The sequence below is a fragment of the Oncorhynchus masou genome, chromosome 21, assembly GCF_036934945.1.
Source record: "Oncorhynchus masou masou isolate Uvic2021 chromosome 21, UVic_Omas_1.1, whole genome shotgun sequence".
Taxonomy (NCBI): Eukaryota; Metazoa; Chordata; class Actinopteri; order Salmoniformes; family Salmonidae; genus Oncorhynchus; species Oncorhynchus masou.
The window spans coordinates 30,498,729-30,570,147 of NC_088232.1; the positions used below are offsets into that span (position 1 = coordinate 30,498,729).

The 71,419-nt window shown below is 43.4% G+C and overlaps 5 protein-coding genes across 5 annotated transcripts; 2 read left to right on the forward strand and 3 right to left on the reverse strand.

Annotated features, from left to right (window-relative positions):
- Positions 1–5,603: 5,603 nt before the first annotated feature.
- LOC135508105 (cell division cycle 5-like protein) lies at positions 5,604–27,118 on the reverse strand. Its single transcript, XM_064928054.1, has 19 exons — positions 26,923–27,118; positions 19,760–19,863; positions 19,492–19,653; positions 19,282–19,409; positions 19,080–19,179; positions 18,732–18,858; positions 18,562–18,653; positions 17,720–17,864; positions 17,394–17,588; positions 14,932–15,080; positions 14,679–14,847; positions 14,426–14,590; positions 14,264–14,344; positions 14,018–14,152; positions 13,842–13,946; positions 6,659–6,856; positions 6,481–6,543; positions 6,181–6,330; positions 5,604–6,069 (listed from the first exon to the last, which is right to left on the reverse strand). Exons 1-19 carry the CDS (start codon positions 26,965–26,967, stop codon positions 5,962–5,964), a joined length of 2,421 nt encoding a protein of 806 aa, XP_064784126.1. The 5' UTR covers positions 26,968–27,118; the 3' UTR covers positions 5,604–5,961.
- An 11,003-nt stretch (positions 27,119–38,121) lies between these two features.
- LOC135507479 (tribbles homolog 2-like) lies at positions 38,122–40,202 on the reverse strand. The gene is made up of 3 exons (XM_064927007.1): positions 39,984–40,202; positions 39,316–39,605; positions 38,122–38,491 (listed from the first exon to the last, which is right to left on the reverse strand). Exons 1-3 carry the CDS (start codon positions 40,200–40,202, stop codon positions 38,125–38,127), a joined length of 876 nt encoding a protein of 291 aa, XP_064783079.1. The 3' UTR covers positions 38,122–38,124.
- Positions 40,107–52,057, reverse strand: LOC135508108 (beta-soluble NSF attachment protein-like). The gene is made up of 11 exons (XM_064928057.1): positions 51,783–52,057; positions 43,742–43,824; positions 43,534–43,650; positions 43,229–43,275; positions 42,871–42,948; positions 42,719–42,774; positions 42,421–42,505; positions 42,227–42,331; positions 42,002–42,070; positions 41,714–41,880; positions 40,107–40,125 (listed from the first exon to the last, which is right to left on the reverse strand). Exons 1-10 carry the CDS (start codon positions 51,878–51,880, stop codon positions 41,728–41,730), a joined length of 891 nt encoding a protein of 296 aa, XP_064784129.1. The 5' UTR covers positions 51,881–52,057; the 3' UTR covers positions 40,107–40,125; positions 41,714–41,727.
- A 72-nt stretch (positions 52,058–52,129) lies between these two features.
- Positions 52,130–59,136, forward strand: mcm8 (minichromosome maintenance 8 homologous recombination repair factor). Its single transcript, XM_064928055.1, is given in 21 exon segments — positions 52,130–52,155; positions 53,629–53,738; positions 53,741–53,758; positions 53,950–54,030; positions 54,290–54,372; positions 54,467–54,616; positions 54,690–54,790; positions 54,864–55,062; positions 55,166–55,251; positions 55,393–55,541; positions 55,650–55,724; positions 55,830–55,965; positions 56,063–56,093; positions 56,200–56,340; positions 56,409–56,550; positions 56,638–56,833; positions 56,921–57,134; positions 57,208–57,417; positions 57,535–57,611; positions 58,484–58,673; positions 58,779–59,136. Coding segments are annotated over 21 exon segments (2,493 nt in total). The 5' UTR covers positions 52,130–52,144; the 3' UTR covers positions 58,872–59,136.
- Positions 59,137–60,351: 1,215 nt separating this feature from the next.
- On the forward strand, positions 60,352–64,215 carry crls1 (cardiolipin synthase 1). The gene is made up of 7 exons (XM_064928056.1): positions 60,352–61,322; positions 61,587–61,724; positions 62,911–63,040; positions 63,200–63,285; positions 63,488–63,556; positions 63,719–63,810; positions 63,919–64,215. The coding sequence occupies exons 1-7, from the start codon at positions 60,771–60,773 to the stop codon at positions 64,007–64,009; spliced, it is 1,158 nt and encodes a 385-aa protein (XP_064784128.1). The 5' UTR covers positions 60,352–60,770; the 3' UTR covers positions 64,010–64,215.
- The last annotated feature ends 7,204 nt before the right edge of the window (positions 64,216–71,419 follow it).

Here is a 71,419-nt window from a genome sequence, read left to right on the forward strand (position 1 = left end):
CAAATTAGGCACATTTGGGCAGTCTTGATACAACATTTTGAACAGAAATGCAATGGTTCATTGGATCAGTCTACAATTTAGCACATACACTGCTGCCATCCAGTGGCCAAAATCTAAAATGCAACTGGCCTGGAATAATACAATATGACCTTTCTCTTGCATTTCGAAGATGATGGTACAAAAAAATACAAAATAATGGTTGTTTTTTTCTTTGTATTCTTTTACCAGATCTATTGTTATATTCTCCTAAATTCCTTTCACATTTCCACAAACTTTAAAGTATTTCCTTTAAAATGACACCAATAGTATGCATATCCTTGATTCAGGGCCTGAGCTACAGGCAGTTCGATTTGGATATGTTATTATAGAGGAAAAGGGGCGGATCAATTAAGAGTATACAGTCGTGGCCAAAAGTTTTGAGAATGACACAAATATTAATTTCCACAAAGTTTGCTGCTTCAGTGTCTTTAGATATTTTTGTCAGATGTTACTATGGATAACTGAAGTATAATTACAAGCATTTCATAAGTGTCAAAGGCTTTTATTGACAATTACATGAAGTTGATGCAAAGAGTCAATATTTGCAGTGTTGACCCTTCTTTTTCAAGACCTCTGCAATCCGTCCTGGCATGCTGTCAATTAACTTCTGGGCCACATCCTGACTGATGGCAGCCCATTCTTGCATAATCAATGCTTGGAGTTTGTCAGAATCTGTGGGTTTTTGTTTGTCCACCTGCCTCTTGAGGATTGACCACAAGTTCTCAATGGGATTAAGGTCTGGGGAGTTTCCTGGCCATGGACCCAAAATATTGATGTTTTGTTTCCCGAGCAACTTAGTTATCACTTTTGCCTTTTGGCAAGGTGCTCCATAATGCTGAAAAAGGCATTGTTCGTCACCAAACTGTTGGTTGGGAGAAGTTGCTCTCGGAGGATGTGTTGGTACCATTCTTTATTCATGGCTGTGTTCTTAGGCCAAATTGTGAGTGAGCCCACTCCCTTGGCTGAGAGGCAACCCCACACATGAATGGTCTCAGGATGCTTTACTGTTGGCATGACACTGGACTGATGGTAGTGCTCACCTTGTCTTCTCCGGACAAGCTTTTTTCCGGATGCCCCAAACAATCGGAAGGGGATTCATCAGATAAAATGACTTTACCCCAGTCCTCAGCAGTCCAATCCCTGTACATTTTGCAGAATATCAGTCTGTCCCTGATGTTTTTCCTGGATAGAAGTGGCTTCTTTGCTGCCCTTCTTGACACCAGGCCATCCTCCAAAAGTCTTCGCCTCACTGTGCGTGCAGATGCACTCACACCTGCCTGCTGCCATTCCTGAGCAAGCTCTGTACTGGTGGTGCCCTGATCCTGCAGCTGAAGCAACTAGGAGATGGTCCTGACGCTTGCTGGACTTTCTTGGGCACCCTGAAGCCTTCTTCACAACAATTGAACCGTTCTCCTTGAAGTTCTTGATGATCCAATATATGGTTGATTTAGGTGCAATATAACTGGCAGCAATATCATTGCCTGTGAAGCCCTTCTTGTGCAAAGCAATTGCCTGTGTTTCCTTGCAAGTAACCATGGTTGACAGAGGAATAACAATGATTCCAAGCATCACACTAATTTTGAAGCTTCCAGTCTTATTTGAACTCAATCAGCATGACAGAGTGATCTCCAGCTTTGACCTCGTCAACACTCACACCAGTGTTAACGAGAGAATCACTGACATGTCAACTGGTCCTTTTGTGGCAGGGCTGAAACGCAGTGGAAATGTTTTTGGGGGATTCAGTTCATTTGCATGGAAAAGAGGGACTTTGCAATTAATTTAAATTCATCTGATCACTTTTCATAACATTGTGGAGTATATGCAAATTGTCATCTTACAAACTGAGGCAGCAGACTTTGTGAAAATGTATATTTGTGTCGTTCTCAAAACTTTTCTTTTGGCCACGACTGTACACTACTATGTGTGATGTGGTTTTTCACTATGAGCTAAAGGGGTTTAAGAGAGTACTAGGCCTAAGCTTTTCCATTGTAGAGCAAATAGTCAATGTTGCATTATGTAAGTACCATGAATTACGTTTTTGATAGTACCATTGTATTTTTTCATGTTACTACCATGGTAAAAAAATGTAAGGGTCCTCTCTCCTCTCACCTTCACTCCTTAGGTGAACTCTTTCTCCTGGTTCAAAGTTCCAAAATAATCACAGCAATGACTGTTGTTGGGGACAGCTCTCATGTGCACACAGGGCCCCTAGGTCATTTACAATCTCATCAACCTTCCTCTTTTCCTCCCTCTCCCACTTTCTCCCTCCCTTCCTTCCTCTCCAACCTTCCGTCCCCCTCTCCACCTTGTCAGAAGCACCTGTTGCATTGTGGCGAGAACATTAACATGGAGGAGCAGAGTAAGAACATTTATGAGATCCCCTGGACAGAGACTCAGATAGCCCAACGGAGGTTACCTACTAGAACCAGAACCAGTAGTATGAGATGCCTAGTGACGTGGTGAATGATTCTGTTTCCTAAAAATTTACTCTATCCCCAGGCAACGGAACCGGTCTAACGGTGAAGTACGAGAACAGGAAGCCTGAGAAAGGCACCTATGGTTCCTCTGCCCAGACGGGAGAGCAAGAGCAGCTCCTCCAGCTCATCAGAAGATGAGGAGAACCCTTTGAATAACCCTTTTTGGTTGCAAATGGAACCCTTCTGGCTCCAGGTTGACACATTTTGGGTTCCATGTAGAACTATTTCTATAGTGGGTTCGACATGGAACCCAAAGGGTTCTTCCTGGAACCAAAGACTTCTACCTAAAACCAAAAATGGTTATCCTATGAGGACATCTGAAGAACCCTTGTGGAACCCTTTTTTCTATGAGTGCAGTGACTCAACTGACGGTCATGGTAGCATGGTCGTGTTACTGCTGTGTGTCTATGGTATTTACTGTATGTGAGCATACTGTATGGGTGTGTGTGTATTTACTGTATGGGTGCTTGGGGGGGGGGGGGGTATGACAGGTATGGTCCTCCTGGTTTCTCTCAATGTTTCTTCCTTTCAGAAAGTTTTATTGTTTAATTGATTGGGCATTTTGTGTGTATAGTTGAGGGCTTGATAAAGCGGAGTAGCAGATTGTTTGATGTTTTATAATCCTCCTACGATCTGATGGAGCTCTAACGTCCACTTCACACTTATCTAGAGTGGATTTAACACAACAACACATCTCATTAAATAAAAACACGGTCACTGGTATAACACACACATACCCACAAACACACACTGTTCCCGACTTATCAAGGTGCATTTGAGTTTAAAGATGAGTCCCAAATGACACCCTCTTCCCTTTGTAGGGCACCACTTTTTTACCAGAACCACATAGGGTTATATTCGGGGAAAAAAGGCTCTGGCCAAAAACCGTGCAATATAGGGATAGTGTCATTTCAGATTTAATTATGTTGATAAGGAAACATGATCCATCCTGTCCTCATTTTCACTACACTACAATCCCAAAGCACCTCTCCTTTCCACCCTCAACTGCTTTCCTCCCTCTATCCCTCCGCTCCCCCCTTCTTCCTGACACCTCAACCCCCCGTCCCTATGGCTATTTTTGACTGACACACTCATTCTGACAGCAGAGCACACGCACACACAGAGTCACAGTAAGGACAGAAGCTGACACACACACACACGCAGCACAACCAGAAGTTGCTGAGTACAAGTTATGTGACTGGGGACAGACCAAAGACTGAGAACACACACAAACTATTATTACACACATACACAGTTCTGTACAGGAGAACGTAACGTTATGACTATAACTACTGTTACCTGAAGGAGGTAAATTTGGTACAACATACTATGGGGAATCACACTCTCACAACTTCAGTTAAATGAACTACAACCACGCATGACAAGGCCAATGAAATCCGCACCTCGCTGGAAGCCCCGCCTTTAACATGTGATAAGTGTGAGGCTCAGATTCATTCGTTCAATTTAATATCGCTCTTCACTGCCCAGGAACAGGCAGTGCGGGGCAAAACAGGTGTTTTCCCTCATTCAGTCAAATTCAGTACAACATACTATGAGGAATGTGGTAGTTTGCTGGTATATGAGGTAGTTCTAGGGGTAGTTAGTTTAGTACAGAAGAGTAATATGTGGTAGTTAGCTGGTATTTGAGGTAGTTCTAGGGGTAGTTAGTTTAGTACACTAGGGTAATTATAATATCATAGTAGTTATATGGCAGTGTGTCCAGTGAGGTGTGTAATTAAATTGTTCTTTAGTATTCAAGGTGTGTAATGAAATTGTTCTATATTATTCAAGGTGTGTCTGGAGTCCCCTTACAAGATCCTCTTGCAGCTCCACACAGATACACTAGCACACAGTCAAGAGTGGGAAAAAGAATGTGTGTGTTGACGCTGGTGTTCCTCAGGTATCCTAAAATGGCAACTAAGAACAGGGAGACATCTTTGCCAAGTTCTCCGCCTACATCAAACACACCAGGGCAGAGAACATTGCAGGTACAGATACACACACCCTGCTGATCTAGGTGGGTTGCTTGGGTTTGTGTGTGTGTATTCACAGTGTGGCTCTCTAGGTCTGTCTACAGTCACTTTGATTGCTCTGTAGTACATGGCCACCTGGGGAGAACTGTTGAACATGGTTATGGTCAGAGTAAAGTGTTTACCTACAGAGAAAAATATGTTTGATACACACAAACTAACCCTATATACACAGAGTGAGAGAGAGACTGCATTACCAAAAGTATGGGGACTGCTGCTCGAAGAATCTCATATTCCAAAATCAGGATTGCATTACTCTAACACCTTCGACTAGCCAACTTTACTCTTTGCCCCTCAATCTGACTGGGTCCTGGGAGAAAGTGGCAGACCTGTTGGCTAGTTAGAGAACGAGAGCAAAAATGATTAGAAAACTCTGATGGGTGTGTGCGCGTGTGTTGTACATTCCCTTTCGCTGTCTGCAGCCACAAGATTGAATACTGGAACGACTGTCCCACAGGATTCACTCATGCAAACACTGAGGGGGGTTTTCTGTGTGTATCAAGAATGGTCCACCACCCAAAGGACATCCAGCCAGCTTGGTAACTGTAGGAAGCACTGGCTTGAACATTGTAGTCCATCCCCTGAAGAGTTGAGGGCAAAAGGGGGTGCAACTCAATATTAGAAGTGTTCCTAATGTTTTGTACACTCTGTGTATATCATTATTCAGATATACATTTGTCTCTTTAATTAAGCTTTTTGATTAGACTGACTCCTTAGTTATTTAACACTGTCAATATGGCACCTTCAACACTTCTGTGTTTGTATCAAAATGGATTATCACCCAATAGCCCCTTGACAGAGGAAAGCAGACTGCTAAGAACAAGTGTGTCTCTAGGTATCTCATGGGTGCTGAAGTGCAACTGGGCCTAGTTTCTTTAGCACAAACAGGTACAATTACTGAGCTCTTTCAAAGCAGGAATGTAGTTATTGGAACAGTTCCTGGCGCATGTTTTCAACACTTTACAGCTAACAGTCACGGATAAGAGTGAACACGGTCAGTCAGGAATTTTAAGGTTAACATCAATCTGTCACCATGGGACAAACACCAAACGAGAAATCAGATTTCTATTGATCTCTTTTATTCCAATGACATGAACCACTGATCACTAGTCAGAGGACAGACTGACACTAGGTAACTACTTAGCATGCTCACAGCACTGGGCCATGACATCAAAACAGAGGTGGAGTTACAATAGATCATTCACTTGCATGTCTTTTTAACTTTGGAAAATAAAAAGCAAATCAGCACAATATTTTTTTTCTCACAGATTTGCTGAGGGAGACGAGGGTGGCTATGATCCTGTGCTTTAGCAGACACCTTCAGCAGCGTGTGTGCATTTACTCAATGTGTTTTCGTAGTATGTGTTGGTCTTATGTGTTTGCTGTGTCTAGTAAGCACGTATGGTGTATGCATGTTAGAATTTGGCAGACAGCAGAGCGTCTTTCTCCAGCAGCAGGTCTCCATATCTCTGTTGCAGCTCCTTCTCTCTCTCCTGCTGTCTCTCCACATCCTCCCTTAGAGCCTAGACAGAATGAGAAAATTAAGTCCATTAAGCAACTTCACATGCCTCCAGTGTGTGTCAGTAACCTGATGTTTGTGTGATATGGCCGGGTGTGTGCGTGAATGTGTGTACCTCTTGTCTGCGGGGTATAGCTGTGTCTTCTTGTTTCTTCAGCTCAGTGAAGGTGTGGAGCTCTGTAGCTGCCTGCTCAACCTGCTCCCACAGTTCACCATGCTGCTTCAGTAGGCCTACAGCACGGGACTGGTACCCTCCTAGTAACACCTACACACACACACACACACACACACACACACACACACTATAACTGCTCCCACAGATCACCATTATGCTTCAGTAGGTCTAGAGCACACACGGTGCTGTTTAGAAACACCTTTAGACAAATACAGAAAGAGTATAGGTGTATATATTCACCTTGAGACGGCGCTCCAGACGAGCAGCACGACGGGCCTCACATGTCATATGGCCTCGGTTTATCTAGGAATATACAGATTCACACATCATAGACACACACACACTTCATAATATAAGCCACCTATGAATCAGCAGCTTCTAGTGTATAAAGAACATGATAGTTTGTGCATGGTCTCACCTCTAGTTTCTTCTCCAGGGAGTCTATTCTGTCCTTCTTGGAGGCCAGGTTGGCCCTGGTGTAGCGGCTCTGGGCGGAGAGGTACAGCACCTGGCCGTAACACTCCTCCCACACCTGGCTGTAGGCCTCCATGGACAGGTCCCCGTGACCCATACCTGCCCTCACCACCTCCATCTCCTGGCTCAGCAACTCACTGGCCTGGGGTGAGGGGAGGGGAGAAGACACCTTTGATCATTTATGCATTTCAAGCAAATTTTCACATTGAGTGGATAGGGCTGTGGTGTTCATGACATTTTGTCAACCGGTTATTGTCATGCAAATAGACCGTTTCACGGTAATTGACCATTAAATCAAAAAACATGTTAGGCATCTCAAGGCCTCCATGCATACAAACCACTGATGCACGCCTTTGGAATATCTACATTTAAAAAATGTTACTTTAATATACACCATCACAATAAATCCATTATTTATTAGGCATGTCTAAAGCCACATAAGAACATGTATTTCAGAAGAACCGAATACGAGTTGGCCTACTGTTTGTTATCTGGTTATCCCATAGGCTGTAGGCTTGTTCATTTAGCAGGTAAGACATACTTAAGTCTCGTGCCATTATTTTATTTTAAGAATAATATAATTGAACTTTGAATTTAGTGAAATAGAAAGGATATTTTATCCCATTCCGGATTGAGTGCGCCTCACCTCAGGCTTCACACCCTGTTCTCTCATCAAGTGATCACATTTTCAGCCATCAGGCTATTCTCTTAACACTAAATGTCAAATTTGTTTAGATTTAGAAGGGCCCATTATGAAATGGGTAGGAACAAGGGCAGGGGAAAATACATGGCATCTGCATGCACTCGATTTGCCCGGCTATTCCGGTTTCATAACTGAGGAGCTGAGAAATAAATATACAGTGAGCTCCATAAGTATTGGGACAGTGACACATGTTTTGTTGTTTGGCTCTGTACACCAGCACTTTGATTTTGAAATTATACAATGACTGAGGTTAACGTGCAAACTGTCAGCTTTAATTTGAGTGTATTTTCATCCATACCAGTTGAACCATTTAGAAATTACAGCATTTTTCTACATAGTCCATCCATTTTAGGGGACCAAAAGTATTGGGACAAATTAATATCTATTAAAGTAGCAAATAGTTATTATTTGGTCCCATATTCATAGCACGCAATGACTAGATCAAGCTTGTGACTCAACAAATTTTTTGAATGCATTTGCTGCTTGTTTTGGTTGTGTTTCAGATTATTTCGTGCCCAATAGAAATGGTAAATAATGTATTATGTAATTTGAGTCACTTTTATTGTAATTAAGAATAGAATGTTTCTAAACACTTCTACATTAATGTGGACGCTACCATGATGATTGAGAAAGTTAGAGGCATAAATACCATACCGCCCAAAAAGTGCTAACCTCCCCTGCTAGTGTAATGGAGAGAGTTTAGCATGTCTTGGGGGTACGATATTTGTGCATCTATCTTTCTCACTCATCATTATTATTCACAATTCATTAAGGACTACCCTTAATCATGGTAGCATCCACATTGAAGTGATTAGAGAAATATTATATTCTTATTTACAATAAAAGTGACTCCAAAATGGCAATATATTATTTATGATTAATTGCTACAAAATAAAATAATCTGAAACTAAAACAGCAAATGCATCCAAAGAGTTTGTAGAGTCACAAGCTTGATGTAATCATTGCATGTTATGAATATGGGACCAAATAATTAACGTTTGACCACTTTAAAATACATAAGTGAATTTGTTTGAATACTTTTGGACTACGTACAAAAAGTGCTGTAATTTCTACACGTTTCACCCCATATGAATAGAAATACACTCAAATTAAAGCTGACAGTGAACTTCAATCCCAGTCATTGTGTGTGTGTCATTTCAAATCCAAAGTACTGGAGTACAGAGCCAAACCAAAAAATGTGTCACTGTCCCAATACTTTTGGAGCTCACTGTAGTAGCAGCTGGAACCCCCTCTGTCTAGTGGTAACGCCGCTTTCACACAGGATTGCAAGAACACTTATTTCACTTCACGCATCAACCACTGAGGAGCATGCAGCCTCTCGCTGCACGACAGGTGAAATTCTGTAACTAGGCAAGTCAGTTAAGGACATGTTTTTATTTACAATGGCGGCCTACCGGGGAACAGTGGGTTACTGTCTTGTTCAGGGGCAGAACAACAGATTTTTACTTTGTCAGCTCGGGGATTCGATCCAGCAGCCTTTCGGTTACTGGCCCAACACTAACCACTAGGCTACCTGCTGCCTAGTAACATGTCTTCACAATGAAACATTTAATTAACCCATTGACATCCCCACGCACTCGAGAAAGGAATTAAGGAGAGAGATGGAAATGCACAGTGATGAGTTATTCTTTAGCCAAAGGTAAATGGGGTCAGCATTTTAACTATGAAAATTATGAAAAGACAAATTCACTATAATTGTAGGCAAACTCTGTAAGCCGCCCTGCACAATCAATACACCAACAGCATTGCCTAGGCCTACGTGTTCTCTCACATACTCAATGATAGAAAGTTTAGAGTGCAGAATAAAGTAACCAATATAAAGTAATCCAGTTTGCATAATAATACAGCCCACACTCAGACGATTATTAGAATTGGTTTAATTTGAGTATAGGCCAGTTTTAACAATTTTGTATCAAACACACATCCTCAAAAAAAAATAAGTTTTTCCTGCCGTGCATAATATGTGGTAAGCTCTGTATTGTATAACCGCAAAAATCAGTATTTTAACTGGGTTTTTGTTTTGGGCTCATAAAATGGTCTTCAGAAAGTATTTTCAACCCTCGACTTCTGTTATAATCCAGACGGAATTTAAAACAGATTAAATGTATATTTGTCGCTGGCCTCCACACAACACCACATAATTTCAAAGTGGAATTGTCTTTCAAAATGTTCACACATTTATTAAAAATGAAAAGCTGAATTGTCTTGAGTCAATAAGTACTCAAACCCCTTTGTTAAGGCAAGCCTTAAATTCAGGAGTAAAAATGTGCTTAAACAAGTCACATAAGTTGAATGGACACACTGTGTGCAATAATAGTGTTTAACATGTAACACCTCATCTAAACATCCCTTTTTCAGGACCCTGTCTTTCAGAAGAGAATTCAATAAAAATCCAAATAACTTCAAATCTTCATTGTAAAGGGTTTAAACACTGTTTCCCATGCTTGTTCAATGAACCATAAACAATTAATGAACATGCACCTGTGGAACGGTCGTTAAGACACTAATAGCTTACAGACGGTAGGCAATTATGGTCACACCTATGGAAACTTAGGACACTAAAGAGGCCTTTCTACTGTCTCTGAAATACACCAAAAGAAAGATGCCCAGGTTCACGCAGATGAGCAGGGGCCGTGCCTTAGGCATGCTGCAAGGAGGACTGCAGATCTGGCCAGGGCAATAAATTGCCATGTCCGTACTGTAAGACGCCTAAGACAGCGCTACAGGGAGACAGGACAGACAGCTGATCATCCTTGCAGTGGCACGTGTAACAAAACACTTGCACAGGATCGGTACATCCAAACATCACACCTGCGGGACAGGTACAGGATGGCAACAACAACTGCCTGAGTTACACCAGGAACGCACAATCCCTCCATCAGTGCTCAGACTGTTCGCAATAGGCTGAGAGAGGCTGGACTGAGGGCTTGTAGGCCTGTTGTAAGGCAGGTCCTCACCAGACATCACTGGCAACAACGTCGCATATGGGCACAAACCCACCGTCGCTGGACCAGACAGGACTGGCAAAAAGTGCTCTTCACTGACGAGTCGCGGTTGTCTCACCAGGGGTGATGTTCGGATTTGCGTTTATAGTCGCAGGCAATCTCAACACTGTGCGTTACAGGGAAGACATCCTCCTCCCTCATGTGGTACCCTTCCTGCAGGCTCATCCTGACATGACCCTCCAGCATGACAATGCCACCAGCCATACTGCTCATTCTGTGCGTGATTTCCTGCAAGACAGGAATGTGAGTGTTCTACCATGGCCAGCGAAGAGCCAGGATCTCAATCCCATTGAGCAAGTCTGGGTCCTGTTGGATCGGAGGGTGAGGGCTCGGGCCATTCCACCCAGAAATGTCCGGGAACCTGCAGGTGCCTTAGTGGAAGAGTGGGGTAACATCTTACAGCAAGAACTGGCAAATCTTGTGTGCAAAGCTGTCAAGGCAAAGGGTGGCTACTTTGAAGGATCTCAAATATATTTTGATTTGTTAAAAACTTTTGGTTACTACACGATTTCATGTGTGTTATTTCATAGTTGATGTCTCCACTATTATTTGCTGCTGCATGACAAAAAAACGAATCGACCAGTTGACTAATTGGGGTTAACGCTGCTACTACTACTACTACTAAACACATACATTTTGTGTTGTAGATATATGTTGTGATGTGAAATGTAATCAAATGTTTTTAATTGTATTTAACTGCCTTAATTTTTCTGGACCCCAGGAAGAGTCGGTGCTGACTTGGCAGCTGCTAATGGGGATCCATAATAAATACATATCCAAATCAGGATAGTCTTATTTTGAATGGGCTTTTTTAAAACACATTTTTTTAAACTTTGTATTTTAATCCCACTTTGTAACAATATTCCAGAAAAAGTCAAGGTGCGAATATTTTCTGAAGGCACTGTATAGCTAAAAACTAATAAGTTCTACTTTCAATTTCTTAAATGTTTTGAATTAATCATCACATTAGAAAGCACTGTCCATTTTGTTGTTTGGCTTTGAAACATCCACAACTTTTCTTCAAATTGATCATCTAAATTGGTTTAGAATTCTTTTTTTTTTTTTTAAATGTAGTAAAAATGTCTGTTTCTATTTTCATTGTTTATTTGTTTTTGTTTTTCATGTGAAGCACATTCCATGTCTGAAATGTGACGCATGAATAATGCTTGATGTGATACAGTGAGGTAAAAAAAAAAAGTAGCCCAATGGTGAGTTTTAAAAGCATGATTCTCTTTTGATATGTGTTTGTGATTTTCAATTGCATTTGCATTGATGTCAGATGGGTTAGTGGGACAATAGAGCCCTGAGGATGAGGCCATTAGAACCGGATGATCATTAGCGAGTTGGGTACTACTAATGTCCTGAGTGCATAAGAGAAGATAACCGTGACTCAATGGTCACTTGGAGTTTGACTGTGGTCACCGAAATAGCCCTATGCGTGGACAATGATGTTATTGTACTCTATCTAGACAGTGTCCACCTTTCATTTTAGGATTGAGGCATACTAGAATAGATGAAAACACAGCTGATGGAGACTAGGGGTGTGGAAACATTGCCATACTCGTAATCGTATCCATAAATTGACAGTTGATAGTCGGATCGGATATTACTCGTGATCGGAAAAAAATTGAAGTGTTTTAATATGACTAAGTACAGGGCATTCATTTCCCCCCCACATTGTTAACTTAACAGCCTTATTAAAAAATGTATTAAAAATAGTCTCCCCACCTCAATCCACACACACAATATCCCATAATGACAAAGCAAAAATAGCTTAGAAATTGTAGCTAATTTATTAAAAATAAAAAAACAAAATATGACATTTCTTTATTTACATAAGTAAATCATTATTTACCCAAGTATTCACACCCTTTACTCAGTACATTGTTGAAGCACCTTTGGCAGCGATTACAGCCTGGAGTTTTCTTGGGTATGATGCTACAAGCTTGGCATGCCTGTATTTGGCGAGTTTCTACCATTCTTCTCTGCAGATCCTCTCAAGCTCTGTCAGGTTAGATGGGGAGCATCGCTGGGCAGCTATTTTCAGGTCTCTCCAGAGATGTTCGATCAGGTTCAAGTCCAGGCTCTGGCTGGGTCACTCAAGGACATTGAGACTTGGTTTCAGACAAGCGAATCTTGTTTCTCATGGTCTGACAGTCCTTAAGGTGCCTTTTGGCAAACTCCAAGAGCTGTCAGAGTGACCATCAGGTTCTTGGTCACCTCCCTGACCAAGGCCCTTCTCCCCTGATTGGGCCTGGCGGTCAGCTCTATGAAGAATCTAGGTGGTTCCAAACTTCTTCCATTTAAGAATGGAGGTCACTGTGTTCTTGGGGACCTTATATGATGCAGACATTTTTTTGTACCCTAACCCACATCTGTGCCTCGACACAATCCTGTCTCGGAGCTCCACGGACAATTCCTTCGACCTCATGGCTTGGTTTCAGCTCTGACATGCACTGTCAACTGTGGGACCTTTATATAGACAGGTGTGTGCCTTTCCAAGTCATGTCCAAGCAATTGAATTTACCACAGGTGAACTCCAATCAAGGATGATCAATGGAAACAGGATGCACCTGAGCTCAACTTCAAGTCTCATAAAAAAGGGTCTGAATACTTGTGTAAATAAGTTGTTTTTTTTTGTTTATACATTTGCAAACATTTCTAAAAACCTGTTTTTGCTTTGTCATTATGGGGTATTGTGTGAGGGACATTTTTTTATTTAATCAATTTTAGAAAAAGGCTGTAATGAAAGGGATGAAGTCTGAATACTTGCCGAATGCACTGTAGATGTTGGCAAAATACCTCACTACACATTCTCACTGCAAAAAAGATGCAGATTAGGAGATGTGTGTGTCCTAAACTTGCAGTGGGCAGCCAAGCACACACTGGTATAATCTTTTTTCCCTACCCTTGCTCTGCATGTTAAATATTATGCACATTAATAGCAAACCTCCTCACCATGTGATTTAGCAGGCATAAGAAATCTAAATGATCAGACGGAAAACATGCAAGGAAAACTGATCAGGTAAAATTACGAAGCAAGTGGACGTGAAATACAGCTTCACTCTATCCAATCAGAGCAGCAGGATCAACTTACAGCCAACACTTCTCGTTACAGACCCCCAGTTGAGTTATTTAGACTACATAGAACCTTGCACATGACTGACTGACATGAAAAAGATGCGTGCTGGCACCCGAAAATTACTTTTTTCCCCCAATAACGGATAATTACAAAAAAATACTCTGATAATAATAGTTTTCAGAAAATTGCCCATATCCGTTACGATAATTGTTTTGCAAGACTACTCAACACACCCCTAATGAAGACCATTGCGATTAAGAAAAAAAACGGTTGGGCAACACTGGCTAATAGGTGTGTGTGTGTGTCTTTGTTTTACCTGTGCCAAATCCTCATTGCTGATTGGCTGGTAGGGGTGTCTGTCCAGGTGGGCGATGTGTTCTGCGTTGTTGGAGGTGGAGGAAGGCCCTCGTTGTTTGCTGCGCTGTGGTTGGATAAACAAAGAATGTCAGTTCTGCGCCAAATGCAGCCCTGTGTGTGCACGTCTACACATACCTGTTGGTTGGCTGGTGGGTGGTGTAGACAGTCAAAGTGCAGCATGGTGATCATCTCCTTCTTGATCATCTCCTCAGCATGCTGCAGCTCTGAGAGAGGATCTGTTCCCATTGGACGCAGGATGGACTCATTCACCTACACAATTTTGCATTAGTATTGTCGCTAATGTCAGGGCCGGGAAGGGGAGAAAGTGATGCACTGGAACTCGGTGTGTGTGAGACAGTGTGTCACTGTGTGTGTGCATACCTCTGATGGTCTGGGTAAAGTCCTCTGTACAGCAGTGTGCCTCAGCTTCAGCTCTTTCTCCCTCTCTGCATCCCGAACAGCCTGCAACACACACACACACAGACATTGGTAGGATAGTCTACAGTAGAGCTTTATGAGAAGTATGCATGCGTTACTGTATACCTGTCTGCGTAGCTCTATCTCCGAAGCATCCTCTATGTATCCAGTCTCTGTCTCCATTTCCTCCAGTTGAGTCTCTGCATTTTCTGGTAGAACAATCTCAAAGTCATTCTTCGGGACTGGCAGCGACATCAGACCCTGCTTCAGCTGCTCCCTCGACTCTCGTTGCTACACACACACACACTAAACAGTTACACACACAAACACATAAAAACTCATACAAAACAGTAGCCAACTCAAAAATAGTTTTTGTTACCAGATGTTTAGCGTAGGCAGGATCTGCTAGTTGTTCCTCAGTATTGATGTTGAGTTTGTCTCGTAGAGGGGTGCGTCCCGGGGTTACTCCAGGGGTAACAGTACCGGGTCCTTTAGGGGTTAAACATCCCTGGGGGGTCATACTGCCCTCTGACCCTGGACCGGGGGTCCTACAACAAAAACAGTGTGTGTCAATAGCCTGTCAGGGTGTGTGTGTGTGTGTGTGTGTGTGTGTGGATGGCTCGCGTGTGTACCTGAAAGGCGTGGTCAGTACAGTATTAGGTGTCTGTACTGCCTGTCTTTGGGGTGTGACTCCTGAGAAGTCACTCTGGTGAAGAGGAGTGTTCAGACCTCCTTTCAGAGGAGTGTCTACGTTAGTCAGAGCCATAAGGTTCTGGGCCTCCTAGAGAGAGAGAGAGATATACAGGTAACTGCCAAAATAAAGGAAACACTTGAATAAATGAGGGATACAAACTATTGAGAGCAGGTCATTCCACAACATTTACATTTAAGTCATTTAGCAGACGCTCTTATCCAGAGCGACTTACAAATTGGTGAATTCACCTTCTGACATCCAGTGGAACAGCCACTTTACAATAGTGCATCTAAAAATTGTGGTTCCTGAGTTAAGAAATAAACATTACCCCATGCTTTGAGTCATGTTTCAAAATGAACAGCTGGCCATTATTTTGGCTACAATGGCTAGAAGAGATCTGAGTGAGAGAGGGACTCAAATGAGCATAGGGAGTTTAAAGGGTGTGTGTCTCAGTCACCAGATCTCAACTCAATTGAACACTTATGGGAGATTCTGAAGTGGCGCCTGAGACAGCATTTTCCACCACCATCAACAAAATACCAAATTATGGAATTTCTCGGCGCCACTTCAGAGCTGGATCAGTCAACAGATGTGGCAAGCCGGGCACAGCTCCTGGTATATGTCAGTTACGTTTATGGGGGGTCAATTAAGGAAGACATGTTCTGCAAACCAGGATAACAGGAGAGGATAAGTACTGGACAGCTTTGTGACATCAAATGGATGTGGTATCTGTACTGATGGCGCAAAAGCCATGACAGGGAGAGGGGTTAACGCGTGTGCAAGTAATTGCCACTTGGGTACACTGCAGCATCCACGAGAGGTTCTTGCTGCCAAGGGAATGCCTGACAGCTTGAAAGACATTTTGGACAATAACAAAGTTTTTTTTACCATTTTCACTGTAAAGCAAGGCCCCTGAACTCGTGTATTTTCTGCATTATGCAATGATATGGGCAGCGACCATGTAACGCTTTTACAACATACAGAAGTTCGATGGTTATCAAGGTGGAAAGTACTGACACGTTTCTTTTTTAAATTGAGAGACGAGCATAAAGTTCTTTACTGACCATAACTTTCACTTGTCTGACCGCTTTCATGGTGACGAGCTTCTCACATGACTGGCCTATCTGGGTGATGTTTTTTCTCGCTTGAATTATCTGAATCTAGGATTACAGGGACTCTCCGCAACTATATTCAATGTGCGGGACAGAATTGAGGCTACGATTAAGAAGTTGGAGCTTGAACTGGATTCATTATCCCCTTCATGCCCTGCCTCCAGGGCACTTACCGATATCTGAACAAGAGAGCCTCATCGAAATTGCAACAAGCGGTTCTGTGAAAATGTAATTTAAATCAGAAGCCACTGCCAGATTTCTGGATAGGGTTGCACTCAGAGTATCCTGCCTTAGCAAATCACGCTGTTAATACACTGATGCCCTTTGCAACCACATACTTATGAGAGAGGATTCTCAGCCCTCACTAGCATGAAAACTAAATACAAGCACAGACTGTGCATGGAAAATTATTTAAGAAAGACTCCAATACAACCCAACATTGCAGAGTTAAGTGCATCCTTTCAAGCACACCCTTCTCATTAACCTGCGATGAGTTATTCACAATTTTCGCTGAACAAATTTTAATTTTTTTATTTAACTAGGCAAGTCAGTTAAGAACAAATTCTTATTTACAATGACAGCCTACCCCGGCCAAACCTGGACGACGCTGGGCCAATTGTGACGCCGCCTTATGGGACTCCCAATCACAGCCGGATGTGATTCATCCTGGATTCGAACCAGGGACTGTAATGACGCCTCTGGATAAGAGCGTCTGCTAAATGACTTAAATGTAAATGTTGCACTGAGATGCAGTGCCTTAGACCGCTGCGCCACTTGGGAGCCCATACAAATAAGGTTTTATATGTAAGATTGCTAAATAAAGAGCAAAATTATTGCTTACGATTATTTGTGCCCTAGTCCTATAAGAGTTCGTTGTCACTTCCCACGAGCCGGGTTGTGACAAAAACTCACACATGCTTATGTTAAATAAATGTATCGTATGGCAGGCTTAGAGTGAGCTGACCCTGGTGCTAGAAGGGGTACACAGCCAGAGGTTGAATGTCTAAAGGGGTACGGGACTATAAAAGTTTGGGAACCACTGCTCCAATATATTTCCAGACATTTGTAGAATCTATGCCTAGGCGCATTGAAACTGTTCTTGCAGCTCGTGGTGGACGAACCCCTGATAAAGACATGTTGGGTGTTCCTTTATTTTGGCAGTTTACCTGTATGATGTCAGAGATATTGTGTTGGCATTCATTTGACATCATGACTCACATTGTATGGTGAACAGCTTGCTTCATGTTATATCCCGAGAGACAGAAAAAGGGAGAGTGAATGTGTGTACCTGTAGTATCTTGTCCTGTGCAGCAGGGGTCTTGGGGGTGCGTAGCCCAGATGCCATAGCGCTGTTGGTGAGGCTGTATTCTGATAGGAGGGCTGAGGAGGCGGAGTTAGTGATCCCAGACTCCTCTGCGGTCTGACGAGCCACTTCACTGGCCTGACCCAGCTTCACCACCTCCTCCAGCTCCGCATCAGAGATCTACATACAGTGTCAGAAAGACACAAGTGTCAAGACACACACATCAGACACAGTCAAACTTCACTGGCCTGACCTAACTCCACCACTTCCTCTAGCTATTCATCAGAGATGAACACACACAGCAGTGTTACCTGTGGTGCAGGCAGCACCAGTTTGCTGCGTTTCTTGGTGAACTCTGCTACTCCGCTGGTCTGCAGGATGGCTGACGGAAGATCACTCTCCTTCTTCTTCTTGATCTTCTGTCTATCCCTCTTCCTCTCCTTCTCTTCCTTTTCACTGAGGACACAAATAATGTCAGACACACACAGGACTCTCCTCTTCACATTCAAATGAAAAACATAGCCTATACACAGCTCAACCCACATCACACATGTAGCGTGACATGCTGACCACACTGGGCACACACGTGCATCTGCATGCGCATATCGATTTTGTCCATCCACACCAGACGCAATCAGGACATTCAGGTTGAAATATCAAAACGAACTCTGAACCAACTATATTGATTTGGGGACAGGTGGAAACACATGAAACATTAATGGACATTTAGCTAGCAACTTTGCTGTTGCTAGCTAATTTGTCCTGGGATATAAACATAGGGTTATTATTTCACCTAAAATGCACAAGACCCTTTGTTTTCTTGGACCTTTGTAGAATTTTGACCCATATTTACTCCAACAATTAATCCACAGATAAAAGGGTAAACCAGGTTAGTTTCTATTAATCTCTTCTCCTTCAGTCTTCTTCAGACTTTATATGGCAGTTGGCAACCAACTTTAAAGGTGCATTACCACCACCATCTGGACAGGAGTGTGGAAATCACATGCTCCTAAAAACCAATGAGGAGATGAAAGGCGGGAATTGCAGCATGTCAAGCTTAAAAAGCCAGGCGCTGAAATAGGTAGATGCACCTAATGCGAGCGGTGTAGACAGCATGTTAGCCCAGAAGAGTTAGTGTGTTTGTGTGACTGACTTGCGTAGCTCTCCATCCAGGTGTTGTTGTCGCAGGCGTTTGAAGTTTGGTTCCAGACCTTCGTAGAGCTCCATGCTGGTGTCATAGAAACCCTGGAATCATACTGAGCATTTAGCACCCAAATAATACATCGATGTGTGTGAGATGTCTGCGTGTGTGTGGTGTGTTACCTGAGAAGGCTTCTTCTCAAAAGGGATCTCAGCATTGTAGTCCACTCCTCTCTTCTTCTTCCTCTTCTTCTGGGCATTGATGCCTGCGGCCCGCAACTCCCTGCGCTTCTGTAGAGCAGCCAGACGTCTGGGAGGGGGAAAGAGGGCGTGTGTGTTTGTCAGGGTTGTATATTTATTTTCTTTATTTCGCGGTAGCACAGAGCAAATTATGAAATGTCTGTCTGAAGGTTATGCTGAACGTTATGCAGCAAGTGCCACAGCATAACAGTTTGCCACAATCACAAATACTGAATTTGTTGTATTCACAACACAGCTCTATTGAAACACAGACGTGTGCAAAAGATGTACCTGGCCTCCTCCAGCTGTTTCTCTCTGGCTTTCCTCTTAGCTTTCTTCCCCTGAGTGTTGGCCAGACGAGCTCTGGCCTCAGAAAGCATCTCCAGCTCATCTACACACAGAGTCACGTATGGCTGGTTTAGTCTCATTTATTTATTTTTACCATACAAAATGACAGCACAACAATGACCCGAGAATAAGTTGCACTGTGTACCTTCATCCATGTCCACAGGGTCAGGCCTAGCGGGCTTGGTTTCAGGGTTGGGGTCGATCTCACCAGGTTTCAGTTTCCTTGGATCGTCAGCTGTATCCTCCTCATTGTCCCTCTGGGCCGCTTTGTCTCTATACACACATCAAGAAAGATCATAAGAACACTCCAATAAGTCTTCTCTGAACAAAAAGACAAAGTGTGTGCGTGTCTTACAGCAGGAACTCGTAGTGCTCCAGACACTGGGCAGCGGTGCGTCCTATGATAGGAGCAATGGTCCTCCACTGGGTGGGCATCAGCTTGGCCAGATGGAGTAGTTTCTCCTCTTCCTCTCTGGACCACTCAGTTTTCTTAATGCTTGGATCCAACCACTCATACCTACACACAAACAACAGATTAGACACACACAGACCACTTTTCTCACACACACAAAGTCTTCTTTGGTGTTGGGGCTCAGCTTCTAATGTCACACACACAGACTGACCAGCGGGCCTTGCACTGTTTGGCAGACTTGCGGTGCAGCAGGGAGGCAATACGAGACCACTGGTTCTTCCCATATTTCATCACCGCTGCCTTCAGGATCTCATCCTGGGAGAAAGAGGGGTAGGGGCATTGTTTTATAATTAATTCATTGTTTAATGATCCCAGAGGGAAATTCACCTTCAACTGCAGACAAACAATTTTAAAAGAGACAGCATAGACAGTGTTACAGGGATACATTGGGATTTTGGCAATGGGGCCCCTTATCTAATTCCCCAGAGTCAGATGAACTTGTGGATGCTAATGCTTTCGTGAGCCGATGCCTGGAAGACTATGGGTAGATATATTTCCAGTAATTGCACTAAAGCTATTGCACGCAGGTACATAAAAATGGTATCCACAAGTTCATCTGACTCTGGGGAAGTAGAGAAAGGGCCTACTAGCCAGTGTCAACTAGCTAAATTGAAGTTCAGCTAGCAAGCTACTTTTAGCAACACTAGTATATTTACACACTAGCGTGGCTCATTAATGGGTTGCAAAAAACGGAATGGTCCACGGGAAGCAAGAAGTTAAATGACATAGTCCTGTGTAAATGTGGGCTATTCTTTGCGTGCTGAAATCTGTAGTTTTTGTTATAACTTAATTTTCTGTGTAGTCATAACTCCAGTTCGTCCACACTAGTTGCCGCTCAACTGCATTGTAAATCGTTGAGTTTAGTCGGCTTGCCCTGGAGGCAGCTCCGCAGCAGTCACAAGCTGACACAGCCACAAAATCAGATTTTAAACCTAAACACAATGCTAACCCTAATACCTAACCTTAAATTAATACCATAAAGCAAAAAAAAAAGTGTTTCAATTCATTGATTTTTACGGTATAGCCAATTTTGACTTTGCAGCTGACCCAACCAGCAAAACTCGCTCAGTTATGCCTCCATGGTAAGACTAATGACAATAAAGGTCAACCTGCTGCTCGCGGTGAACGACTACAGGATTTTAGGAGTTGACTTCGACTCCTGTGGTGCGAGTCGAAGTCGTCGACTCATACTCGAGTCGCAAAATAAACAAACTGTTGTGTACACACAACCTAATTATTGGAGATTGGAGTCCTACTAGGAAGACTAATATTGCATTCGAAGGAGGATTGGCAAGAACATGATGCTGCCCATTTGCTTAGCAACTTATAAAAGGCCTATTCGGTTTGAATATATAAGATGATGTTCAGGAACTAGAATATTTGAGTGATGTTTCTGCTCTGTGTAGCCTTAACAGATCCCATGGGATGATGTGGCACACTATGCCAAAAAGCCTACTCTTTGCCATGTTATATAGCCTAGCCCTGATTGGACGGGACTAGTATTACTAGAGACGTTGGTAATCTAAATATTATGCAAGCGTGTGTTAGTACAAGTCTCAAAGGATTTGTTTTTCCAAACGCCCCCCTGTATAATTATAACTATTTTAATTTTAAACTTCCCTCAATTGGCTTATGACGGAAGCCTGGGCCTCATTTATTAATCATGCGTAGGGTCATTTCCATACAAAGTGTGAGATATATCAAAATGAACATACGCTTGTGTGCGAAAACATGTTGAAAATGTGTAAAATTGTGAATGTAATAATCAAGACAATTGATTTCATTGTATTTCCATTGTGAATTCATGAAACATTTTGACAGGTATATAATTTGACCACATCAGTGCATTCGTTATGACAATAATCCATATAAAGTACAGTCATTTTTTATTTTAGAGGCATGTGTGAAAGTGAAACCGTTGTTGAAATACTATAAAAGATATAATGGGAAATGGAATGAGAGCCTGATGTTGCTCTGTTTAAAGAGTTAGCACACGCTGCGTGTGTTTAGAGACACGTGGGTCTTTTTCTACAGAAAGCACAGATTGGCTCATCATATCTTTTCCCAAAACCAATGTTAACGATTTAAAACCTCCTTTAAAAAAAGCCAACATGCCATTCCGGTGCACATCCAAGTGCTCTCCAGCGTCTGGTTTTTGACAATGGGCACTTTCAACGGGAGCTTGCCGATAGGCATCGCATAGCCCTTGACGAGCCAATGTTTTGGAAGCAATCAGCAAAACGAACAGTAATGCATACAATTTCCATACACCATCGCAAAACAGATTGACGTCAAGAGGGGTTTCTTTGCCATGTTGCCATCAATGGGTTCCCAAATACAAAAGTCGCAATAGACGGCAAAACTATTTAAACTATGTGAACAGAAACGGCTTCCACTCTTTATGTGCAGGTGATAAGTTATGTGATGTGCAAAAGACACTGCTGAACGTGGTGGCCAGGTAGAACTCTAGACTCGTTCATTTTTCAGAAAAGCAATGTTGGCCTATATGCCTACAGGGGGGAGCAGGATGGATGGCTTATTGGTGAGTGTTGCTTACTCATTTGAAGTAGGCTATATTTGTCATTGCTAAAGCAACTTGTATTGTCCTAATGGTCCTCTCTTTGTAGCTTTGTTTTTATTTTTTACTGGTCAAGCCACAACTAAGCGAGCCAAATAAATACTTTAGGTTGTACTCAATCTCTGACACTAACACCCCTATTTCAGTCATATTTCGTATATTTTTTGGTTGCTCCTTTGTATTTCATGGTGTGGCGTTGAATATTCTCCACGGGTTTTAAAGGGTATGATTTTGAGCATATATGTTTAATCAGGGGCATTAGGAAATGCTAACAGCCATGGTCATGCACGAGCACTGCGAACAATTAGTATTTATCAATGGTTATTTTTATTTAACTAGGCAAGTCAGTTAAGAGCAAAGTCTTATTTACAATGACGGCCTACCCCTAACCCGTACGACGGTGGGCCAATTGTGCGCCGCCCTATTGGACTCCCAATCACGGATGGATGTGATACAGCCAGGAATCGAACCAGGGTCTGTAGTGACGCCTCTAGAACTGAGACGCAGTGCCTTAGACCGCTGTGCCACTCAGGAGCCTACTGGTAGGATTGTTTGATAGTTTACACTTTTTCTATGCGTAGGACCATTCTAAATCCTGTTCGTAAGTAGTATTTTAGAAGTTTACACAATATTTATTTGACTTAGGCAAGTCAGTAAAGAACAAATTCTTATTTATGATGACGGCCTACAACGTTAATTTAACGCATTACAGTTTTTTCTGAATGCTTAAACACCAACTGATTCTTGAAGCACTGTCTCTGAAACCATTAACACTTGTAGCCAATGCATTTCCCAAGTGTGCCAAACTAAATGCACGTTCTGTGCTTTACACCCAGTCTAATTTAATAACACTTTCAGCAAAACTGTAAACTCCTATCTCTACATTGCTACACTATTTCCACATTGACACACGTGAAAACACTTTTGGTTAATGAGTTGACTTACAAATCAGAGCTTGAGCACTATAAATAGGCCACAGGTAAACATTTGGTTTACACAACAATGGAGGCCAATATTGGACAGAGAGTAAAGGGGGTGAGAACTAGAGGAGGACGAGAAGGAGGCGGTGAAGAAGGAGAGGACGAGGAGTCAGGAACACAATAACTGATGAAATCAGAGCGAGTGTGTTTGACAATGTTGAGCATGAGGGATGAGCATGAGGGACGCTGGGCAAAGGGTTCAACCAAATCTGAGCCGCTATACTGTTGCAGGTATCATCCGGATATTTCCAAATGAGAGCGGTAAGTAACTGCAAGTACTGTCTTACTGGTACAGTAATATGTAAGATACATTCATAACGAGAAGGATCTATGACTAAAACCATTCAAATGTTTTTACAGACCTGCAAGAAAACCAGTATCTGGAGGAAGAGGTCGACTTTTCACCTCAGAGCAGGAGACCAACATTGTAAATATGGTCATTCCAAATTACTGTATCAGACTCAGAGAACTACAGGACCACATAACGGTAGATAACACCATATTCCAAAACGTCAACAGAGTGAGTCTCTCTCTCTGCACTGTCTCGTCTACTGAAACGCAATAAAATTAGGATAAAGCAGCTGTACAGAGTCCCTTTCAAAAGAAACTCAGACCGTGTAAAACAGATACGAATATGTGCTGGTAAGCTATACTATCCTATCATTGGTACTGGATGTGGAAGTGTATGGTGCTTCATCATATTGACTGATCCCTGTCTATTCGTACTGTGCTACATTGTTTTGTCTTGTCTCTTTCAGAGAGTCATGGAGCTAGAAGCAGATGCAGTGCATTATGAGCTAATATATGTGGACGAGGCAGGTTTCGACATGGCAAAAACAAGGGGACGCGGCAGAAATATCATGGGACAACGTGCCATCATCAACATCCCAGGACAACGTGGTGGCAACATAACATCATGCGAATACAACAATGCACACATTATCACATTTCTGTATACCCTCCACAACAGACGAATCCCTAATCACCAGGGGCCAGAGCAGCCCAGGTACATTATCATCTGGGACAATGTTAGTTTCCATTGGGCTGCTGTGGTCCGCAATTGGTTCACAGGTCACCCATTTTTCATCACACTCAATCTCCCCCCATACTCTCCGTTCTTGAATCATATTGAATAGTTATTCTCTGCATGGTGTGGAAGGTGTCTGATCGCCAGCCCCACCAACACATACCCGTTCTACAGGCAATGGAGGAGGCTTGTGGAGACATCGATCAGAGGTCATGCCAGGCCTGGATACAGCAATCCAGGCGATACTTTCCCACGCTGTCTAGCTCAAGACAACATCGCATGTGATGACCCACAAAGATGGTTGCCTATTTTTTTATAGCACAAATGTTTTTGTTTTCTTCTACTGCGCTTGTTGTTGTTTGAGGAGTGTTAGAACATTGAGATTTATTTAGACTTTTTGCCCTTATACGTATTTGATAGTATGTTATGTTTGGAATACACATCCATGCTTACACATTTGGATACCTGTGTGTATGTGTGTTCACTACATGTATGACAACTTTATTGCAAGCTGCTATGCTCTGTACAAAGAAAAAGCTACAAGTGTTTTTCATTTATACTATCAAGCGCATAGTTGGTGCTTCATTTGCATATTCAAATTATGGTTTGTGTGTACTGTATTGACGCAAAAATTAAAAAAATGTAAAGAGTTTTGCAATATTTTTTTGCTTTTGCAAGAGATGTATAATGTTTTGCTGGTTTGGTGTACGGTTCTGTGGTTAGTGTGTAGAGTTTTGCAAAAATAGCCTATAGTTTCAAAGATAGTGCCTAAGCAATCAGAAAAAATAATAAATGAGGCCCCTGGAGTGAAGGTTTTTATTCTAGGCGTTTAGATATTTCAATAGTAGACATGCTTACTGATCAAAATGCCCACCTTCCTGCTGATTTGAGCTGCTGAACCATATTTGCAACACTAACTCAGTGGAGAATTGGTGATCTATTGACTAGGACGGGGTTCCCCAACTGTCTGCCCATGGGCGAATATATTTACTTGGCCCCCCAAGTTGAGCTAAAACAGAGTTGTTGGGGGGTGGATATAAAACATTTAAAAGACTAAAAACAGCAGCAAATCAGCTCCAAGTGATTTTCTCTAAGGAAATCTGTTCAAAAGTATCCCCACGCATAATAGAGATATGTGAGAGTATACACATGTATGCAAGGTTTGAAATTATTAAGTTTTACTCAAATATTATGTTTGGGCTTCCTGCGTTAAATTATTTGTAATTATGCTCCAGCCCCCTGACCACCCGCCCAAGAAAAAAACAAACACCCCGTGGTTTAAAGAACAATAACAGCCAGAGTTTCATTAAATAAGCTATAGGCACCATACTTTATATTGCACATTTACTGCCTAATTAAAATGATGCATTTGGTGATGTTGAATATCAATAAATATTTTTTATATTCGTTTTATGTAACTAGGCAAGTCAGTTAAGAACAAATTCTTATTTACAATGACAGACTACACCAGCCAAACCTGGACGACGCTGGGCCAATTGTGCGCTGCACTAATGGGATGGTTGTGATACAGCCTGGAATCGAACCAGGGTGTCTGTAGAGATGCCTCAAGTACTGGGATGCAGTGCCTAAGAACGTTGCGCCAAATTAACTGGCACAATGTAGAATATGTTAGCCATTCTCATTGATAGGCTAATCTATACTTTAATATACTTTTGGTGAGTCAAGACATTGCGAGATAGTTTACCAAGATATAGCTTATGCACACTGTTCAACCGTCTATCCCTAATTTCCCTCCCTCATGGGCTCGCCTGCTCTTTCTCTTTGTTAGGAAAGATGCTAGTAGGTGTTCAACTTTCGGTATATTGCGTTTAGAATAGTCTACTCATTTATATTCCCTACTTTAGTGACTTGCGAGAAATGTCAAGCCAAGCTATTGCGATTTTTTTATTTTTTTTATTTTTTTATTTAACCAGGCAAGTCAGTTAAGAACAAATTCTTATTTTCAATGACGGCCTAGGAACAGTGGGTTAACTGCCTGTTCAGGGGCAGAACGACAGATTCGTACCTTGTCAGGCCAGGGGTTTGAACTTGCAACCTTCCTTCCAATGCTCTAACCACTAGGCTACCCTGCCGCCCCAGCTTTTGATGACCAATGCACGGTTCTGACCGTCTGCCTGGTGACCGACCGAGCTGCCTGCACACCTATGCCTCACCCCTATCCAGCTCGCTCTTTCTATGCTATGTAAAATGTAAGAGTTTGTTCTCGGAAGTAGATTGCGGCAAAATACTCAGTCTCCACTGTTGTAAAAAAAAAAAAATCGGAATCTTATGAGTTGATTCCTAGCGGGACGGAAACTTCACACAAATAAATGGGAGTCGATTGGGAATCGATTATTTTGTTAAATCTTCATCAACCGTCCGGACCACCAGCAACATTTTATTTCACTTCTGGCACCGCGGACTCATGTTTTTTTTGCAACCATATTACGAGCAACGCTTATGTGGAAATAACATTAAATACACCAGCTATAAAACAGCTAATGTTACTAGCTAGCTACCTTTAACTAGTTAATGCTAACTAGCTAGTTGCCTAGCCAACTAACGTGATCCAGTGAATTACACGATGTTGAGTAGCTAAATCAATACATTTACATGGTAGCTAGTTAACCTGGCGTAAGAGTTGACTTCACGTTACCTATCTAAAGCTATTTGAATATTAGTTGGAAACTAGCTAGCAGCACACCGTAGCGTTAGCCATGCCAACTTACCTCGGTGTTTCGCCATACACCCCCCTTGATCATTATACGCGGCATCTTGGCTGTTGTGTGTTGCTACCCTTCAGGTAGTAATTATAAAGAAACAACTAAGATATCCCAAAATAAAACAATACGAAGAGTTGGACAAAAATTTTAACCACGATACACGAACGCGTTATGTTTTCAACATGGACAGAAATGCAATATGGCGGACACCGGAAGTGCGCAAAGTATTGGGGCTCCATAGAAATATAATTAATAGCTAGATTGTTCCTGCATAAAGTCACATATATATTTTTTTATTTTATTCAGGACCTCTTCTGCTGATTTTCGACTCTTACTCTAGTCACTAGTGTATACACCCTTATCAGACATTCCTTTCACTTATGTTAAACTAGGGCAACCTGTAATCAGCGGTAGACATAACATAGTAAAGGTAAATCGGTGATCCTTTTAGTGTGATAAGTCACGTTTCGTATGATGTATTAATTTGTAGCTGTCCATCATACATTTAGTATATTATGTTACGAATTACTATATGTATGATGTTACAAATTGCAATTTGTACAATATATTACGAATTTTCAATGCGTAGGGTATGTTACGAATTCCAATTTGTTGTGGCTAACGTTAGCTAGGTGGCTAACGTTAGCTAGGTTCGGGGTTATGGCCCGCAACTTCATTTTAATATAAACATTTCTTCCTGACCCCACAATGTAAAAAAAAGTTATGTAATCAACGGCCAATGTTTACTTAAAAAAAAAAAAATTGGGCTATGATAGTCTATTACAAATCAGTCTGACACCTTGGAGGTTCTGCAGAGGAGGAAGGAAAGAACCATCCTCCTCAGTGAATTTCATTTAAAACAAATATTGAAACGTTAAAAAATAGATTAGATAAAACTCTACTAAATATATTCACGTCACCAAATCATTTATTACAACACAATGAAGGTCTACAGTAGTCTCAACAGCATTCTGTCGGGTAGCACCATGGTGTAGCCGGAAGAGAGCTAGTTTCCTTCCTCCACTTGGGTACATTTATTTCAATACAAAACCTAGGAGGCTCATAGTTCTCACCCCCTTCTGTAGACTTACACAGTAATTATGAATTGCAGAGCACATAAATGCAAAAAGGAATTATACAACAAGCAAAATGATCATGCTGTTTGTATGTGGATGCTATGAAAGTGAACTGTGTTTGTAATCAGTGCTGTATTCATTCTGCCAATTCCGTTGAAAAACATTTCTTAAAGGAAAGCAAAAAGAATGAAACAGGGATAAACATACCTGAATTTGTCCAATAGAAACTCAATTGCAACTGTTGGACTAATGATTTCACCCTTTTCGGGTACAGAATAAAATCTAAAATTCAATATGTTTCCATTGCATTTTCAACAGTTTTGTCACAAAAAACTGTTGCGTTAAATAGCAAATGCGCCTACTCTGGTCTTGGCACGTGAGTTTCAGCCAACAGCTCGCAGATACACTGCGGGTAGGCTTTGCGGGCAGGCTCGTCTATGATGAGATTATTATGGATAAGAGGATGAATGTTTTTATTTTTCAAACGGCAGTCAAGCATTGATCATCATGTCACTAAAATCAGACCCTCGATATTTATTGGAAAGGAGCATCAAGATCACTGTTTACTTTCACCATCCTGTGAAGTTCATCATAATTTATTTAATCTGTAGTCAAATAAACTGCATGTTTTCCAAGTTGTAGTGGAAGGACCCCACACCATATCATTACATGACTCCAAGTTTACTTTGATATTTGTATTTATTTTTATTTCACCTTTATTTAACCAGGTAGGCCAGTTGAGAACATGTTCTCATTTACAACTGCTATCTTACCAAGATAAAGCAAAGCAGTGCAACAAAAACAACAACACAGAGTTACACATGGGATAAACAAACGTACAGTCAATAACACAATAGAAGAAAAAAAACACAATACGAAAATCTATATACAGTGTGTGCAAATGTAGTAAGATTAGGGAGGTAAGAAAATAAATAGGCCATAGTGGCGAAATAATTACAATTTAGCATTAACACTGGAGTGACAGATGTGCAGATGATGATATGCAAGTAGAGATACTGGGGTGCAAAAAGTGCAAAAATAAATAACAATTTGGGGAATGAGGTAGTTGGGTGGGCTATTTAGAGATGGGCAGTGTACAGGTGCAGTGATCAGTAAGCTGCTCTGACAGCTGATGCTTAAAGTTAGTGAGGGAGATATAAGTCTCCAGCATCAGTGATTTTTGCAATTCGTTCCAGTCATTGGCAGCAGAGAACTGGAAGAAAAGGCGGCCAAAGGGGGAGTTGGCTTTGGGGATGACCAGTGAAATATACCTGCTGGAGCGCGTGCTACGGGTGGGTGTTGCTATGGTGACCAGTGAGCTGAGATAAGGCGGGGCTTTACCTAGCAAAGACTTATAGATGATCTGATATAATGGTTATTATATAAATATTTGTGCATAAAGGTGTTCCCACCGCCATTTCTCGCATAATACAGTTTACAGACACAAAAAGACATGCCCGGTCAGCAGCTGGGGACCACGTGAACGGAACCTTGGGTGAGGTGAGTGCAGAGAGGGGGGAAGCCAGGGTGCTGTAGCCCCGGTTGAAGTAGTGGTAGCAAATCCCGGGAAACATTGCAGCTGTACTCTGGATAGGGTTGAGGCCACTCCACCACCGCTCTCACCTTGTCCAGATCCATCTGAATGTTCTCGGCAGCGATGACGTATCCCAAAGAGGAGATAGTGGAGCCATAAAATTCACACTTTTCTGCCTTGACAAACAATTGGTTCTCCAGGAGGCGCTGGAGGACTTGTTGGACATGGAGAACATGCTCCTGAACCGAACGGGAAATGACAAGGATGTTGTCGAGGTAGACAAACACGAACTGGTTCAACGTGTCACAGAGCACATCATTGACCAGAGCCTGGAACACTGCGGGAGCGTTAAGTCAGTCCGAAAGGCATAACCAGATACTCGTAGTGCCCACTAGCTGTGTTAAAGGCTATCTTCCATTCGTCTCCTTCCCGTATCCGAACCAGATGGTAGGCGTTCCGAAGGTCCAACTCCGAGAATAGAGTCGCCCCCAGGAGAGGCTCGAAAGCCGAGGAGAGGAGTGGTAGCAGGTAACGGTTATTTTCTGTGATATTATTAAGGCCCCGGTAGTCGATACATGGGCGCAGGGTTTTGTCCTTCTTCTCCACCAGTGGTGTAAAGTACTGTGGTAAAATTACTTTAAAGTTCTACTTAAGTAGTTTTTGGGGAGTATCTGTACTTTACATTACTATTTATATTTTTGACAACTTTTACTCTTACTTCACTACATTCCTAAAGAACATATTGTACTTTCTACTCCATACATTTTCCCTGGCAACCCAAAGTACTCGTTACATTTTGAATACATAGCAGGACAGAAAAATTGTGAAATTCACGCACTTATCAAGAGAACACATGGTCATCCCTATTGCCTCTGGTCTAGCAGACTCACTAAACACAAATGCATCTTTTGTAAATAATGTCTGAGTGTTGGAGTATGCCCCTGGCTATCCATACATTTTAAAAACAAGAAAATGCTTCCGTCTGGATTGCATAATTTGAAATTATTTATACTTTTACTTTTGATGCTTAAGTGTATTTTAACAATTACTTTTACTTTGATATTTAAGTATATATATATATATATGTATTTTTTTTCTTCTTCCATTATAGACTTTCAGATGAGTATAAGAAACAGTACATCCCCAACCCCTCATTTTCCCATCCATCCCTCCCTCCCTCTCTCCCTCCAATCCACCATACTTGGATATGCTAAAAAAGTTAATTAAATGTGACAGAAATAAACAGTAATACAAACAAAAACAATGGGAAAAGTTATATCAAAAATTCAGCACAAATGGCCACTAGAACAGACATGACTGCTTACCAAAATATGCAAGTTACACAAAGTAAAAGACAGGCTCTCCACGTATTGTATTAATGGAGACCAGGTTAAGTCAAACTTTTGTCGGGACCCATGCACAATGTATCTAACCTTCTCCAGAGACAGAGATGACATCACCCCCTTAACACACTGCATAACTTCCAGTGAAAGTGGACAAGGCGGCGAGCTAGCAGCGAGGCAAATATCACATTCGCCTGATGCGTGGTAGCATTCTGGTCTCGGGGAAGTACCCCAAAAATCACAGTGAATGTGTTGGGGCTAACAGTTGTATGACACATTATTTGAGAATGCCTCAAAAATGGGGTCCCAGAAGCCATTCAAAGATTGGCATGATCAAAATGTGTCCCACAATCACTGGACTCTGGTGTCATCTCAAACACTTGGGGTCAACATTTGGATATATTTTTGATAATCTGTCATTTGAGTAATGGAGAGGGTGCAAAACTTTAAACTGAATGAGCCCATGCCTTATGCAAAATGAGGTGTGGATAGGCTCAATACTTTGTTGCCATATCATCGGGTAGCTCGCTACCAGTGTCTTGCTCTAATGCAGATTTTGTACTTGCCAAGGAAGGCGGATTAATGTTCTGTATTATGTTGTATAATCTGAACATATTGCCCTTCAGATACAGATTAAGATCTAAGCACCTCGCGACTGGACACTTAAAGGGCTCGAGTGGAAATGAGGGAATGTTTTTGGCAAAACTGAGAGTTTGCAGATATAAAAAAAAGTGTGTATTGTGAATATTATGGTCAACCTTCAGAGTAACAAATGAGATGAATGTGTTATCAACAAGTAGGTCACAAAAAAACACCAGACCATTCCTATACCAGAACTGGAATGCTGTGCCAATCTGTGATGCTGGTAAGAGATGATTAGATGTGAATGGAGAAAAGTAGCTTGCTTGTTTAAGGCTAAAGTGATTTCGGAATTGGGACCAGATTTTAAGGGAGTTCCTGACAATGGAATTCAAAACATGTGTACCAAGGAACATGGGTACCCCGGTTCATGGGCATTGGGGAGCACAGGAGTGAGACAGGAGAAGTTGGCAGGCTTGACTAACTCCATGATGGCCCCAGTGGGACCATCCTTATTTTCAAATGTAGAAACTCAAAACACATTTAGATATATTTGCTGAGGAGTAGTAGTGTAAAAAAATAAAAAATAAAATAAAATAAAAATGGCCTGCGGGCTTAGGTCTCTCCAAATATACCTTTCTCATTCTTGGATTTGACTTACTCCAAATGAAGTTGGAAATGTAGCTGTCCTGTTGTTTGAACATTGACTTTGGCAGAAAAATGGGAATCATTTGGAATAAGTACAAAAATCTAGATAGTACCGTCATCTTAACAGAATTAATGCGACCTGCTAATGAAATGGGAAGACACGACCGCCTTGTGAAATCCTGGTTAGTGCACTCCAGGAGCGTTTTGAAGTTGTCACGGACGTTGTCGTGGAAATGACCGGACCAAGGTGCAGCATGGTGAGCGTACATTTTCCTTTATTTAAGCAACTGTCACCAACAAACCAAAGCCACGACCGTGCCGCTTACTAGGGCTATAGTGCCCCTAACAAAGATAACAACCCACAAAATACAAAGGAAAAAAGGCTGCCTAAGTATGATTCCCAATCAGAGACAACGATAGACAGCTGTCCCTGATTGAGAACCATACCCAGCCAAAACATAGAAACAGAAAACATAGAAATAAAGAAACTAGAATGCCCACCCTAGTCACACCCTGGCCTACCCAAAATAGAGAATAAAAGCCTCTCTATGACCAGAATGTGACAGAAGTTATGTCTAAACAGAGCCTTAAATGAGCATGTGACCTTTATCCCCAAATAAGTAAAAACCTGATGCTCCACCTTAAATTGAGCATAACTTAAGGTGATTAATGCACAGTTTTTGTTAGGTTTAACTTATAAACAGAGAATGTCCCAAAACCTTGTAGCATGTCCAAGAGATAGGGTATATACTCCACGGGGTTATACATGTATATAAGAAGATCATCTGCATACAAGAACACCTTGTGAGATAGTATTCCCTTAATCCTCTCCTCTGTGCGCAGGGCGATAGCAAGAGGCTCAATAGCTATATCAAATAGGAAATGGGATAAACAGCAACCCTGCCTGGCCCTCCTGTGGAGAGGGAAGTAGCTGGAGGTAACATTGTTGGTGCAAACAGAAGCCACTGGGGACAAGTACAAAATCTTAATTCAGGAAAGGAAGGATGGGCCAAACCCCAATCTCTAGTACTGTAAATTGATATTCCCACTCAACCCGGTCAAAAGCCTTCTCAGCATCAAGAGAGATGACAATCTCTGGCTGTTGAGTTGAGTGGGCAGAATAAAGAACATTAAATAGCCGGTGCATATTATAGAATGATTGCCTACCTGAGATAAATCCGGGTTGGTCAGAGTTAATTATATTAGGTGTTACTGTCTCTAAATGGTGTGAGAGGACCTTAGTGAGAATTTTATAGTTGCAGCACAAAAGACACAAAAGGCGGTATGAGCCACAGTCTAGGGGATTCTTGTCCTTTTTAAGCAAAACTGAAATAGTTGCCTGGGTAAGTGTCTGGGGCAGTTTCTGACTAGAAAGGATTTCATTGTACATTGAGCTGAGGATAGGGGATAGAGGAGAATGCTTTGTAAAATTCAATAGGGAAGCCATCAGGCCCAGGAGCTTTGCTGTTCTGCATGGACTGGATTGCAAGAGTAGCTTCGAACATCACTTATTGAGGCATCCATGCTGGTTTGATAATCTGAATTGAGACAGGTGTTGCCCAGATTGTCTAGAAATGCATGCATACGAGATATCAGCAAGAGCCTCAGACGAATAAAGAGCAGAGTATAATTGCCTACCCCTTTTGGATTGTTAATAAACATCTTGGACTCTAACCATCTGCCCCCTGTGTCTGCATCTGGGTCTCGCCTTGTGCCCTTATAAGAAGTTAAATCAGCTGCAACACAGATTTTAGGTATGGTGCAGCTAGCAGCGGATTGTCGAAAGCTGGTGAGATAACAACTTGCCAGCTTTCTCTCCGTGTTCATAAAATGTTTGCCTTGACTTAAACAGAAGCTGTTCCGTTTGTTTAGTGGAAAGATTACAAAGAGAGACTGCTACACCAATCGGAATTTGAGTTCAGGAGTTGGAGAAGAGGCATACTAGAATGAGATAGCTCCGATAAGCGTTTAGAGCACTGTTGTCATACGCTGTGTATGAAATCATTTGGCCCCTTAGATATGCTTTTAACGACTCCCACACAATAGAATGAGATGTCAGGGGTGCAGTTGATCTGTAAAAAGACATCTATGTATTTTTTAAAGGCACTAAATATTAACTCATGTTGATGTCTTTTCACCGATCAACTGCAGTAGTAGGTCAAGTTGTGACGCAGTACTGTCCGGAAAGGGGATATCTAACTGGACAGGGCTATAGTCTAAGATAAAGATGCTGTGATATTGGCTATTAGTTACAAAAGGAATAATTCTACTGTCCAGCAGGAAAAAGTCAATCCAAGAGTATGAGTGATGGACTGGAAGAAAAAAAGGAGTACTGTTTAGCAGTGGGATTGGTCCTCCAAGGATCAGACAAATGATAGGATTCTAGAAATGAGTTGATTACTGCGCCTGACAATTACGTTGTTGAGCTTCGGTCTGGATCTGTCGAGACTTGGATGCAATACACAATTGTGTATCTCCGCCCAGTAACAAATGATGAGAGTTAAGGTCGGGAAGTTTTGCAATGAGGTCAGAAAGAAATTGAGCGTCATCCCAATAGGACCATAGAGGTTAGCCAGTATAACATGTGTGCTAAACAATTTCCCCATCACTATAATATATCTGACATTATCTGGAATTACTTTGGAGACAAACGGGGTGCCTTTTTCTGGCACCAAAGTTGGAGTCAAATATTTGGTCAAGCTATCCTCTTTGGTTTATCATGGTCGCTGGACCGGAGATGGGTCTCTTGGAGAAAACAATGTCTGGATTTAAAGACTTAAGCGTAGCCTAGTGTATGCTCATCTTATGTTCCAGCTGATAAAGCAAGTGGAGCCTAGAGTATGTGAATTAGTCATAGTAATTAGATATTAATGTTAGTACAATCACATGGCCAGTGTGCTGAAAGGTCAGAGTAATAATATATCAAGAAAAAACAACAAAATACCCAGAAGAAAATCTTGGAACCCTATGCTGGCCTCCCCCTGTTGGAAGGCTGCATCTACCTCTCCTAGACTAGAGGAAAATACTACCATGTTAAACCAAACCTCAGTAGAGCTTTATCCAGGGAGAACATAATCAAGTTTACACAGGGAAGGGATTCTGGAGGGAACCACCTCAGTTCTCTAATATATCAAATGCATATTTAAAGGATAGTAAAACAATATATAAAAAATGAGGTATATGTCCCCCCCGTCAACCCCATCCACTAGAATGACCTAAAAAAAATATTTAAAAAACTTTCGGAAAACAAACACAGTATAATTTAACATTTGTATAAATGTAACCCTCAGTTGAACATCTTAACAAGCCAGAACACTGAAAAATGACTGGCAAACACTTGGTAATTAATACCTGTCCTGCAGTGTTCACCCAGCTCTACAACCTGCGGTCCAGTGGCAGCAGACACTAAGCACAATGGCGGATCTACCAGTCAAATAGTAAAAAATAATATGTGGTCCTTTGGGAGTATAAACGTGTTGGCATTAAACATGCTCACAGTATGTTAGTAGGGTATCCTATTAAGGCATGGAAAGAGAGCTCAGTGGCTAGCCTTAGGTAGCGACTAGGCTAATTAATACCGCGCCCCCAAACTCCGAGGCTGTACAGCCGCATCTAGTTGGTTAAAGCTAATTGTGCCATGCAATGTAAATAAAATACTATTCAAACTATATTGTCCTTGTGAGAACACGTCACCCTATACATACCATCATTGTTCATAACGTTAACTTACTGGTAGAATAATTGTCCTTTTTTTGCCAGCAGGGTGGAGGCAAGTTTCTAATCAAGATATGAGTTCATTAGTTAGTTGCATTAGCATGGCTATTGCAGGGTCAGAGTATGGGCCTACAAGGGCTAGTTAGTCATATGTTGCCTGTCTTCCTGTGGATGTAGGTGCGCAACCATGTATTCTTTGGCCCTGGTTAGGTCCACAAATGTTTTCTGCTTGCCGGAGGGAGTAGTGAACTTCAGCACAGCTGGGTAGAGAGTGCCGTACTTGGTGTCCAGACAGCGATGTAGGAACCCCCTCACCTCGTTGAAGGCTTACCTCTTCTTCATGACTGCAGCCTTACAGAAGACCTTCTCCTGAAGGTAATGGAATTTGACTATGATGTGTCTGGGCGGCTCCCCATTCTTCTGTGTGGACTGTAAGCCTCTGTGCGCAAGGTCAAGGGTGGGGGCGTAATCGAGGCCTAGAATTTCCTGTAGCAGTTTAGCTATAGATAGGGTAAACTGCAATCCACCTACGGTCTCGAGTCCCTCTCTCACGCTGAAAATGTGACCGTTCCCCCGGCGTTCCCCCGGGGTCTTATAACCCCTCCCCTTCTATTAATACAACATAAGCATCATCAATTATTCTAATACATAAATCATTTGGTACAGCCCCAATCATGACCCCTAGGTGAACCTCTGACAGAATTTTTTCCACCACTGTGGAAAGGAAGAAGGTTCCAACACTCGCAGGTTGATAGGAATCGTACTGTGAGTAACCCTGCCAATAGAGCGTCCGTCAAATGCTCTGGCGTCCATGGGAATGGAGAGGAGTTGCGTGGAGATACCCAGCTCCGACACTAGGCTAGTGTCCATAAAGCTCTCGTCGGCCCCAGAGTCCACTAGCAGCTGGAGAGATTTTAACCGGTCACCCCACAACAGGATAGCATGGAGAGGAGTGTGAGTAATGGGAGATGGGAGACTCCCTATATGGCCTACCAGTGCACCTATACCTACTGATGAGCCTGGGCTTTTTACTGGACAGGTGGATATGTAAGTTCCACAATACAGACAGCTTTTAGAGCTCAGTCTGAGTAAACGTACCTCAGGGGACAATCTAGTCCTGCCGAGTTGCATGGGCACCGGAGGAGGCTTGTTGACCGTCCTCAAGCATTTGAGGGAACTCGGGTGACATTGGATTCTCTCAGGAATGCTGGCTTTAGTGATTCCCAGGGTTCTTCAGAGGCGAGGGGAAACCGTGGATGGGCATGTGTGCCTGGGAACAGACCTCCTCTCCCTACTGCGTTCCAATAGTCACCCATTGATCCTTATGGTCAAGGCTATGAGAGAGTCAAGGTCCAAGGGCAGCTCCCGGGCTGCGAGCTTATCCTTAATTCCCTTTGAAAATCCATGAACGAATGTGTAGAACATGGATTCCGGGTTCCAGGCACTCTCGGCGTTAAAAGTGCACTGCGTAGTCTGCCACACTACGGGAGTCTTGATGCAGTTGAAGTAGCTTCCGAGCGGCCTCTGTCTCAGATAATGGAGAATCGAACAACTTCCGCCACGAAATCCTCCAGACTACGACATACAGTGGATTGTTGCTCTCACACCGCCGTAGCCCAGGTGAGTGCCCTCCCGGACATCAGCGTTATAAGATACGCCATCTTTGAATGGTCCGACGGAAACGAAGGGGGCTGTAGCTAGAAAATGATGGAGCACTGGGAGAGAAACGCCCGGTTCCTGGCAAGTCGGTAGACGGCAGGATCAGGGTCAGGACAGGCAAAACAGGTCGCAACCGGGGAGACTGACAGTGAGAATAAAGTGAGACACGTGCCCAGTGAGACACGGGTGCTGTCCCGCGTAGATGGAAACAGAAAAGTCAGAACCTCTTGCTTAAAACACCAGGGTAAATCCTCAGTGAAAATGCACCGTAAGTAATGTAGTCAAACCTTAAGAAAAATATTCAGCTTTATATTTATATAATTCTCATGTGGCTCATGGAATAGAAGGCATTTTTATAATGTCAGTTAAGTTGATTGCAACAAATGGATAGGAAAGATTAAAATGGTAAAGCACGGAAACTCAAGCGCTGTAGGCTACTGTTGACGTTCATTTCAAGAGCCACTGACTAAGTGCCTTTACCCAGTATATTCCAAACTCTTTGATTCAACTATAGGGTGAAAGTTAATCTACAATATATACAACTATAATAATAGTGTTATTAATAATAGCATAAAAGAAAAGGAAGAACGCAAATCTATACAAATGTCATCCTTTATTGGTGTTGCTTTATATATATATATTGTGTGTGTATGTGTCAGGTAGGTACAGTCTGATCTGGTGTATGTGCCTGTGTGTATGCTTGTGCATGTGTGGACATCCAGGGGTGTGTGAGAAGCTCGGAGGCAGAGAGGCGGAGGTTGGGGTTAGAATGCAGGGCTGAGCGTATCAGACAGCGAGCCTGTGAGGTTAGTAAGGCCCCCTCTTGGGTTAGTCCAGCCCCAACAGGGTAACAGCCCAATAGCAACGTGTGGAGCATCACTCCCAGAGACCAGACATCTGTAGCTGGAGCACAGACCCACAAACTGCCAGAGATGTCCCCATGTCCTGGACTGTAATAGGGGGAGGTGTTTCCTTCCTGCATTATGACTGCATCATCCAAGCTTTCCAGCATCAACAGGGTCCTGACACACACACACACACACACACACACACACACACACACACACACACACACACACACACACAAATGGGGTCCGGCCAAAAATAATTAAACTCTGTCGAGATCTCAACTAGAATACACAAGATGTAGAATACACAAGATGCAATTTCGAAATCGAGCAAAATTGGTTGTGCATCAGCAGTTTTTCTGTTGTTACAGTATGTCAGTCACTGACAGTAACTCAATTAGCCATGTCAGCTAACAATTCTTACATTGGTAAATTAGTCTAGCCAGCTATCTAAATGTGTATTAATCAAGGCCGAATACAGGCACGCAGGGCATGTGCCCAGGTTCCCTGACCTCCAGGGGGACCCCATTGATTTAGTAAGTCACTCAGATATCAATAACATGGCATAAGTCATGGCAGAATGTGTAGAATTGCTGCCCAATGGCAGAATGTGTAGAATTGCAGGAAATTAACTTTAAAGGGCCAGTGCAGTCAAAAATGTGATTTTCCTATATTTATATATATTTATACACTATGAGGTTGGAATAATATTGTGACAATTATGACAATGCCCTTTTAGCGCCTGACATTTCAGCCTGTTTTGGTGGGATAGAGTTTTGGCCTGCCTGGTGACATCAACAGGCGGTAAATTAGTTAATAGACCAATAAGAAAGATAGTTCCAAACCTCTTTGCCAATAAAAGCTAGTTTTCAGTTTTCCCCTCCTACTCAGACCACTCCCAAAATTTTTGCTTGAGAAATTGTTCTTTGCTAAGAAGCTATTTGTCACATATACTCCCTCTCCGGCCTCTAGGTCACCAGGCTGCTCTGCACACACACCTCTCCTTGTTCTTGAAGACAAACTTGTTCAGCTTGAGGTCTCTGAGCACTAGTCCATTGTTATGGCAATGTGCCACAGCCGACACCAGCTGGCGGAACAGGTATCTGGCTGTGTCCTCTGGTAGCCGCCGGGCCTGGAGCATCACCCCTAGGTTCCCGTAGGAACGTGGGAAGAACAAGTAGGCATGGGCGTCCCCGACAACCACATCACGCATCTCAATTATGTTGGGGTGGGGGGGCAGGCAGTAGTACGAACACAGAACCTCCCGGTACCGAGAGACAGGAATCACCTAGAACACAGGAACACTGTTGAGAAGTCATAAAGATTCTACAATAGCCAATATTATAGATGGAACAACTGGAATTCAGAAATACTTTTGAGGCCCTAAGAAACCAATAAGACAAGATCTGCATTATGGTGTAACTGTGTTTGCACAGCCTACATAAGAACACATGCCTACTGCACATGAGGGTCCTGTTTCTGTTGAGCATGTTGGCACTGCAGGAATAAGAGGAGATAATGTGAAAAGGCTGGAGTAAGGAGACAAAGAGAGAAGAGACTAGAAGATGGCGCCAACGATTGAGATGGAAAAGAGATAAGAGTAGGTGATTGAGCACCATGTTTTCAAAAATAAATATTTTTCATATGTTTGTTTTAATCCACAGACCTTGCACACCAACTCCTCGCCGCTGTGAGCATTCGCAGCTCTGAGTACGTTTTCCTGCAGCGGATCATACAACAGGTAGTTCCCCACGTTGCGGGACACACCCACCGATTGGCTGCGTGATACAAAAGGACCGCTCGAGAGACTGTAAGACAGAGAGTTATAGCGATCTGGTGACTTACGGATGCTCTCAGGTGATCCTGACACTTCCTGAATGTCCATGTGATAAAATTATCTAAAAGTAACCTATATGAAATATATAAAGTTAAATATCTTCCGTGATTAATAGACAGGGTAGACAAAATAACAAACAACCAGAAACGAACTGCCAATAGAACGTTGCTGATAACAAATAACGCGTTTTTCTAAAAACAACATCGGAATGTTTTGTTTGAAGTCCTACAGTCTGACAAACGTGCAAACAATTAGGAAAATCAGTGTTAGATATAATTGTTATTTGATTTCACGAAAATGCCCATCATTTTAAATATATTACTTTTTTACATTGATTTTGATTACAGAAAGATACAATATTCCCCCCTCTTGCTTTCTTTCACACAAGCACACACAAACACACCGCAGCAAATGCAAGTTTGTTGGAAGTTTTATTTTTAGTAATTGTTTTGCACAAACGTGTGGTAATTCATGAACATATAGATATGTGTGATAACCTGTAGTTTGACTGCACACAACACTGAACACACACATCATTACCACGGCAACATGCTGAGAGGAATACACACACCACAGCAACACACACTACATTACAGACACTTCCCATAATCTCTGGCCTTAACCCTGTAACCTCTGACCCTTAACACATGTGTAGATCTGAGAGGATTGGATATGTGTGTGCTTATACCTATCCAATCCTTTCAGATCATAAGTGTGTAGCGGGTTAGGGGAAGTGTCTAGGGGTGGAAAACATATCTAAGGGGACCATAGAAATAGAATGAATAAAACGGGGTGTCCCTTTGGTTGTTTCTCTCTCTCTCTCACACACACACACACACACACACACACACACACACACACACACAAAACAACAGCAACCAGCACTGGCACAGATGTATTGGCTTCACTGTGATACATTGTGTGCGTGCCACACACACACACACACACACACACACACACACACACACACACACACACACACACACACACACACACACACACACACACACACACTCCACCTTTTCACACACTATCTGTACAGCCCTACACTTTAAAACATGAACATACAGGGCCCAAACAAGGGAAGACATTCAGTGGAGAGGTTAGGAAGGTTAAGTGTGACATGCACTGTGAAAGGCTTTCAACTTAAAAACATGAGTGTAAGTGTACCCCACTGACCTAAAATATAAAGTTGTATGAACTTGTACACTATAATGTATCTAATCATTTGTTCCCTGGTTTTGTCAACTCAACTTGATAAGTTGATGTAACTTTACATCAGCTGGGCAACTCCTATTTTTAAGTTGAAACAGCTAATGTTTTTGACAGGAGTGTGAGGAAAGGTATGGTAAGACACGATAGACTACAGGAGCCATGGACTTATTTACACTGAACACATCAAACGCATAGAGACCTGTCTCCCTTCACACCACTGCCCTAACCTTATATCTCTCCCTCCATCCCTTTCTCCCTCATCTCTCCTTCTCTCTCTCTCCATCATCTCTCTACCTAGCCATCTTTTTCTCTATCCCTCCCTCTTGTATCCTCCCCCAACCCACCCCTCTATCTCTCTTTATTTGAGATCTCCAGCATCTCCCTGGATGGTCTTCTTGATACGGAGCAGCATGGTGGTGAGCCATTGGTCCAGACGAGAGATGGAGTCAAACTCTTTAACAGCTTCAGTAAACGCCTCACAGTTCTGCTCCTCATGGGCATCCAGCAACTTCTACAGAGAGACAGACAGGGGGAGATGGGTGTGGGCTCGTGAAGAAGGAAGCTATGCTGTTAAACGAGCAGCGTGAAGTGTTTTACACACACGCACACACAAAGGTGCTCATCTTGTCTACCTTCAGCAGCTTGCACTCTCTGGAGTCTGCGAAAGCAGGAAACATCTCCTCATACTTCTCTATGGCCAGCTATAAAAAAACACAAAACACACACACAATCACTAATAACTGACAGGTACTCCCTCCGTTCAGTTGGAATAATATGAAGAATGTGTCTACTCCGTGTGTCTTGCTTCAAAACAAGAGAACAATAACCACTAATAATAATGATGATAATAATAATACCTTTGCGTTGAGTTCATCCACTATGAAGTGACAGAGGGAGGCTTTAAAGAAGTACTCTTTGGCATTATACTTCAGCAGGGGGTTGTCCATGGTATTGGTGGCCACCTGACACACACACCATTACATGACTGTGACATCCCTCAGAGAGAACCGATCATCACATTTCAGGGTTTTAAAATGCAGGCAAAACACACCTGCTCGTAGATCTCAATGGCTTTCGGATACTGCTCCAGCTGAGCACTGTAGTGGCCCACCTTCAGCAGACACTTGTTAGCAGAACTGAGAGAGAGGAGAGAGACAGCGAGAGACAGAAGGAACAGCACAGGTCCCAGCATAGAGACCTGGGGAACCCCTCATGACAACTCCCTCTCCCTAATCTCTATGATAGAAAGTATTTGAGTAGTATAATACAAAAGCATTTGAGTAATAGTACAGGGTAGCATAACTGAATGGTATAGTATTCATTTATACTAAACATCACAGGAGACTCACCTGTTGGACTCCTCCCCTTTATAATAATCGGCTGCCTGCTCATAGTGGGCGATCGCCTGGGCAACAGGAGACACACATAAAGTATTGTTCATATGGAGTTCTGTGTGTGTGTGTGCGTGTGTGTGCGTGCACGTTTTGTGTGTGTTCCGTACTTTCTCTATGTCCACCAGCTCAGACTCATACACCTCTGCGATGGTGATGTGATGTTTGGCTGCAATAGTAAACCTACCCTGTAATACACATGTGGATCATTAGGACAGAGATGGAGAATAACATGTCGATTGCAACAACGCTGATACAGAATCACTAGAATATACAGTACATACTGTATCAGCCTTCATATCGGCAGTCTCAGCTGATGATGGCTAGAAAAACATAGCCCCCTTCACACGCAGTACATGCACAATTGCACATAGAAACAGGTGAAGCAGGTTCAAGATGAAAGTGGTATGGTTAGAGGTCACAGGTTAGGGATTAGAGGTCAGGGCTCAAGGGTTGTACTAGGCTTACCATGTCAGTGTAAATATCGATGGCTGCATTTAGACAGTTGATAGCCTCTACAAGAAAGAGGAGGAAAGGGAGGAGTGAAAGGGAGAGAGAAAGAGAAAAGGGGGCAGGGAGATATATGAAGGGAGCAGAGGGTAAGAGAGGTTAGGTTTTCCCACCAGAGAGAGTCAGAGAGAGACCAAAGACAAAAGCATACTTTACCTTCTATTATAGACTAATATCAAAGGGGAGGGTCCCAGATGTCAGGGAGGCTTTGCCCTCTAGTCTAGTATGTTTTGGAATGAGTGGGTGTGGATACGTGTTCCTACCCTGAGGATCAGCCTTCTTGTAAGCGTTCCCTGCGTCGACGAAGCTAGTGGCTGAGTCCAGTTTGTTCTGCAGCTGCATGTGGAGCCGGGCCCCCTGGCAGAACGCATTACCAGCAGCTACATGCAAACACACACACAAACATAATTATCATGTCTATGGAACATCGATAGTATTTCAGCAGTGTGTGTGTGTGTGTGTGTGGCCCACCAGTCCAGTTCTTGGCCATCTTGAACATGTTGGCTGCTCTGGCGTACATCTCACATGCATCTTCTACTTTGTGGTGACTCCCCCTGAAATACACACACACACACACACACACACACGGTTTAGAACTGGCAGGTATATGAGCTATAGACCTGGACATCGTCAGCAAATGTGTGTTGTGTTTACTCTGTCTCATTCAGGAGGATACAAACTGAACGTTGTCTACTAAAGAAAATCTCATGAATAGAGCTGGCCTACTCTACATGTCAGAGAGCCATGTCTGTTCTACAGAATAGGCCAATATGGAAGTCCAGAGAGGACATACTGTATGAATATTTTTTTAAATCTTGTTATCTAAAGATCACAACTCATTTATCTCGTGATCATTACAGTACATAACAAACAGTGTTTTGTCAAGATCAACATATAACTTTCTCGTGATCATGACATAACAAAAGTTGTTTTGTTGAAATCACGAGATAATCAAAAGTACCATTGATCATCCATTCATTTGTTCAGATGCATGATAACAACCTCATCAAGGAGCCCTGTGGCTGCATTGATCTCAGTGCTCTCGTGAGGCATTAAAGCCCTGAATGATGCCTGACAGGTAGTCTACCTTGCTGCATGCCGCACCCAATCGCATGCGTTTGGCTAGTCTTGCTAGTCTTGTGAGCTAGCGAGCTAGATAACAAGCTAGCTTGCTATCTATGCCGTTTGTTAGCTTCCATAACTGTTATTTAATTATATGAGACACTTCATGTTTTGTGGATAATATTTAAATTTACAGTGTGTAAGCTCCATTCCTGACAGGCTGATCAGATACAATTTCAGCCTCAGCCTCAGCCTCAGAGGTTGATAAGTGAGGATGTTGCCTTGTAGGCATAGGTAAGGCTCCTTTCATGCAGATTAGCTTTATAGGCTGATGCATATAAACTAGAGTGGGTGTGCTCTATTCCTGGCAGGCTGATTAGATTCAATAGCAGTTTCATATTTAAGGCTCATTTTATTAGCCTCTGAGGATGCTATTGAATCTGATCAGCCTGCCAGGAATAGAGTGCAACCACTCTTGATCATATACATAATGCACTGAATGCTGATCTGCTTGCAAGGAGCTTTACCTGGGAAGACCTAGAAGGCATAATCCTGATTTATCAGCCTCTGAAGCTGCTATTGAATCTGATCAAGCTCTGTAAATTGAAATATTATCCATAAAAACATTAAGTGTCCCTTACAATTATATGCATATCAGTTATGCAAGCTAACAACCTGCACAGATAACAAGCTAGCTAGCAAGCTAGGTAACAAGACTACCTAGCTAGCTAGCTCACTCACAAGACTAGCCAAGTTGGCTGCGTTATTGCTTGCATGCGATTGACTGTGGTCCTGGGGGTGGAACACAGCCTTGGAGACAGTGCTGCTGTCAGACATCATTCAGGGCTTAAATGCCCCATGTGCATTTAGGCAAGGAACATTTAGCTTGCTAACATTCTAACTTAGTGTAGCAATCAATAAAAAAATATATGCTCTGATCCACTTAATGTTTTCCACCTCAGCCATACTGTCAATCCATCATCAATACGTTCACACTCCTATTTGTAGAGTGTATCTTGTGATCTCGACAAAATAACTTTTGTTATGCCGTGATCATGAGATACACTACATGAATATGTTTTTTAGCGACGCGGATCCTGTGTTCTGCCTTACAAACAGGACAACGGAATGGATCGCATGCAGCGACCCAAAAAAACGACTCCGAAAAAGAGGGAAACGTGGCGGTCTTCTGGTCAGACTACGGAGACGGGCACATCGTGCCCCACTTCCTAGCATTCTTCTTGCCAATGTCCAGTCTCTTGACAACAAGGTTGATGAAATCCGAGCAAGGGTAGCATTCCAGAGGGACATCAGAGACTGTAACGTTCTGTGCTTCACGGAAACATGGCTCACTGGAGAGACGCTATCCGAAGCGGTGCAGCCAACGGGTTTCTCCACGCATCGCGCCGACAGAAACAAACACCTTTCTGGTAAGAAGAGGGGTGGGGGTGTATGCCTTATGGCTAACGAGGCATGGTGCGATGAAAGAAACATACAGGAACTCAAATCCTTCTGTTCACCTGATTTAGAATTCCTCACAATCAAATGTAGACCGCATTATCTACCAAGAGAATTCTCTTCGATTATAATCACAGCCGTATATATCCCCCCCAAGCAGACACATTGATGGCTCTGAATGAACTTTATTTAACTCTTTGCAAACTGGAAACCATTTATCTGGAGGCTGCATTCATCGTTGTTGGGGATTTTAACAAGGCTAATCTGAAAACAAGACTCCCTAAATTTTATCAGCATATCGATTGCGCAACCAGGGGCGGAAAAACCTTGGATCACTGTTACTCTAACTTCCGCGACGCATATAAGGCCCTGCCCCGCCCCCCTTTCGGAAAAACTGACCACAACTCCATTTTGCTGATACCTGCCTACAGACAAAAGCTAAAAAAGAAGCTCCCACGCTGAGGTCTGTCCAACGCTGGTCCGACCAAGCTGACTCCACACTCCAAGACTGCTTCCATCACGTGGACTGGGACATGTTTCGTATTGCGTCAAATAACAACATTGACGAATACGCTGATTCGGGGTGCGAGTTCATTAGAACGTGCGTTGAAGATGTCGTTCCCATAGCAACGATTAAAACATTCCCTAACCAGAAACCTTGGATTGATGGCAGAATTCGCGTGAAACTGAAAGCGCGAACCACTGCTTTCAATCAGGGCAAGGTGTCTGGTAACATGACTGAATACAAACAATGCAGCTATTCCCTCCGTAAGGCTATCAAACAAGCTAAGCGTCAGTACAGAGACAAAGTAGAATCCCAATTCAACGGCTCAGACACAAGAGGCATGTGGCAGGGTCTACAGTCAATCACGGACTACAGGAAGAAATCCAGCCCAGTCACGGACCAGGATGTCTTGCAGACTAAATAACTTTTTTGCCCGCTTTGAGGACAATACAGTGCCACTGACACTGCCTGCAACGGAAAAATGCGGTCTCTCCTTCACTGCAGCCGAGGTGAGTAAAACATTTAAACGTGTTAACCCTCGCAAGGCTGCAGGCCCAGACGGCATCCCCAGCCGCGCCCTCAGAGCATGCGCAGACCAGCTGGCTGGTGTGTTTACGGACATATTCAATCAATCCCTATACCAGTCTGCTGTTCCCACATGCTTCAAGGGGCCACCATCGTTCCTGTTCCCAAGAAAGCTAAGGTAACTGAGCTAAACGACTACCGCCCCGTAGCACTCACTTCCGTCATCATGAAGTGCTTTGAGAGACTAGTCAAGGACCATATCACCTCCACCCTACCTGACACCCTAGACCCACTCCAATTTGCTTACCGCTCAAATAGGTCCACAGACGATGCAATCTCAACCACACTGCACACTGCCCTAACCCATCTGGACAAGAGGAATACCTATGTGAGAATGCTGTTCATCAACTACAGCTCGGCATTCAACACCATAGTACCCTCCAAGCTCGTCATCAAGCTCGAGACCCTGGGTCTCGACCCCGCCCTGTGCAACTAGGTACTGGACTTCCTGACGGGCCGTCCCCAGGTGGTGAGGGTAGGTAACAACATCTCCCCGCTGATCCTCAACACTGGGGCCCCACAAGGGTGCGTTCTGAGCCCTCTCCTGTACTCCCTGTTCACCCACGACTGCGTGGCCACGCACGCCTCCAACTCAATCATCAAGTTTGCGGACGACACAACAGTGGTAGGCTTGATCACCAACAACGACGAGACGGCCTACAGGGAGGAGGTGAGAGCCCTCGGAGTGTGGTGTCAGGAAAATAACCTCACACTCAACGTCAACAAAACTAAGGAGATGATTGTGGACTTCAGGAAACAGCAGAGGGAACACCCCCCTATCCACATCGATGGAACAGTAGTGGAGAGACTAGCAAGTTTTAAGTTCCTCGGCATACACATCACAGACAAACTGAATTGGTCCACTCACACAGACAGCATCGTGAAGAAGGTGCAGCAGAGCCTCTTCAACCTCAGGAGGCTGAAGAAATTCGGCTTGTCACAAAAAGCACTCACAAACTTCTACAGATGCACAATCGAGAGCATCCTGGCAGGCTGTATCACCGCCTGGTACGGCAACTGCTCCGCCCTCAACCGTAAGGCTCTCCAGAGGGTAGTGAGGTCTGCACAACGCATCACCGGGGGCAAACTACCTGCCCTCCAGGACACCTACACCACCCGATGTTACAGGAAGGCCATAAAGATCATCAAGGACATCAACCACCCGAGCCACTGCCTGTTCACCCCGCTATCATCCAGAAGGCGAGGTCAGTACAGGTGCATCAAAGCTGGGACCGAGAGACTGAAAAACAGCTTCTATCTCAAGGCCATCAGACTGTTAAACAGCCACCACTAACATTGAGTGGCTGCTGCCAACACACTGACACTGACTCAACTCCAGCCACTTTAATAATGGGAATTGATGGGAAATTATGTAAATATATCACTAGCCACTTTAAACAATGCTACCTTATATAATGTTACTTACCCTACATTATTCATCTCATATGCATACGTATATACTGTACTCTATATCATCGACTGCATCCTTATGTAATACATGTATCACTAGCCACTTTAACTATGCCACTTTGTTTACATACTCATCTCATATGTATATACTGTACTCGATACCATCTACTGTATCTTGCCTATGCTGCTCTGTACCATCACTCATTCATATATCCTTATGTACATATTCCTTATGTACATATTCTTTATCCCCTTACACTGTGTATAAATTTGATTTTATTTGATTTTGATGACCAGAGGTATGTGGACACCTGCTCGTCAAACATCTCACTCCAAAATCATGGGCATTAATATGGAGTTGGTCCCACCTTAGCTGCTACAATAGCCTCCGCTCCTCTGGGAAGGTTTTCCACTAGATGTTGGAACATTGCTGCGGGGACTTGCTTCCATTAAGCCACGAGTATTAGTGAGGTCAGCACTGATGTTGGGCGATTAGGCCTGGCTCACAGTTGGCGTTCCAATTCATCCCAAAGGTGTTCAATAGGGTTGAGCTTAGGGCTCTCTGCAGACCAGTCAAGTTCTTCCACACCGATCTTGACAAACCATTTCTGTATGGTTTGTCAGATGGCCAGATGGTGAAGCGTGATTAATCAATCGAGAGAATGCATTTCCACTGCTCCAAAGTCCAATGGCAGTGAGCTTTACACCACTCCAGCAGACTCTTGGCATTGTGCATGGTGATCTTAGACTTGTTTGCAGCTGCTTGTCCATTGAAACCCATTTCATGAAGCTCCAGACAAACAGTTCTTGTGCTGACATTGCTTCCAGAAGCTGGTTGGTACTCGGTAGTGAGTGTTGCAACTGAGAACAGACGATTTTGACATGCTATGCGCTTCAGCACTTGGGGAGGTCCTGTTCTGTGAGCTTGTGTGGCCTACCACTTTGCGGCTGAGCTGTTGTTGCTCCTAGACCTTACCACTTCACAATAACAGCACTTACAGTTGACCGGGGAAGATATTTGACAACTGTCTTGTTGGAAAGGTGGTATCCTATGACGGTTCCATGTTGAAAGTCACTGAGCCCTTCAGTACGGGCCATTCTACTGACAATGTTTGTCTATGGAGATTGCAAGGCTGTGTTCTCGATTTTATACACCTGTCAGAAACGGGTGTGGCTGAAATAGCCAAATCCACTAATTTGAAGGGAAGTTCACATGCTTTTGGTGATGTAGTGTAAATAAGTTGTGATCTCGACATAATGAAGGAATCTATTTATTAATTAATTTATACAGTATGTCCTTTCTGGACTTCTGGACCAGTGTAACGGATGTGAAACAGCTAGCTTAGTTAGCAGTGGTACGCGCTAAATAGCATTTCAATCAGTGACGTCACTTGCTCTGAGACCTTGAAGTAGTAGTTCCCCTTGCTCTGCAAGGACCGCGGCTTTTGTGGAGCGATGGGTAACGATGCTTTGAGGGTGACTGTTGTTGATGTGTACAGAGGGTCCCTGGTTCGCGCCTGGGTATGGGCGAGGGGACGGTCTAAAGTTATACTGTTACACCTACACTGCTCAAAAAAATAAAGGGAACACTAAAATAACACATCCTAGATCTGAATGAATGAAATATTCTTATTAAATACTTTTTTCTTTACATAGTTGAATATGCTGACAACAAAATCACACAGAAATGATCAATGGAAATCAAATTTATCAACCCATGGAGGTCTGGATTTGGAGTCACACTCAAAATTAAAGTGGAAAACCACACTACAGGCTGATCCAACTTTGATGTAATGTCCTTAAAACAAGTCAAAATGAGGCTCAGTGTGTGGCCTTCACGTGCCTGTATGACCTCCCTACAACGCATGTGCATGCTCCTGATGAGGTGGCAGATGGTCTCCTGAGGGATCTCCTCCCAGACCTGGACTAAAGCATCCGCCAACTCCTGGACAGTCTGTGGTGCAACGTGGCGTTGGTGGATGGAGCGAGACATGATGTGCTCAATTGGATTCAGGTCTGGGGAACGGGCGGGCCAGTCCATAGCATCAATGCCTTCCTCTTGCAGGAACTGCTGACACACTCCAGCCACATGAGGTCTAGCATTGTCTTGCATTAGGAGGAACCCAGGGCCAACTGCACCAGCATATGTTCTCACAAGGTGTCTGAGGATCTCATCTCGGAACCTAATGTCAGTCAGGCTACCCCTGGCGAGCACATGGAGGGCTGTGCGGCCCCCCAAAGAAATGCCACCCCACACCATGACTGACCCACCACCAAACCGGTCATGCTGGAGGATGTTGCAGGCAGCAGAACGTTCTCCACGGCGTCTCCAGACAGTCATGTCTGTCACATGTGCTCAGTGTGAACCTGCTTCCATCTGTGAAGAGCACAGGGCGCCAGTGGCGAATTTGCCAATCTTGGTGTTCTCTGGCAAATTAAAAACGTCCTGCACGGTGTTGGGCTGTAAGCACAACCCCCACCTGTGGACGTTGGGCCCTCATACCACCCTCATGGTGTCTGTTTCTGACCGTTTGAGCAGACACATGCACATTTGTGGCCTGCTGGAGGTCATTTTGCAGGGCTCTGGCAGTGCTCCTCCTGCTCCTCCTTGCACAAAGGCGGAGGTAGAGGTCCTGCTGCTGGGTTGTTGCCCTCCTACGGCCTCCTCTACGTCTCCTGATGTACTGGCCTGTCTCCTGGTAGCGCCTCCATGTTCTGGACACTACGCTGACAGACACAGCAAACCTTCTTGCCACAGCTAGCATTGATGTGCCATCCTGGATGAGCTGCACTACCTGAGCCACTTGTGTGGGTTGTAGACTCCGTCTCATGCTACCACTAGAGTGAAAGCACCGCCAGCATTCAAAAGTGACCAAAACATCAGCCAGGAAGCATAGGAACTGAGAAGTGGTCTGTGGTCCCCACCTGCAGTACCACTCCTTTATTGGGGGTGTCTTGCTAATTGCCTATAATTTCCACCTGTTGTCTTTCCCATTTGCACAACAGCATGTGAAATGTATTGTCAATCAGTGTTGCTTCTTCAGTGGACAGTTTGATTTCACAGAAGTGTGATTGACTTGGAGTTACATTGTGTTGTTTAAGTGTTCCCTTTATTTTTTTGAGCAGTGTATATAATAGGTCATTACCCTTTCATATGTAATGAGCAACGATATCCTGGTGGTTAAACAGTAAATGTTGACCATTTGCAGTCAGATGACCAGAACACTGCAGATCTCCCCAAGGCAGAGGCCTGACTGTCTGCGACAAACAGTTCTGACATTCTCCCACCCACTACTGCATAATGATACTTTTAAAACATTTACATTATTGTAAGGCTAATCATCATACAGCTACATCACCAATACACTCGCGATTTTTTTGTCCAATGTCATGCAACGCATCGACCCTTCCCCCCCTCCGTGATGAATTACTGAATCAGCGCTCGTGTTCCTACACTGACTTGAACAAGGAAACCAGTGCATCTCATCTCACCCGAACATCCCCCCCAGGAATGAGCCGGAGGATTTGACCTTCTTGTCGGCTTCAGCCATCAGCTGCATCGCCTCCTTCTCTTTCCCGGATGTATCCATCGCTGTTTGGGCTGTGTGTGTGTCGTCGACAAGGTAAAAACAAATATTCCGGAGAATCCGTTTTGCTGGGAATGGATGCTGAGAGGTGGTGCTGATGAGAGAGAATCTTACTCGGTTGTGTGACTATTTATTCTGATTTCCTCAAAGTATTGGTGCATCACCACCACCTAGCGAGCTGGAGAAAATTGCACGTTTTAATCCAGTACGCTTTTTTCCGTACGAATCATACTGCATTTATATTTTCTGCTAGCTCCTATAACAAGTATGTTAGAAAGGTATTCATACAAGACTTAAAACAAAACTATGATTTGATTTGTTTATACTGTTGGTATGATCTTCCGCTGCAAACAAGCGGAAGTTGCCTCGAAATTGCGCCAAAGCTAAAAAATAAAATAAACAGAACCATCATAAACTGAATACAGAAGCTGTCGTTTTGTTAACTAGCTAACTGTTAGCCAAATATATGGAATATATTTATATATCTGCTTTAACGTTAGCTAGTTAAGAATATCATTGCACATTTAGCTTATGAAAGAAACGTAACCAAAGAGTATATATTATCCTTTAAAGTTTGTCTTTAGAAGTGGCGTTTCTTTCCCGCAACTCGGGTGAGTAGAAACATTTGTCTCCACGATTGTAGCTAACGGTAGCTAGCTAACTAATTTAGCTATTCTAGTAGCAGGTGAGGTAGCTGAAGGTAGTTACGCTAGGTGGTAACTTTTCACCATACATTGTGAGTTAGCTAGCTCAGGTGACCTAAGTTAGCTGTCGTTCACATCCAACATAACAGCTAACGTTAGCTATTGAATTGACTGTTAATTGCGTCATATTCCTCTATTAAACGAGTTATGTTAGCGAGGTTCGTCATCTCTTCTCTTCTCCTGAATTATGTCTGTCCGCGGAGCATCCATTGCCTTTTCTTCCTAATTTGAACTTTTTCCTTCGGCTATTTGCACTGCCTCTGCATAGGAGACCGGGTGGACAGCTCGGATTTTTGCTACTTCGACCTTCTTCACCCTTACAGGGAACACAGGAACGTGATTCCACTGACTCTTCCACAACATACCGTATTTATTCCTTCTGCACACGCTTGCCAGTGGCCAAACATAACATTTTACATTAGACACTGCAACGGTCTGTTCACATAAGCTCTCACTACTTATCTCATATACCCCAGCTTTACATGTCAGAAGAGATTCTTCATCAAATAACAATAGCACCGATAGGCTTTCCTCGGTCCTTCCATTCACCATACGGTTCATTCGACTACTCCTGGTCACATTCTGCTTTCAGTTTTTCATCCTCAATTTCCAACGCAACGCCAGAGGTGACACCTTTTACCGGTGCCCAGATCAGAAAATTAAAACGTTCTACTAAATACTCTGATAATTCCCCAAGACACAATGCACTTTCATTTTGTTCTTTTAACAACACAATACCACTCCTGGTCACTTTGACTCCACCTTTCCCAGTATGTCCTCCACCATCTCGTTGACCGCAAATGGATCTACCAAAAACACATCCTTCTCCATGAAACACTCCAACAAGGAACGCAGCATTATTAGAGCGAGGATTATCTTCATTAGCAACTTCAGCCTGTTTTGCACCATTCTCCAATGTTTTTACAAATGTTTAGGATGTTAGGATGGCTTCAGAATGAGCTATCCCTATTCATCCCCAAACACCCAACCCTCTCTTTCTCTACATTCTCTCTATATTTCTCTATTGTATCCCTCTATCATTTCCAGGTGTAAGATGAGTGGAGAGGGTTCTGCTCACAGGTCCTGCAGAGGAGGGCAGAGGGGAGGGGGATGGAGGGGAGGGGGTTGGAGGGGAAGACCATGGAGAGGAAACTCACGCCCCCCAGTGCTCAAAGAGGTATGGGTCAGACACATACACCACACAGTTAGCCTGGTTAGAGATAAGGGACAGTTAGAGGTAAGACTAGCCCCTTACAAGCCTCCAAATATGCCTTAACCCCCTCAATGATTTTCAACCCTTGGTTTTGGGACAACACTGACTCCAATGTGGAGGCTTCAGTATCTCTTTCATTTGCCGTCTCTTTCTAGGGTCCTCTCAGTCCCGTGTGTCTCAGACCACCCTGGACAGACTCTCGCCCTATAAAGGCTGGGCCCTCTACTTCACTGAAGGTAGGTGTGTATCAGTGGAGGCTACCGAGGGGAGAACGGCTCATAATAATGGAGTAAATGGAATTGCATCAAACACATGGAAGTGATGTGTTTGATACCGCTCCACCTATTCTTCCCCAGCCATTACCACGAGCCTGGCCTCCTCAATTAAGGTGCCACAGACCTCCTGTTGTGTGTTTGTATTTTAATATGTGTGTGTATTGTCTATATATCTATTTTTTTTTTGTGATCTATTTGTGTGTGTGTTTCCTGTATGAAGGTTTCATAGATAGTTCTCCGTATGTGGAGAAGATCAAAGTGTTCGAACAGTACTTCACCTCACAGATACACCTCTATGACAAAGTAAGATGACAAAAATGAGATTTCTACACATTGTTTTAACCTCTAAAAATAGTAGCCTTTGGTGAGTGGGCAAGCTTAATTTGTGTGTGTGTAGGATGAGATTGAGCGTCAGGGCAGTGTGTTGGTGGACTATAAGGCTCTTGTTGAGGATAAGGAGGTGTGTATGGCTCTTCCGGACCTGTCCAATCAGCTGAGAGAACAACCAGAGACCACCCTCAACTGTCTGGGCCTCGCCATACACCAGGTACATATACACATACGCTTCACTGAAGGTAGTTGTGTCTATGTATTTTAATGTGTGTGTGTGTGTGTGTCAGGTTTTGACGATGGACTTGGAGAGACACGCTGCAGAGTTACAGGGGGAAGGGCTTTCTGGGGGAGCCACACCCATCATTAACATACCCCACATCAGCGCCAGGTAAAACAAGCACACACTCTCACGGTCTCTCTCTGACTCAGTTTCAGGTTGTATAACTGTGTGTTTGTTTCAGGTTGTATAACTATGAGCCATTGACAGCCCTGAGGACGCTGCGTGCGAGTGTGTTTGGTCGGTTGGTGTGTGTGAGGGGGACTGTGGTACGTGTCAGCAACATCAGACCACTCTGCACACGCTTGGCTTTCACCTGCTCCGGCTGCTCACACACACACACACTCACCCTGCCACACGGCAAGTTCACCACGCCCACCAAGGTACAACACATACACTCACCTTGCCACAGAGCACTTTCATTACAACCTACATTGGATTGAACCACAGGCTGTGTGTTTGCTGATTGTGCGTGTGTTTCTTCAGTGTGTGCAGCCACAGTGTCGCAGTCGTTCTTTCGTCCCCAACAGGAGCTCCCCTCTCACCCTCACTGTTGACTGGCAGAATATCAAGTAATTACACTATTATTTATAATGCTTATACATACCTATCCAATCTTCTTAGATCTCCATACGTTTCTAGGATGTATGGGCTAGGGGAAAATGTTTTGGGACTGAATCTGTGTATGCAAACTATTTCCCATGTTGCCCCAGGGTCCAGGAGCTGATTGGAGGAGAGCAGAGGGAGGCAGGGCGGATCCCTCGGACGGTGGAATGTCACCTGACCTCTGACCTCTGTGACAGTGCGGTTCCTGGAGACACCGTTACTATTACTGGAACAGTCCGAGTCAGCCAAGACGACGGTATTCTCTCTCACACACACACACACACACACACACACATGCAGTTGTTAACATCACTGGCACTCTCTGAGTAATTGATGAGGTGTGTGTCTTGTGTGGTGTGTGTAGGCGGCAGCAGGGGGAAGAAGGATAAGTGTATGTTCCTGCTCTACATTGAGGCCAACTCCGTCAGCAACTCTAAAGGTAGCTGTAGGTCTGTTATTGTGTAGTTGTTACTCATGTTATTGGGAGGACAAACAATGAAGTGTTTTCAAATTGTGTGGACAATCAAGTTTCTTCTTAATTAAGGTCAGAAAGTAAAGGAGGCTGGAGGTCAGGGGTCATCTGGAGGTGAAAGGTCATCGGGGATAGAGTTCTCTTTGAAGGAGCTGTACGCCATCCAGGAAATACACAGCCAACCTGATCTACTGAAGCTCATCGTACAGTAAGACACGCACACACAGAATCCTACTGTGACACTACTGTGCTAATATAGTCCTTTTGTTATATATTGTGAGTGACTGATGTGATTTTTATTCCAGCTCCTTGTGTCCAGCCATCTATGGCCACCTGGTGAGTAAGCCTAGTTTCCATTGGTCATGTTATTTCAGGTAAGCTGTGGCCATGTTTCAAAAAAAGTGTTTGTTTAAAAATAAATGTGTGTTTTGTTTGTGTGTAGCTCGTAAAAGCAGGCCTGTCCTTAGCGTTGTTTGGAGGCAGTCAGAAGCATGCTGATGATAAGAACAGGATTCCCATCAGAGGAGACCCTCATATACTGGTGGTGGGAGACCCTGGCCTGGGGAAGAGTCAGATGCTACAGGTAACATGCACACACTTAAAAACACGCCAACCTCAAACTAGCTGTTGTAACTGTGTGTGTGTGTGTAGGCGGTGTGTAATGTGGCTCCCAGGGGGATCTATGTGTGTGGTAACACTACCAGTACGTCAGGGCTGACCGTTACTCTGTCCAGAGACGCCGGCTCTGGAGACTACGCACTCGAGGCTGGAGCTCTGGTACTAGGAGACCAAGGTAGGGGTGTGTGCGCTTACATCCCAACTGTCATTATCCAACCTGTCATCATCCAACCTATCTGTGCCATTTGTGTGTTTGTGTCAGGGCTGTGCTGTATAGATGAGTTTGATAAGCTGGGCCATCAGCAACAAGCGTTACTAGAGGCCATGGAGCAGCAGACCATCAGTCTGGCTAAGGCTGGTCTGGTGTGTTCCCTACCTGCTAGGACCTCTGTTATCGCTGCTGCTAACCCTGCTGGAGGACACTACAACAGGGCCAAGACGGTCTCCGAAAACCTCAAGTAGACTCACACACATTTTCACCTTTCATTTTTAGCTTATGCTACACTGTAGGTACAAGTTGACTTATTTTGTGTATGTGTGTGTAGGATGGGCAGTGCCCTCCTTTCGAGGTTTGACGTGGTCTTCCTCCTATTGGATGTTCCTGATGAGTCGCATGACCGCCGGCTGTCGGAACATGTCATGGCCGTCAGGTCAGGGAAGGGAGGGGCTTCAGGTGCCGTGGTTACACGAGGAGATTACCATCAATCACAGAGCTCGCTGCTGGAGCCCTCTGACACACCTCTTTCTGACCGGCTGCAGGTACCCACACACAAATACCAAAGTACTTTATCAAAATATATGGAATTTCTGACATTGAGTCTGTCTCTGTTAGGTGTGTCCAGGGGAGTGTGTAGACCCCATCCCCCACTCCCTGCTGAGAAAATATGTTGGTTATGCCCGTCGCTACGTTCATCCCTCACTCTCTACTGCCGCTGCCCAGACGCTCCAGGACTTCTACCTCTCCCTACGCTCACACACACACCCCGTCGACAGCACACCCATCACCACACGCCAGCTGGAGTCCCTCATCCGCCTCACAGAGGTAGGCAAACACACACACTCAAATACACACATGGAATTTGATCATAACACATTCTAAAGTCTCTAACATGTCACACAGACCTGAGCCTGTGCCCTGACTATGTGACTGTGTGTGTAGGCACGGGCAAAGCTGGAGCTCAGAGAGACAGCTACCAAGAGTGATGCTGAAGACGTAGTGGAGATCATGAAACACAGGTAACACACTATCCCACATACATTCCCCTACGTATTTATTTGGACAGTGAAGCTAAAACATTTAATTTGCCTCTACTCAAGCAGTTTGGATTTGAAATCAAATGTTTTAAGGGGTGATTACAGAATTTATTTTTATTTGAGGGTATTTCCATACGTATCTGTTTTACCGTTTAGAAATGAATGTACTATATGTATCAAGTCCATTTTGAAAGTGTCGGGTGTATTTGGACAAATTCACTTTTGGGGTCCACAATGTACTGTCACTTATTGTAAATAAGAACAGAATGTTTCTAAACACATCTACATGAATATGGATGCTACCATGATCACAGATAGTATTGAAAGAATCATGAATAATGATGGGTGAGTTCGTTACAGATGCACAGAGATTATGCCCCCAAAACATGTTAGCATTTTTTGGGAGGTATGATATTTATACCTCGAAAGATTTCTCATTATTATTCATTCATGATTATCTGTAATCCATGGTAGCATCTACATTAATGTAGAAGTGTTCAGAAACATTATATTCTTATTTACAATAAAAGTGACTCCACAATGACACAATCCATTATTTACCATTAATTTATATTGGGCACAACATAATCTGAAATGCAAGCAGAACAAACTGCAAATGCATTCAACAAGTTTGTAGTCATTGCATGCTAGGAATATGGGAACAAATACAAAACATATGACTAAATTGACTACACTATAAGTGAATTTGTTCAAATACTTATGATACTTTCAAATGGGGGAGGACTAGATAAAGTGCTTTCATTTCTGAACTATAAAACAGATTTATAAAATTACCCTCAAATAAAATGGACAATTCTGTAGTGGACATTCTGGTGTGTGTGTGTGTGTGTCAGTCTGGCAGATACCTTCTCTGATGGTAGTGGAGGTCTGGACTTTGAGCGGTCAGTACTGGGTGTTGGGATGAGTCAGCGTTCGGCTGCCAAGAGATTTATCACTGCGCTCAACACACACGCTCAGCGCACACACACCATGTTGTATGACCTCACACAGCTACGCGGCCTGGCCAAGGACCTCAACATACAGGTAACGCCCACACACACCCCTGTCTGTTGCTTTCGATCGAACGACAGCTGTTATGTTGCAGGTCGTGGAATTCAAATGGTTGTGTGTGTGTGTGTGTTGATTCAGGTTGCAGACTTTGAAGGTTTCATCAGTTCTCTGAATGAACAAGGCTACCTGCTGAAGAAAGGACACAGACAGTACCAGCTACAGACTATATAACACACAAACATCATTTAAAGACCTGCTGTTACATAATGCAATACACATGTTTTGTAAAGAATTGGTTGTTTTATTAGTGAATTCTTCCAATACGCAGATGTATATCTGTACAGTACCAGTCAAAAGTTTGGACACCTACTCATTCCAGGGTCTTTATTTATTTTTTACTATTTTCTACATTGTAGAATAATAGTGAAGACGATATCAAAACTATGAAATAACAAATATGGAACCCTGTAGTAACCAATAAAGTGTTAAATCACAATATATCTAAGATTCTTTAGTAGCCACCATTTGCCTTGATGACAGCTTTGCACACTCTTGGCATTCTCACCAGCTTCACCTGGAATACTTTTCCAACAGTCTTGAAGAAGTTTCCACATATGCTGAGCACTTGTTGGCTGCTTCTTCTTCACTCTGCTGTCCAACTCAATTGGGTTGAGGTCAGGTGATTGTGGAGGCCAGGTCAACTGATGCAGCACTCCATCACTCCTTCTTGGTCAAATAGCCCTTACACAGCCTGGAGGTATGTTGGGTCATTGTCCTGTTGAAAAATGATAGTCCCACTAAGCACAAACCAGATGGGTTGGCGTATCAGTGCAGAGTGCTGGTTAAGTGTGCCTTGAATTCTAAATAAATCAGACTGTTTAACCAGCAAAGCACCCCCAGACCATCACACCTCCTTTTCCATGCTAAACGGTGGAAACCACACATGCGGAGATCATGCTTTCACCTACTTTGCGTCTCACAAAGACACGGCGGTTGGAACCAAAAATCTCCCATTTGGAATCCAGACCAAAGAACAGATTTACACTGGTCTATTGTCTTGCTTGTGTTTCTTGGCCCAAGCAAGTCTCTTCTTATTGATGTCCTTTAGTAGTGGTTTCTTTGCAGCAATTTGACCATGAAGGTCTGATTCACAGTCTCTGAACAGTTGATGTTGATGTGTCTGTTACTTGAACTCTGTGAAGCATTTATTTGGGCTGCAATTTCTGAGGCTTGTAACTCCAATGAACTTATCCCTTGCAGGTAACTAGGTCTTACTTTCCTGTGACAGTCCTCATGAGAGCCAGTTTCATCATAGCGCTTGATGTTTTTTTTGCGACTGCACTTGAAACTTTCGAAGTTCTTGAAATATTCCAGATTGACTGACTTTCACCTTGAGTAGGTGTGTCCAAACTTTTGACTGGTAGTGTATATTAATATATAACGGTTTAATACATTAATAATGAATCTGTTTGAATATGAATTCCTGACCAATGTTAATGTATTTTGACTATTATGCAAATCTTATAATTTAATTACTCTGGGGACGAATGTGATAAAATAAATAAGCTAGAAATATTATGAACATTTTGATCAAATAAAGTAAACGTTGAAAATATTAGGAACAACAAGGTTTTGCAGACTCCTTTGCAGCTGCGTATAGAGTCCACTGCTAGGCGCTGTTTGTTCAGCTGTGGCGCAAGTGACTGGTTCAAGGATGTGTCTGAGTGCGCAGGCGTGAAATAAATAACCTTTACATTTGAGAGAAAATGATGCAGGTCGTGGTAAGATTATGACCTCTGAACGACCAAAATGGTGACATCCTGCATTATCGGATTATAATTACCCAAATGATCGAAACTAGCTAACTTTTCAAATCAGGGTTTTGGGAAATTTGTTTAGTGGCATCAGAGATGCTTGTATCTATCTCTGGTGATATCCACCAATACCACGACGTCGTAAAACTGTCGCTGAATACGGCAGCAAACATGGAACACGTTGGCTTGATCGGCTAGAGCTGCTGGTTGATACTAAGGAAACAGGACAAATATGAACCAGCGGGGAGGTGTAAAAACAGTTGTGTGTGTAAAGCGTTGTAAATGAGGTTAGTTTGTAAGTCGCGTCTTGTTCGCGATGTTCTTGTCGGTTTCTAAAAATAACTTGGCGGTGTGTGCGAGAAGTGTGTGTTGGGCAGTTCCTGCGTCATGGCGGCAGCAGCAGACAGGTGTGTGTGTGAGGGTAGAACTGAAGTTGCTGCAGAGACTTAAAAACAGAGTGTCCTCTGTCACCCAGTGGTCTAGCTACACACAATATCACACACACACCCCGCAGGACACGCACATCCCCAGCCCAACGACCCCAGAGGTTAGCGGTCAAGAGCTAAAGGATTCCACGGAAAGCGTCTCCCAATCTTGTCGCCGCAGAGGTCACGAGAGGACGCAGGGTAACGACGACCGCTTTAGGTTTTACCCTACGGATCCCTCCTCGTCTAACTCTCATGTTCTCCTGGGGTTGAGGTTGTTCCCAGTGAGTTCTGGTGCGTTTCCAGGCTGGAGAGGTCTCTGTAGTGGAAAACCCCGTGAGACCCCAGCCGACTGCTCACCTGGAGTGGACCTGAAGGAAACCACCCAGCCAGCTGATAGACCATCTGATCTTGGTCAAGGACTGTTCAAATTTAAAGAACTGGTAGGTGGTGTAGGTCGGTGTGTGTGGTAAGACAAGTGGTAGTCTTGGCTGATTCATTGTTGATGTCTGTGTGCAGGAAGTTGCCCCATTGTAGGTTCAATTATGCCATAATGCTGAGTCTACTTTTAGAGCTGGTTTCCCTTGCTGTCACGACATGTTTTAAATACAAAGAACCACACACTAGTCATATGAAGAATGCACAGTCCTGCACTAAATATTGCTCAACCAGTGTTTAAAAAAAACAACTTTCTATGTGTGTTTCAGTATGAGAACCCATGGACTATCCCCAACCTTCTGTGTGTGTGTCGCATCGCACTGGCTCCAGTCCTGGGAATCCTGATAACTGAGCAACATTTTCACCTCTCCCTTGGGCTGTTTGCTTTGGCTGGATTTACTGACGTGGTACACACACCTGCCTACACACACCGCTTGAAATACACTCTATGACCAAAAATATGTGGACATTGCTCGTTGAACATCTAATTCCAAAATCATGGGCATCAATATGAAGTTGGTCTCCCTTTGTTGCAATAAGGCATTTCACTAGATGTTGGAATATTGCTGCGGGTACTTGCTTCCATTCAGCCACAAGTGCATTAGTGAGGTCAGGCACTGATGTTGGGCGATTAGGCCTGGCTCACAGTCAGCGTTCCAATTCATCCTGAAGGTGTTCAATGGGGTTGAGCTCAGGGCTCTTTGCAGGCCAGTCAAGGTCTTCCACACTGATCTCGACAAACCATTTCTGTATGGATCTCACTTTGTGCATGAGGGCATTGTCATGCTGAAACGGGAAAACTGTTGCCGCAAAGTTGGAAGTACAGAATCGTCCAGAATGTCATTGTATGCTGTAGTGTTAAGATTTCCCTTCACTAGAACTAAAGGGCGTAGCACGAACCATGAAAAACAGACCCAGACCATTATTCCTCCTCCACCAAACTTTACAGTTAGCACTATGCATTGAGGCAGGTAGCCTTTTCTTGGCATCTGCCGAACCCAGATTTGTCCGTCGGACTGCAAGATGATTCATCACTCCTGAGAACGCATTTCCACTGCTCCAATGGCGGCGAGCTTTACACCACTCCAGCCGACTCTTGGTATTGGCATGGTGATCTTAGGCTTGTGTGCGGCTGCTCGGTAATGGAAACCCATTTCATGAAGCTCCCAAAGAACAGTTATTGTGCTGACATTGCTTGTGTGGCCTACCACTTTGTTGATGAGCCGTTGCTGCTCCTAGATATTTCCACTTCACAATAGCAGAACTTACTGGGCAGCTCTAGCAGTGCAGAAATTTGACAAACTGATTTGTTGATAAGGTGGCATCCTATGACTGTGCCACGTTGAAAGTCACTGAACTCTTCAGTAAGGCCATAATAACGCCAATTTTTGTCAATAGAGAATGCATGGTTGTTCTTGATTTTATACACTTGTCAGCAACGGGTGTGGCTGAAATGGTTGGATCCACTAATTTGAAGGGGTGTCCACATACTTTTGTGTTTTATATAGTGTACTTTGATTTAAAAAATAAATAAAAATAATAATACGCCACCATACACACATACACTGTTAACCCTGTGTGTTGTCTTTGTAGCTGGATGGTTATATAGCCCGTAACTGGCCCAGTCAGAAGTCTGCGCTGGGCAGCGCACTCGACCCATTGGCTGATAAAATCCTCATCAGCGTTCTCTACATCAGTCTCACCTACGCACAGCTCATCCCAGGTGTGTGTTGAAATGCAGTCCTTCCTTGCTGCGAAATTCAATTAAATCTTTCTGTTTACAGTGCTAATAATCCCAAACAATGTCAACACAATCCTCATAGATGTAGAAGGCACATTTGAAAGCAAAAATGAATTAGTTGTTTAATTTGTGGTCTTCCAGCACCTCTGACGGCGTTGGTGATAGCCAGAGACGTTGGTCTGATAGCGGCTGTTTTCTACGTCAGATACAAGACTGTCCCACCTCCTGTAAGTCTCTCACACTCACACACACAGCGGGCTGGTTCAGGGCTGTCACGGACACTTGCCCATCAGTAGGATACAGGAATGAGGAGATGAACGGCAGTGGATCCAGAACTTTGTTGCATCTAGATCTTTGGCGTTGCTCTTTTTAGATTACATAATAATTATCTTCCGCTCCCTCCTCTTGCTCTCTTCTCTCTCATTCCAGGTGACTCTCAGTAAGTTTTTTAACCCCTGCTACACAACAGCGCAGCTCAAACCCACCACCCTCAGCAAGGTAAGTTTCTGTACCTTAAATATATATATATATATATACACATACACACACACACAGGCATATATCTAAATACCCATGCAAAAAAAGTCATGCAACAGTCCTCAGTCGTTTGTCTAGTTGGTTAATCGTGTGTGTGTGTGTGGGTTGTATGCTTGCGTGCAGGTGAACACAGCGATCCAGCTCTTCCTAGTAGCAGCATCGTTGGCCTCACCTGTCTTTCACTACACAGACAGTCCGCTCCTGCAAGCCCTATGGTAAGACACACACCACAGGCAGTCTGTTTTGGCACACTGCACTCTGAAACTCTAAATGGTTCATTGTTTTTCTTCTGCATGTGTTGGTAATACTGAGTTTATGTGCAGGTATATTACAGCGGTAACGACGACTGTGTCAGGCTACAGCTACTATCACTATGGCATGAAGACTGTCGCTGTGCTCAACAGCACCAAGTAACCATGGCAACTCAGCAAGCGCCAAGTAACGGTTGCAACTTAATACACTCCACAACCATTGTTGCGCCTGAGTACTCAAGTTGAACACACACCCACGTGTGTTTGGAAAGACTCCGAAATGAACTCTGAGTGTGTATTTTTAATCTCAGTATTGCCATGGGAACGTTTTGTATCTGATGAATGTGATTAAACGATAAACCTGCTCTACTGCCGTATTTATCAACTCCTTGTTTAGATTGCTAGTATGGTCTGTAAAGAAGATCAGGATTCGGCAAGAGTGTGTGTGTGTGTGTGGCGGGAATTTTAAACGTGTATGCGATGGGGACGTTTTCAACATTGCCACCAATTGTACCAAGAAGGTTTACTGTGACAAAGCTGTGTGTTAGTGACATCTGCTGGTCTACTGAAGTCACCAGCTGTTGATTATAAGATTGACTATTGATATTTGTATTGCCATTCGTTTAAAAAAAAAAAAAAAATGTTACTAGGCAAGTCAGTTATGAACACATTCTTATTTACAATGATGGCCTACCCATGCTGCGCCACTCGGGAGTTCTGTCTCCTAGCTTAGTGATTTCTCCAATACAGCAGGTTTAGTCAAACCCTAAGAAGCTCATGGTTCAGTGAGACAAGATTGGGAAGGATGGCTGTGCAAGGCTAGTCAAACTGCAACATCAGTAATATTGGAAAGAAACATGATTTAATGAGGCTTCAAATGATCAGTGGTACTTAAGTAAAAACACTCCCAAAAACTACTTGGTACTGTGAAGTATCTGTACTTTACTATTTAAATCGGACAACTCCACTACATTCCTAAAGAAAAAGTACTTTTTACTCTACATTTTCCCTGAAACCAAAGTACTCATTACATTTTGAATGCTTAGCAGGACCGGAAAATGGTCTAATTCACATACTTAAAGAGAATCCCTGGTCATCCCTACTGCATCTGACCTGGCAGACTCACTAAACACACGCTTTGTTTGTAAATTTCTGTCTGAGTTGGAATGTGCCCCTGGCTACCTGTAAATAAAAAAACAAGATAATCATGCAGTCAGATTAATATAAGGAATTTGAAATTATTTACACTTGATACTTATTTAAAGCCAAATACTTTTGACTTTTACTCAAGTAGGATTTTACTAGGTGACTTTTACTTCAGTCTTTTTCTATTAAATGTTTATTTACTTTCATTCAAGTATGAAAATTGGGTACTTTTCCCACCACTGCAAATTATACAAGGTGGTGAGGGTTATTGAGGGTTATTTCATCAGTACATTACATCAGATTTGTAGTGTTTTGGAAACTTAAAGCAGCGAGGATCACTACAATTGACTAATTTATTAAATCATTAATTTATCCAGGTGTTACATGGCTGGTGCCTTGAAATCCAATTTGTGTGTGAGAGAATTCAGCTTTCTTCACTTCATATCCCGGAGGTGAATTCAGGTCTTCTGACAAGGGATCTTTTAACCTCTGCCAGAGAACAACATCCTGCAGACAAAATACACAGTTCAACTCTCACCTCTGAACTCAGGTCAGTGCAGATACATGCAGTCATGGGTAACTGCATACGTGGAGTGTGTCTGAAAGTTGCCATGGCGAAAGAACAGGGTGGATGAACAGAAGTTGGTGTCTGGAAAGCGAATTAGCTAATTGGGCAGATTTGTTTCCACTCGACTGTTTCAGTTGGCTGCTATTTTAACATTAAGCTGACCCATTGCACACCGGGATATGGCCTGTCTAACCAATAACGGAGTGCTGATGTTACACACATCAATGTTGATCCACCCACTTTTGCAACACCCACTTTCAGACATTCCAAGTATGCAGTACACATGCTTGGATAAATTAAAGGATTGGAGTTGAGGGCTAGAATTAAGAGACAAGGAGGTAAGGGCCAGAGTAGCTTAATTAGCTATGGATAGTGGTTACCTGCCAGGGCCATCGCCAGATGTAGCTCATCTCATGAGCTCCAGAACATAACTGACACCCTGCTCTCCCTACAAACACCCACACACATTTTACATTTCACTTATTTAGCAGACACTCAAATAAAGTAGGTAACAACCACATATGATCAATGTAATTGGCATCATCTGTCCACACACACAGTTGTACCTGGTAGGCGAGCCCCCAGAGTACAGGTCGTCCAAAGAAGACAGCGGTATCCCACAGAGCGAAGGTCTTCAGGACTTCCATCCCTCTCCTCACCCCTCTGTCCACGTACACCTCACCAAATCAAATTGTTACCATGAAATGCTTACTTACAATCCCTTAAAATGAACCAACAATGCAGTTCAAGAAATAGTTAAAATATTTCCTATATAAACTAAAGTAAAAAAAAAAATCTGATCAATCCAAAAGTAACACAAATGTACATAACAATAATGAGGCTATATACAGGGGATACCGGTACCGAGTCAATGTGCGGGATACAGGTTAGTCGAGGTCATTTGTAAAGTGACTATGCATAGATAATAAACAGCGAGTAGCAGCAGTGGAAAACCCTATGGGGGACAGGGGTCAATGTAAAATAGTTCGGGTGGCCATTTGATTAGTTGTTCAGCAATTTTATGGCTTGGGGGTAGAAGCTGTTAAGTAGGCTTTTGGTCCTAAACTTGGCGCTCCGGGACCGCTTGCCGTGCAGTAGCAGAGAGAACATTCTATGAATTGGGTGACTGGAGCCTTTGACAATGTTTTGGGCTTCCTCTGACACCGCCTAGTGTATAGGTCCTGGATGGTAGGAAGCTTGGCCCCAGTGATGTACTAGGCCGTACGCACTACCCTCTGTAGCACCTTACAGATGTCGAGCAGTTGGCATACCAGGCGGTGATGCAACCAGTCAGGATGCTCTCGGTGGTGCAGCTGTAGACCTTTTTGAGGATCTGGGGACCTATGCCAAATCTTTTCAGTCTCCTGAGGGGGAAAAGGTGTTGTCGTGCCCTCTTCACGACTGTCTTGGTATGTTTGGACCATGATTGTTCGTTGGTGATGCATTTTTCTCTTATATACTCTCCAATCACCATGTCTAAAAGTGTGGCTACAGAGGCCTTGATGGTGTCCACAAAAATAGTACTGACCACCCCATCAAACACATCCTCAGTCTGTGTACATGTAGGGTGTGTCTTGGCTGGGGGGAGTAGAATGGTGGGCTGCGAGGCCTAGAGTCCTTAGGGTCTGGCCCCCATGACATATCGGAGTCCTGGTACGTTGTATGAATATCCATGGTATATGCTGAAATGAAGAACTGGAGGCTTTAAGGGCACTCCTTTTATTGTTGAACCAGTCCTTTGGGTATCAGGGTGTGGTTAAAGCAGCCGCGTACTTTGTTTTCTTCGGGGGCTGACCCTTCTGAGGATGTACCTTCTTGGGGTTCCTTTGAATCATAATCCTCAGGATTCGTATATATTATGCACTTCCTTAGGTGTACAATGCTCTGCCGCTGTTGGCTCTGTACAAAAAAGAGCGTCCAACAACTCTAACATTTTCAATTCCATTAGATCCCAACTTTTAAAAGGAATAAGCATGTGCAACCTAAAAACCCCAGTCAAGCCACCATCACAAATGTTTTGGTTGCGGGTTTCCTCGTTGCTGATTGTTACGAATCCCTTTTGGCCCGACAGTCTAGGGGGGATGGTAATGAGACTCGTAACATAACTCATGCAAATTATTATTGTGACAAAGGAAAAGTGTGAACGAAATAAGCACGACAACTGAAATCTACCGTCAAACTCTAGGTTTATTTATAAACACACGGTAATGGGGGGAGCAGGAAAAGGGGCTGAGCTGGACCCAAGGAAAGAAACAATAAGTATTCAAAAACACCCCTAAGCTAGACTAGCCTACTTTAACAACAGCTAACTAACTAACCAAAAATACAGTGGGTGGTCCGCCCAGTTCTAACTAGTGTATTTAACAAAGTTCACCTACGGGTAGTGTATGCCCATGGGCGACTTGTCTTGGTTTCCCCCTTTTCCCACCAGCAACAAAAACACAAACACCATAACCAAAAACAATACTCACAGGTGATGACAAAGTGCTATGAGGTGCTTAAACAAAAGAGAGGTTACGACACAAAGCGAGAGTGAAACACAGAGACCTACAGACATGGCATTTACAGAGAGATTGAGCTGAGCTGAGCTGCGCTCTAGAACAAACAAATGGGGTTTTTAAACCATGGGGAAGGAACTGTGATAGGTCAGGAAATTTGAGGAGGTGTGTCTTCTGATTGATGATTGGTTGTTGACTGATTGGGGAGTGATGATTTTCACCTGTGAGGGGAGAAGGAGAGAAAAGAAACACACACACAGGATACACACACACAGGATAACTGTATCCGTAACACTCCCACCCTTAAAAGAGCAACCCTAGGGGTTGCGACTACAGTATTTCAATTAATACTCCCAACAAAGCAACAACCTTGCAAAACATGCAGAAATCATTTTCACACACGAGACAAAGCATCTGCCAACACATTATCAGAACCCTTTTTGTGGCGGATCTCCAAATTATAATTTTGTACAATCAGCGCCCAACGCATAAGGCGCTGGTTCTGGTTGTACATTCGGTGGAGAAAAACTAAGGGGTTATGGTCAGTATATACAATCACGGGTAGGGCACTGGAACCAATATATACTTCAAAGTATTGCAGAGCCAACAACAAAGCAAGAGCTTCTTGTTCTATTGTCGCATAGTTTGTTTGACATTTATTAAATTTACGTGAAAAATAACAAACGGGATGATCCACTCCACTCTTGTCCTGCTGCAGTAGAACAGCACCAGCACCTCTGGCACTAGCATCTACCTCAAGTTTGAACGGTTGTTCAAAATCAGGAGCAGCAAGTACAGGTGTACTACATAAGAGTGCTTTCGCTGATTCAAAAGCTCTCTTACAGTCAGGGGACCACTCAAATGATCTAGCCGGACTAAGCAAATCGGTCAATGGAGCAACTACCGCAGAGAAATTTTTACAGAAGCTACGGTAGTAGCCAACCATCCCTAAAAAGCGGCGTAGCTCTCGTCTGGTGGTAGGTGCAGGGAATGCAGTTATAGCCAAGACCTTGGCATTAACAGGGCGCACCTGTCCATGCTTCTCAGAGGTATCACACAATCCATCCTCTTGATCAACCTCTTTGAACAGAACAGTGTTCGACAAATCTATCTCATCACCCTCTTGTCGTGCCTGAGCACGAGTGACAGCACAAGCGGGGAACACATGTGGATAATTCTGTGCCAGCTCATTCGAGAGAGAGTGGTCACTTTTATCCAATACTTCCAATACGGGTACTACATTTCCTCCGGCAATATCGTTACCCATTATGAAGGTCACACCTTTCACTGGCAACATAGGGCGTACCCCCACTCTGAATATTCCACTGATTAACTCAGAGTGTACTTTCACAAAGTGCAATGGCACTGGGACAAAACCCATTTCAATACCCTGCACTAACACACTGGAACCACAGTATGTATCGTCAGACAAGGGCAACACATCAGACAATATAAACGACTGCGCCGCACCAGTATCTCTAAGGATTTTAACCGGTCGTTGAGACGCTTCGTCATTCGTTAGGGACACAAACCCCTCGAAAATGAATGGTTCATAACTGCGGTCGGGGACTGAGACTTTCAAACTACAGTTACCCTGAGGCACCTGTTTTGTTGCAGACCTCACAACCGTACGAATTAGAGCAACACCTGTTGGTGGCTTGGCACGAAGAGGCATCCCTTGTTTGCGTTTAAGCAGGAAGCAATCATTAATCATATGTCCTACTTTATGACAATAGAAACATGGACGCTCATTCTTCTGGCGTGCGTGACATACTACTGCTGGCCGACTAGGACTAAAGGTAGGAAACTCAGTGGCTCTACTCTCAGTTTGAGCCGAAAACACACTCTTGTGCGTCAACACAAACTCGTCTGCCAACACAGACGCTTCTGCCAGGGAGGATACTTTCTGTTCGTTTAGGTAAACTACAATGCGTTCGGGTAAGCAATTTTTAAACTCTTCCAACAAGATTAACTCCCGGAGAGAGTTGAAATCAGTTACCTTACTAGCAGCATGCCATTTATCAAACAGATTTCCCTTGTCTCTAGCAAATTCCACATAAGTCTTACTAGAAGACTTTCTATGAGACCTAAATCTCTGTCGGTATGCCTCAGGCACAAGCTCATAGGCACGAAGAACAGTAGCTTTGACCACTTCATAATTCAAACTGTCCTCCAGAGGTAGCGCTGACAAAACCTCTTGGGCTTTACCAGTTAATTTACACTGAAGTAATAGGCACCAAACCTCTTCAGGCCATTTCAATGCTACGGCTATACGCTCAAATACACAAAAATAGGAGTCAACCTCTGACTCTCTGAACAAAGGTACTAAGGCAATCTGCCTACTAATGTCAAACGTGTTTGAGGACACAGCAGGTGAGGACGGCTCACAAACAGGCACAGTAGGACCGGAGGCTAGCCTCGCTGTCTCTGCCTCAAGTTCCATCTGGCGCATTTTGAACTCCAACTGCCTTTGTTCTCTGTCTGCCTCAATTTTACACATCTCTAAATGCCGTTGTTCTCGTTCTTTTTCTGCCTCTATTTTACACATCTCCAACTGGAGAGTCTCTCGCCTAATTTGGGCTCTCTCTTCCACCTCCAGTTGGAACTGTGCTAAACAGACATCCCTCCTGGCGTCACCATTTGACAGTGGGGAGAGTGGATCAAAATGGGACAATGTGGCTGGTGTTTTAGCCTCTCCCTCATTATCAGACACCAATGGTCTTACAGGAGCAGCAACATCCGCTACAGGGGTAGTAGGCTCAGGCAGCGGTAACACAAGCACCTGCTCTTCCAACAATACATTTAATACTATCCGTTTCACCTCCGCCTTAACTAAACTCTGCGGAATCGATACTGAATAATGGTCAGCCAAGGTCATTAAATCAACTCTACGACATCTGTCAAAAACCTCCCACGAAGGGTTATCCAAAAAAGATTTCAAATCAAAAGTAGTCATTTTTACACTACTTCACAAGTGCCAAAGAAAATAGCAAACACTAAGGCTACTTCAGCTATGACGCTCAACACTGAACTATACCACTACAACAATCTACATGAGCGGCATGGGTGTCAGTTATGACATATCCCGGACGAGGCTCCACTTATGTTACGAATCCCTTTTGGCCCGACAGTCTAGGGGGGATGGTAATGAGACTCGTAACATAACTCATGCAAATTATTATTGTGACAAAGGAAAAGTGTGAACGAAATAAGCACGACAACTGAAATCTACCGTCAAACTCTAGGTTTATTTATAAACACACGGTAATGGGGGGAGCAGGAAAAGGGGCTGAGCTGGACCCAAGGAAAGAAACAATAAGTATTCAAAAACACCCCTAAGCTAGACTAGCCTACTTTAACA

Excerpts from the sequence above, each read along its gene's own strand:
- LOC135507479 (XM_064927007.1), bottom strand. The coding sequence starts at position 40,202 with ATGGACATTCAGGAAGTGTCAGGATCACCTGAGAGCATCCGTAAGTCA. Across the intron at positions 39,606-39,983 it reads GCGAGGAGTTGGTGTGCAAG|GTGATTCCTGTCTCTCGGTA; the intron begins GTCTGTGGATTA and ends CCTGTGTTCTAG. Across the intron at positions 38,492-39,315 it reads GTCTTCAAGAACAAGGAGAG|GACCCTGTTGATGCTGGAAA; the intron begins GTGTGTGTGCAG and ends TGTGTGTGTCAG.
- crls1 (XM_064928056.1), top strand. The coding sequence starts at position 60,771 with ATGTTCTTGTCGGTTTCTAAAAATAACTTGGCGGTGTGTGCGAGAAGT. Across the intron at positions 61,323-61,586 it reads TGTTCAAATTTAAAGAACTG|TATGAGAACCCATGGACTAT; the intron begins GTAGGTGGTGTA and ends TGTGTGTTTCAG. Across the intron at positions 63,811-63,918 it reads CCGCTCCTGCAAGCCCTATG|GTATATTACAGCGGTAACGA; the intron begins GTAAGACACACA and ends GTTTATGTGCAG.
- LOC135508108 (XM_064928057.1), bottom strand. The coding sequence starts at position 51,880 with ATGGATACATCCGGGAAAGAGAAGGAGGCGATGCAGCTGATGGCTGAA. Across the intron at positions 43,825-51,782 it reads TTCCTGGGGGGGATGTTCGG|GGGGAGTCACCACAAAGTAG; the intron begins GTGAGATGAGAT and ends TGTGTATTTCAG. Across the intron at positions 43,276-43,533 it reads CAAGAAGGCTGATCCTCAGG|AGGCTATCAACTGTCTAAAT; the intron begins GTAGGAACACGT and ends TCTTTCTTGTAG.
- LOC135508105 (XM_064928054.1), bottom strand. The coding sequence starts at position 26,967 with ATGCCGCGTATAATGATCAAGGGGGGTGTATGGCGAAACACCGAG. Across the intron at positions 19,654-19,759 it reads AAACAGTGCAAGGCCCGCTG|GTATGAGTGGTTGGATCCAA; the intron begins GTCAGTCTGTGT and ends GTTTGTGTGTAG. Across the intron at positions 6,070-6,180 it reads CTATACCCCGCAGACAAGAG|GCTCTAAGGGAGGATGTGGA; the intron begins GTACACACATTC and ends CATTCTGTCTAG.